General features: G+C 43.9%; 1 protein-coding gene across 1 annotated transcript; it reads left to right on the top strand.

The window, feature by feature from the left end:
• Window positions 1–19054: 19054 nt before the first annotated feature.
• AQP9 (aquaporin 9) lies at window positions 19055–58033 on the top strand. The gene is made up of 6 exons (XM_065412307.1): window positions 19055–19156; window positions 36679–36805; window positions 40544–40681; window positions 44209–44327; window positions 46757–46974; window positions 57832–58033. Exons 1-6 carry the CDS (start codon window positions 19055–19057, stop codon window positions 58031–58033), a joined length of 906 nt encoding a protein of 301 aa, XP_065268379.1.
• Window positions 58034–64261: the final 6228 nt, after the last annotated feature.

The following is a 64261-nucleotide window of genomic DNA, read 5'->3' as shown; positions in this document are numbered from 1 at the left end:
TTACATTAGCAAGTTGGGACTCTTACTGCTTAGTGTCTTAGGGTGGCATCCAGGAAGGGACTTAGGCATTGCAACACTGAGCATCATGACACACAGCAAATCCAGCAACACCACCGTGATCCACAAAGCCAGGCTCCTAGGCTCTCCATACAAAGCATGAGGAGAGAGGCACGGAAGAATGTGAGCCACAAAAGCCAGCATGCTAGCAGGGAGCCAATAGGAGATGCTGCCCAGAGGGCAGCATGCTAAGCCTGCCCCTCTTTCAGGGCATGTCTACATTACGCACTGGATCGATGGGCTGCGATCGACCCACCGGGGGTCGATTTATCGCATCTAGTCTAGATGCCATCAATTGACTGCCAAGTGCTCTCCCGTCGTCTCCAGTACTCCACCGGAGTGAGAAGCATAGGCAGAGTCGACGCAGGAGCATCAGCCGTCGACTTACCACAGTGAAGACACCGCAGTAAGTAGATCTAAGTATGTCGACTTCAGCTACGTTATTCACATAACTGAAGTTGCGTAACTTAGATCGATCCCCCCCAGTGTAGACCAGGCCTCAGTCCAGGCTGCAGGGAGGTGTCTATCCATGCCTAGTGATCCATGAACAGGAACCCATTGCCTGGAGTTAGACACCTTAGGCACCTGAGGTGTTTCTTGTAGGAATGACTTAGGCACCTGCCTCGCTCCACAAGAAACAGGAGGAGGCGGTGGTGCCCACCATGTAATTTTTAGCCAAGTAGTTAGAGCACTCATCTGGATTGGAGGAGATCCAGCTTCAGTTCCCCACTCTGCCTCTCTCTGGCCCAAGGACTGTTCCACTGTGGATAAATACACAGTCATTGGGTGAGAGCAAGAGGATTAGAATGACTCTGTAGCCCAGTGGTTAGGGTACACCCCCCCCACCCCGGGAGGTGGGAGAGCCTGGGTCCAGTCCCCCTGCTGCAACCACACTGTCATTATTTACCCACAGTGGAACAGGAGAGACTGAGGGTCCCCCTCCCCCACATCAGAATATCCCATAGCTCAGTGGTTAGAGCACTTTCCTAGAGCTGGGAGACCCCTGTTCTATTCTTTTCTCCCCCTCAGCCACAGGGGGAATTGAACCCAGGTTTTCCCCATCCCAGGTGAATGCTCTAACTACCAAGCACCAGCACCACCTCCTCCAGCCAGATTTTGAATGGGTCCCAATCCTGTAAGTGCCCTCTGAGCACACCTACCAGATCCAGGTGGGCCTCATACATGACTTATGCAACCAAATGCCTGTGGACCCCTGGTTCGTGGATTGCTCTGGGGATTAGGTGGGAGGCAGGTATCTGGACGGCTATAGAGATGTAGCAGCATGCATGCCCAGAGGCAGAAACATAGGCGCTTAGGGAACTTTTACCCTGAAAAACTTAAGGCACAGAGTGAGTTTAGGTGCCTACAGTATAGGCAGGAGTTTGATGAATCACAGTGGAGCCAAAACGGGTACCTAAAACAGGGACTTAGGCACCTAAGTCTGGGGTTTATGGGCTTAAATACTTTCGTGGATCCCACCTTTGCTACCTATTGCATTCCCACTCAGCATCTTCCAGGTTTGGCCATTGCAGTGTAATGGGCTCACCCTTCCAAGGATTGGGTATTAGGGCACGTCTACACTTGCAAAGTTACAGTGCCGGCAGTTACAGTGCCGCTCAGAGAGCGCCGAAGGGAAATTGCTGTTGTGTGTTCACACTGACAGCTGCCTGCGCAATAGCATGTTCACACTTGCGGCGCTATTTGGAGCGGTGCACTCTGGGCAGCTATCCCACAGAGCCCCTCTTTCTCTTTTGTCGCTAAGACTTGTGGGAAGGCGGAAGGGGTCGTGGGGCACCCTGGGTCCTGTCCCAATGCCCCGTGATGCATTGCTTCGCATCCCAGCAATCCCTGTGCTTCCGTCCGCATTTGGCACCATCTTTCAACAGTTTGTTTACTGCGCGCCCTGCCCTGCCTCTTTCGAGCTCCAAGAATGGATCCCGAGCTGTTGACCAGTATGCTGCTCGCACTGACCAACATGTCACGAGTAGCAGTGGAGTTATTCCTTAAACTACAAAGTCAAGAGGAGTGTGACGTTGATCTAGCCATGCGTAGTAACTATGACACGAGATTGCTTGTGGCTGAATGCTGACCACAGTGGAACACTGCTTTTGGACTCGGGAAACAAGCACTGGGATCACATCGTGATGCATGTCTGGGATGATGAGCAGTGGCTGCAGAACTTTCGTATGAGGAAAGCCACAGTCATGGGACTGTGTGATGAGCTTGCCCCAGCCCTGCGGCGCAAGGACACGAGAATGAGAGCTGCCGTGCCGTTGGAGAAGAGCGTGGGGATTGCACTGTGGAAGCTGGCTACTCCAGACTGCTACCGATTGGTCGCTAACCAGTTTGGAGAGGGAAAGTCAACCGTTGGAGTTGTGTTGTTGGAAGTGTGCGGGGCCATTAATCGCATCTGCTCTGAAAGATCGTGACTCTGGGCAACGTGCGTGATATTGTGGATGGCTTTGCACAAATGGGCTTCCCTAACTGCAGAGGGGCGATTGAGTAGTATTTCTCAATGGTTCTCTAGGTGCTTGTGGATCACCATGAGCGTTTCACAGACATTAACACAGGCTGTTCCGGAAAGGTGCATGACGCACGTATCTTTTGGAACTCTGGCCTGTTCAAGAAGCTGCAAGCAGCGACTTTCTCCCTGACCAGAAGATCACCATAGGGGAAGTCGAAATGCCCATTGTGATCCTGGGAGACCCCGCCTACCTCTTAATGCCGTGTCTCATGAAGCCATACATGGGGCAACTTGACAGCAGCAAGGAGCGCTTCAACAACAGGCTGAACAAGTGCAGAATGACTGTGGAGTGTGCATATGGCCATTTAAAAGCCCACTGGCGATGCCTGTATGGGAAGCTGGACATGGCCAATGACAATATTAATGTGCTTATAGCCGCATGCTGTACGCTCCATAATATTTGTGGAGGGAAGGGTGAAAAGCTTCACTCAGGGCTGGACCGCAGAGGCTTAGCGCCTGGAGGCTGAGTTTGAACAGCCAGAGACCAGGGCTATTAGAGGGGCACAGCGTGGGGCCATAAGGATCAGGGATGCTTTGAGACAGCAATTTGAAGCTGACAGCCACTAATATTTGTTGCTATGCTCGGGATTGCAGTGCTTGTAATGCTAGGAGGTGATTGGTGCACATGATGCAAGAAGGGCCCTTAACATAATTGTATGTTGCTTTGCAGTGCTGTTTTTGCTTTCACTTAATAGAATAAAGATTGCTTTCAAACAAACACAATTATTTTATTGAAAGACAACAACCAGAGGAGAGAGTCAAATAAAAAAAATCATCAGCAGGGAGGGTGATGGGGGAAGGGAAGGTATCAAGAGGAGGAGGGGTCCTGGGATGGCTACAGATTTGTGTATGTCCAAGGATCATACCCAACCTTCTCCTTTGGAGTACGATGCAGCGGGTGCTGGACTTCAGCAGGGCCAAGCTGCAGAGGGATGGGTGTTGAGTGCAGTGGGTAGTGGCAGTCCCCACTGCTGGACTGTGAGGAGGGAGGAGTGGAATGCTGCGGGTAGAGAGTGGAGCCAGGAGGTTGATAACAGTGTGTTGGCAGTGTGTGTGTGGGGCACATGGGAAAGAGTTTTGCAACAGAGGCTGCAGAGGAGGGCAGGCATGGAGCTGCTCGGTTTGAAGAGCTAGTATCGCCTGGAGCGTGTCTGCTTGGCGCTCCATAACTGTTAAGAGCCTCTTCGTGGCTTCTTTCTGGTTTGCCGCATTCTCCTTTCGGTCCCTCTTCTCGCTGTCCCGCCACTCCTTCAATTCTTTTTTCTCAGCGGCGGAGTGCATCATAACCTCACGCATAAAGTCCTCCTTACTTCTTCTTGGACACTTTCTAATTCTGCGCAGCCGTTCTGCCACCAATAACAAAGAGGGAGGCTGTGCTCCCAAGGTCATCTCTGTGAAGTTTAAATGCAACATTTTACAGAAGCAGTATTGTTTGCAACACAGACAACACTGTTTGTGCTTTAAAACACAGCCAGTACTCACACACCTGTCACTAACTGGCTGACCCCAGGCAAGCACACATGAGCCACAAGACCCCCAAAATGGTGAGTAGCCGCAAGGGCAGGGTAAATCACTGTTCCAGGACCCTGCTGTACAATGGGTACGTGGTTCTTGGGCACTTGAGGAGAGCCAGCACTGTAGGATGGGCCTGATAATCATTCCTGTCCCCACACTTTCCACAGGAGGTGTTCATTATGGAAGATATCTCGCTGCTGAGGGTGAGCAGGGAATCAAGGGAAGGTCTTCTCCAAGCCTGCGGCTTCCGCCATGGCGCCTATACAGCTAGCCTGTGTGCAGCAATGGTCCCCCCACCCGTCACAGCAAAGTGGCGTGGGAAAGTTATCGTTAATGGGGCAAGACACAAAGCAGCTCTGCTGAGGAACCTGCAGCAGTGGCTTGCCCAGCATCTCCACGAGAGTTTCCTGGAGATCTCTGAGGGAGATTCCCATGAAGTGAGGGAGTATCAGCAGCTTGCTCCGTTGCTCAGGCTAGGCATGAAGTGGGAGAGAAGCCTGCTTTCTGCAATCCTCCTGCCCCCAACAACTCGCTTCAGTAATTCCCCAAATCAGATCCACTTACCAGGGGCCTCCTCTCCTGTTTGCGCTTCGCCAAGCTCCGACTGTTGTGACTGACTAGGCTCCTCTGAGGTAGAAAAGAGCTCCTGACTGCATGCATCTCTGGCCTCTGAACCATCCTCTGCCTCTGGGTCCCCCTCCCCCTCTTTGTTGAAGATTGCCCCCTCCTGGCTTGGTCCACTCTCGACTGGCACGCAAGCCAACGAAGTATCCACAGGGTCCTTTGCTGTGGAGATGGGGATGCCACCGAGTATCGCGTCCAGCTCTTTGTAGAACCTGCAGCTCGTGGGCACAGCACCAGAGTGGTGGTTTGCTTCCCACGCTTTGTGGTAGGTGTTCTGCAGCTCCTTCACTTTGACCCTGCACTGCAATGTGTCCCGGTCATGGCCCCTTTCTATCATGCATCTAGAAATCTGTCCATAGGTATCATAATTCCAACGGCTGGAGCACAGCTGTGACTGCACTGCCTCCTCTCCCCAAATGCTGATGAGGTCTAGCAGCTCGGCATTGCTCCAAGCAGGGGATTGCTGAGAGCACTGCACACATCACCGAGCAAACAGGAAGGGAACTTTCAAATTCGCAAAGGAATGTACGGGGTGGGGCTGACAGTTGGTCACCTGAGGGCAGGGCAGTAGAGTTCAAACCGATCGCCAGAGAGGTGAGAACAGGCATTGTGGGACACCTCCTGGAGGCCAGTTGCAGCATTGTAATCACCACAGTGTCTACACTGGCACCACAGCGCTGTAGCCCCAGCGCAGAAAGCTGTACGCCTCTCATCGGGGTAGTTTTTTTAGAGCGCTGCATCTGCGCAGTTTCTGCACACTAAGTGGCTTGGCAGTGTGTACACCTCGGGAGTTACAGAGCTCAAAGCTGCTTTACTGCACACAAACTTGCCAGTGTAGACGGGGCCTTAGACCTATGCTGCACCAGAAGCAACAACAGCGCAAATTACTGTCAGCAAGTGTGAACCACTAGAAAGTAAAACTACTCAAAAGGTGTAGGGGGCCATCAATAGTCCAGAAAGCAACTGGAATGCTTCCCTAACTGGGCCTCTGATGATCGCTCATGTAAAGAAATCCCAGGCATAATGCCAGCATAGCATCTCTGCACCACCTACTCCTCCACTCCCAGGGAATGTTAGGGCTGGGAGGAGGTGTGGCTAGAGTAATCTGTGCTGCAAAGATCCTGGGCTGGCAAAGCAGTCCCAAAGGAACCAACCCAGCACCAGGTTGTCTTCAGGATCAGGGTAGCAGAGAGTCATCTATGTTCTCATGCTGACCATCGCTCATATGTAGGACCTTACTGAATTCACGGACAAGAAAAATGCATCACGGACCGTGAAATCTGGTCTTTTGTGTGCTTTTACCCTATACTATACAGATTTCACAAGGGAGAACAGCATTTCTCAAATTGGGGGTCCTGACCCAAAGGGAGTTGTAAGGGGGTCACAAATTTATTTTAGGGAGGTCATGGTATTGCCACCCTTACTTCTGTGCTGCCTTAAGAGCTGGGTGGCCGTAGAGTGGCAGCTGTGGGCTGGGCACCCAGCTCTGAAGGCAGCGCCCCGCCAGCAGCCATGCAGAAGTAAAGGTGGCAACACCATACCATGCCCCCTTACTTCTGCACTGCTGCCTTCAGAGCTGGGCAGCCGGAGAGTGGCGGCTGCTTACTGAGGGCCCCGCAATGCAGGCAACAGTGCAGCAGTAAGGGTCATAATACCATACCAGGCCATCCTTACTTCTGTGCTGCTGCTGGTGGCGGCTCTGCCTGCAGAGCTGGGATTCCAGCCAGTAGCTGCCGCTCTCCAGCTGCCCAGCTCTGAAGGCAGCTCTGCCGCCGGCAGCAGCACAGAAGTAAGGGTAGCGGAACTACACCCCCCCGTCAATAACTTTGAGACCCCCCCCCACAACTCCTTTTTGGGTCAGGACCCCTACAATTACAACACCGTGAAATTTTAGATTTAAATAGGTGAAATCATGGAATGTATGATTTTTAAAATCCTATGACCGTGAAATTGACCAAAATGGACCATGAATTTGGTAGGGCTCTACTCATATGTCCTGAGAGTCTAGCTCATACAGAGAATAGCTAAGCAAGCCTACCAAATCTTAGGCAATGAGGTGGATTTGTAGTTGGGCATTATTCTGACAGGAGTTTCATTAATATCATTATCCACTTGAGCTCCTGGTCATCTTAGAGTTTGTTCACTTAAATCCCACTAAGTATTTTATACAAAAATATGTAATAGTATTCCACTATTATTAGAAAATAACAAAAGGTACGTAAATGCTGACCCACCACTGACATTTATAGGCACTGCTTCACCTCCATGGCTCCTGAGGTTCTTGTCTATGCCTTCATCTCCTTGATCCTCGACTATTTCTATACCCAATGGCTTCTCCTAAACTCCCCTAGCAGCTCTAGGCCTTGGCTACACTTGGCTCTCTCGCAGCGCTGTAAGTACTCCACCTCTCCGAGGCACTGATTACACTGGCACTTTACAGCGCTGCACTCGCTGCGCTTGGGGGGGGGGGCGTTTTCACACCCCTGAGCGCAGCAAGTTGCAGCGCTGTACAGCACCAGTGTAGCCAAGGCCCGGCCTAGACTGTTTATCACCACCCTTTCACACACACAAAGGAGTCTGATCACATCACTCTGCTACTCAAACAACTCTGCTTGGTATTTGTAAACATATACAAGCTGTAAGTCATTTACCTTTTTGTACTTTACTTTGTCTGTTTCTTTATAAAAATCAGTAAAAAATGATAAAAACCCCACAACTTTACTAGCTCCCCATTCATTTCAGGACCCAGCTGAAAACAGACCTTGTTTTCAAAGCCCTCCATAGATTGATATAAGCCTGTTTTATGGACTTCCTTCACTCCGGTGTCACCATTGTGGGTGTGAGAGCCTTTTCCTCTGCAGCTCTTGCCATCTTGAATAACCTGCCTCATTAAATCTCTCTCTCATTTCAAGTCTTATCTGCAAACATCTCATCTCTTCATATTTCTCACCTGCTCCCCCACCATTAACTTTGTAATTATGTCATTTAACTCCAGAAAGCTTTTTGGGGATTCAGTTTGTATAAAGGCATTATAAAAACAATGTTGTATAGTGCTGCACTTTGTTTTCCGGGAAAATAATTTTACTTTTTTCCCCCTACCCTTGCACTGATTCACTATAGGTGCATAAAAGCAGAACAAACTCATCAACCAAATTGCCAGCAAAACTCTAATTCCAGACTGTTAGTTGTAGGTAATGCTTTGTGCTGATGTACTTGCAAAGTAAGAAAGAAATAGGCTGATTGGTTTCAGTTTACAGTTTTGGCAGTTTAAAAACAATTAACTTGGAAAATTGATCAAATATGCTTCGGAATTAGAACTGGAGAATAAATAAGAACCAAAAAGCCACTTCCACTAAGTCATTTTTCTGATCAAATTTCCACTTTAAAATTTGAACTTCATGCAGTCAATGCTTCAGCCTCAAGTGTCTCATATTAATTGCCTGGTATTTTCATTACTGGCCATGATGGCAGCAAATGCTCTTCCACAGATACTGGTATTGTAATTTATCTGCAAAAATAAATCACACCTTATAGCACTTCCCTCTCCCCCTGAGTTAATTGAATCACTTCTTTAAATGTCTCCAAGCCTGATGATTTGAGAGAGGTTTATTGTTTGAAATATTTTAAGAATTACATTCCTCAAGTTGCATGCAAAATGATCTCGATACTTACTCCAGATAAAAGTACAGTCCTAAAACTTACTACAGGGATTTTACAGAGAAATATTAATTCACTATAAAAAGATTCTCCATACCAAAAAGGATCCAGTGTCTAAATATTACACATCTGTAGTCGTAATTGCTTAATGAGGATTTTTGGATCTGTTGTAAGTTCTACAAATGCTACAAAACCATACTTATATTTTGATTTACTTTTTACACTAATGGTTTCAATATAGAATCCAAAATAGATGGTGACGTCAATCATCAGCAATGATTCCTGACCATTGGAAGTCCAGAAACTACCAATGATGAAAACTAGATTTGATATACTATTTACTGTAAATGAGACCAATGGATCAGCTTTCAAACCTGTGATAGTGTCCATTTCACGCTGCACAGATCTATTCCTCGCTGCTGCAGTTTAATCTGATCCTAAGCCTAAAGTCAGGATTTTAGTCAAGCCACAAATTATTCAGTTGCCTATAAACCCATAGATGGGTGCAAGCAGAAAGAGTCTGCAGGGGTTGGGGTCTGTGGTTTTGGCTTGGCCCATATTAGAAACAGGGGTCAGTTGCAAAGTTTGGTTTTATCTTTTTAAGTCTATGGTTTAAACATAATGTTCCCAGCACCGATTTACCACTAGACTGGTTTGCTGGGGGCTGACGTTACCCCCTATGGAATGTGCACAAGGAGTAGCCTCAAAATCTGAAGGTCTCCTGAGATCTGCCTGAGACCATAGCCACCCGTGTGGGTGTCCTCTGTCTGCCTAGCAGGCAAAGAGCCACATGCACAGTCTGGCCCACTGCTGTCAACTGAGCATCACTAAACCTCAGACAGGGATGGTGACAATGTGCAATGTCTTGGGTCAGTGCTCTATAAAGTGTGTGCTAACATCTATGCAGTTGTGCCAGGTGTGCTTTTGGTTCCACATACTCTATGCTGAGCGAGATATATAACGTACCTTCCTACTTTGAACTTCTCTTCAATTTGCTTTTTTGAATTTACTATTTGAAAAACACATCAAGCCTCAAATGGACTGACCTTTCTGCTAATGTATATCACCTAATGAACGGATGCAATTAACTAATTCATATTGGAATATTGCACTTTCCAGTTCACATTTATCATCTCTAATTGCTCAATCTGGTTTGCCAGTTTAAATTTTTTATTATTACCCTTTAAACTAAAGGAATAAGTCTTATATCTAATTAACTGAACTTACATATTCAATTAATAGATTCATTATACCTTAATGAATATGGATACCGCACTGGGGCAACAGCAGATTGCTGTGTCGGAATGTTCCTACCTATATATCCTGTAAAGAACATGCTATGAATCTCAGAGCAATTTTTTTTCAATTAAACAAACCGGAGTGCTAAGAGCACAGCACACATGCAATCTAACATTTCTGTACAGCGTGAATTGGACAATTTTCTGGTCTTTGCCCTTATTCTAGCATCTGATAGATTCCCCCATGCAAAATGAACCCAAGCAGCAACACTTCTGTTTCTGGAGAGGCAGGAAATCTAGATATTCCAGACTGAACCATTGTGAATTTGGGATCTCTGGAGAGAACAAAGTGGGAGGGCGACTCTGATTTAGAGCACCTAGAAATAGCAAGACAGGAAGCTTCTCACCTGTTAGGCGGCAAGTAATGGACTGAATGAGCTTTCAATGGAGTGAGTGTAACACTGCTATTAGAGATGACCCAAGTGAGAAGATAAAGGGGGACCATGTCACAGGATCCTAGAGCCCGGGCTCCAGCCTGAGCCCAGATGTCTACATTGCAATTAAACAGGCCCACAGCCTGAGATCCATGAACCCAAGTCAGCTGGCATGATCCAGCCACAAGCTGTTAATTGCTGGATAGACCTACTAGAAGTAGGGAAGTAGAAGCACTAAGCACGAAGCGGTGCCTGGGTACAAGGAGATCTCGGAGGGGGGATGGGGGGGGGTGAGGGGTGGCCTTGGGAGTGGACTGGCAGTGTAAAGGGAAGGTGGTTTGCAATGTAAATGGAGGAAGTTTTGTTGCCCTCCTAAAGATGCTGCCCTATCCATCTTCAAAGATTTGCTTGCCAAATGCAGCATTTTATACTGTTTTTGTGGAGATGGAATCAAGTCCTCACTTCCCTTGGGTTTTCTTAAAATAATATTTCACACTAGGAAGGCTTAGATCTACTGCCCTTCTAGAATCCTTATTGTCTTATCAGTAGCCATAATAAGGTCCACTGTCCCTGCTACCATAAGGAATTTAGTCTTTGTAACAGGGTAAAAGGGTTTGATAATGCATCCCATTCTGATTAGGAAAATGTAGAACTTACATCATCAGAAAAATCCACTGGAAATACTTCAAGGCTGTCTTGCTTTCTTCATGCAGCACAAATGTATTTATGAAGAAACCTTTTGTTTTCATAGCAACACCCTTTGGAAGTGTTTCTTCTTCAGGGGTCTGAAATTAATAAAAAAATATGAAATGAGCCAACGATATTCTGTTCTTGCAGAGAAAGGTATGCACAACTTATGGACCTTAATTGTTCTGAAAAAGGGAGTGTATGTCTGAAAATGGACAGGGAACTAGCCAGAACAAACTACTTCTCTGTACTCAATCAATCCATTCTCAAAAAAAACCGCTGGCCAAATCCTGCCCTGATTTACACACCCCTCTCCCAGTACATACCGTAAGATAGAGCTACGTGTAGTGTAACGTACAAAAGGAGCTTATATTAGTATTATAACCAGCAGGTTTAAGGAAAAGCCATCACTAACCCAACATATAACATTGGCATGGACACAAAAATAGCTGTACAACTACAACATGTTTACTACACTTGCATTTTGAAACAAGAGCAGCGATACAGCAGCATTTCACTACTGCCCTCTGCCCAGCTCTTAGAGCCCTGTCCATGTGAAACGTTATCTCTGTCATACTATTTCAGATAGATCATCTCTGAGAGCACACATTCTCAACGAATCATTGCACAGTCGTCATATACATGACCATAGGAAGTGCCATACTGTACGCTCCTTAAAGCTATGTCAATAAATGGGATGGCTGCATGTAGCGAGGCGCTGCTGGGCCCCTCTTGCTTCTGCCCCTGCTGCCCTCACAAAACCAATCAGGGGCGCCTTAGGTTGATGCAATCACTCACGTATTTTATTTATAGTTCTTTCCCACCACCAGCTTATTATCTATGTGCAGGGTTTTACAGCCAGACTTCACCAGCCCCTCTCAGCCTCTGGCCTTTCTCCCCCGCACAAGCCTTTATAGCCCCCGGCTAATTAGGCTGGCAGCTGTTTCTAATTGCCAAGCAGGCAGGGCTATTCAACCAGCCCCAGTCCATTCTGGCATGGCAGGAGGCTAATTAAGCTCTTCATGCCCAGCACCCTGTCAGACACCTCCCCCCTTAGGTAACCACTAGGTTGGTCCATCCCAGGCCTCTCCTCCTCTGCCAGTGGGGTTACTCCAGGGGAGTCTCTTGCCTCCCACTGGGTGCTCCCCAGGGTCCTTCTTGCGGGTTCGTTCATCCCCCACCCACAGAACGTACACTGTGTAGGGGGTGGATGGCCCCACAGCTCTGCCACCACCCACAGGTCGCCACACCAATTGCACCCCCAGGTTTGGCCCCCCTGCTTCTCCCCCTTTCCCTCCAGCAGGGGATCAGGGTCAGCCGCGACTTCCCCCAGGACACCCAGGGCCAAAGGTTCCTCCAACCTGTCCAGTGGGGTCTGGGTCTCTTTGTCTGGGGGCTCTATTTTGGGGCACTCCTTTGGCCCCTCCTCCTCTACTCCCTTTTCTTCCCCATTCGGACTCTGTTGTCTAGGGTTTTCCTCTGTTCTTTCCTGAGGACTTTGGTCCTCCCCTTTACTGGGGTCCACTAGCATAGGGGGCACCCCTCCCTTCTTCGGGGTCCATCTCTTTTTTCCTCCCATGAGTCTCCTCCCCTCACCTCCTTTCCCTTTTGGGAAGGGGTTCCAGTCAGTCCCCAATATCACTGGGTACAGTAACCCCTCCACTACCCCGACCTGCTTCCAGGAAAACCTGCCCCACGCGTCCAGGGGCACCTGGGCCATTGGACAGTGCTTCCTATCCTCATGGATGCACTCAAGTTTCATCCTCGCCCCAGGGATAAGCCAGTGTGACTTTACCAGCCCCCTATGGATGAGCGAGCAGGCCGAGGCCATGTCCATTAGGGCCCTCCGGGGGCTTCCTCCCCACCCTCCCCGGAATGGTGGCAGTCCTTGCCCCTTCCCCCACCCTCCAATGTTAGTCCAGCTGCAAAACTCGGCTAGGCCGCATTCCATCTCCTGGCAGTCACCCCTTTTATGTCCCGGTCATCCGCACTGCCAGCACATGAGTTGACCAGGACGACTGGGGGCTCCTCTTTCTTCCTCTCCGGGCCCTTCCCGGGGGGCATTTCTCTGGGTTTTTTCCCCCGACTCCAGGTCCCTGCACATCCGATCCTCCTTCCGGGGTAAGTCTGCTTCCGCATACTCCTCAGTTAGCTTGACTGCAGCCTCCACTGTGCTCAGCTGGTGTCGTCTGACCCAGACTCGCACGCTCCCTGGGAGGCCCTGTAAAAACTGTTCTAGAAGCACTTGGTCCATAATTTCTCCCACTGTTTGGGTATCCGGCTGCAGCCAACGAGTGGCCCAATCCATCAGCTTCTGGGTGAATGCCCGGGGCCGCAAACCCCCTGTCCATCTGGCCGACTGAAATTTCTGGCGGTATTTTTATGCGGCTAGTCGCACCCGGTCTAGGACGGCCGCCTTCACTGCCTCATAGTCTTTGGCCTGGTCATTACTGAGCGCCATATAGGCCGCTTGAGCCTTGTCAGCCAGATAGGGAACCAGCCATAGGGCACAGGCTGCCCTATCCCATCTGGCATCCAGGGCTACCCGCTTGAAGGTGCAGAGGAAGGCGTCCGGGTCATCGGCGGGGTCCATCTTACACAGGCCCAATCCCGTTGCCCAGGTGCCATCACCCCACATGGGACTCACCAGTCGCTGTAGGAGCTGCTGCTGCATGTTAGCCTGCTCCCTTATAAAGTCCTGCAGGGTTCTCTTTTGTTCCAGCAGCCAGGTGAGTAAGATCTGCCTCTCTAGCTGGTGGGATTGCTGGAAGGCTTTCAGCACCTTTTGCATCTCCTCCTGCTGCTTCGCTAGCAGGGCCGGCTTTTGGCCGATTCCACTGATTCCCCTGAATCGGGCCCCGCGCCCTAAAGGAGAGCGCCTTTTAAAATTTTTTTACTCACCCGGCGGTGGTCTGGGTCTTCGGCGGCGGGGGGTCCTTCACTCGCTCCAGGTCTTCCGCAGCATTTCGGTGGTGGGGGGTCCGCAGAAGACCCGGAGCAAGTGAAGGACCCCCCTGCCACCGAAGTGCCGCTGAAGACCTGGACTGCCGCCGGGTATTCAAATCGGGCCCCGCAGTGCCTAAAGCCGGCCCTGTTCGCTCGCCATTGCAGGATCCCTTCCATCTCCGGGCCGCCACGCACTCGTGCTGGCTTCATATCCCAGACAAGCCCCCATGTGTAGCAAGGCGCTGCTGGGCCCCTCTTGCTTCTGCCCCTGCTGCCCTTACAAAACCAATCGGGAACACCTTAGGTCCATGCAATCACTGTGTATTTTAATTATAGTTCTTTCCCACCACCAGCTATCTATGTACAGGGTTTTACAGCCAGACTTCACCAGCAACAGGCTAGAGCCACCAGCCCCTCTCAGCCTCTGGCCTTTCTCCCCCCTGCCCACTCCCCTGGCTAATTAGGCTGGCAGCTGTTTCTAGTTGCCAAGCAGGCAGGGCTATTCAGCCAGCCCCAATCCATTCCCTTTGATTGGAGCTGGTGTGGCAGGGGGCTGATTAAGCGCTTTGTGCCCAGCACCCTGTCACACTGCACTTCTGTATCTTCTAAAATGTTATCATTATTTGTTATTTCCTGGGACCTCATGGTGTGTTCAGCCTTTTACAGAACAGAGGGCTGTTGGCTTTGCCCCAAGGAGCTTACAGGACTCCCACTGCCTGCAGTGGGCTTTGAATCAGGCCCTTAAGGCTATAGCCAATGTGGAATATGCTTACAGTGTTTACTAATAGAAGTAACATGAATTCATAGGAATCTTTCAAGTTTGTCACTCCAAGGGGCTGATGTTTCTTCTATGGACTGAGATCTTTTACTCCTATATCTGATTCACGTTAGCACTTATGCATCAGAGATGACAGCAAAGGATAGATGGAGGAAGACCAGAAAGGGAAAGATGGTCTGCAAAAGTGTTCCTTGGGTATGCAAAGAATCAGTAATGCTGTATTTGAATCTGTTCAGCTCTTCATCATAAAATAGTTGCTTTCTTTGAATGCACCAGCAGTAGCAATGATTCACTTACTAGAGAAAAATCTTTCAAAAACCGTATAGTAATTTTTCTGTGAAAATGTAAGTTAGCTGAATAAACTTGCATACAGACAGGAAATACAGCTAATGGGCATATTTGCCTTGGTGTAGCTCAACTAAAACCAACAGATTTACAGTAGGGAAGAATTTGGCCCATATTATACAAATACTGAAAGGTGCATTGTGTTGCATGTTAATAAACTTGCTCACCCTGGCTATGTTGGGTTTATCACTTACATCAATAATGATTTATGCGATACTCGGAATACTATACTGTTAAGAACTCAGTGCTGTATATATTGTTACCCCTGAGAATTAAGCTCTGGGAGCAATATGTAGCAGCATTATTCTTTATTTCTGTAGGACAAAGCATGAGGGGGAATGTAAGGAAGGTAGAATAATACAGTCTGTATATAACCCTTTCTCATTCCTATTCTGCTTGGATATAGATATAGGGCCAAAGTACTTTAATGCAGATTTCACGGATGTAATGGGACAATTTATGGGGCCCAGTTCTGAGGTTACAGTATAGGTACATTCAAGAATGGATCACATTAATATTGTAGACATTCTTTCCCTTTTTTAAAAAGCTTTGGCCTCCCTGCTTTCAGTCACCTGAATTCCATTTAATGATACTTAAACTGTATATGTTACACAAATTGGAAACTCAAGTCCAGATGAAACATCATTAGCAAAAATCAATAAACTACAGGCAGAGAGTATTAGCCTCTTTGCGCTGTTCTGCACATGTGCGACCCTCTCCACCTCTTTGCAGTAATAGCAGCCTTTCCACATGAGCGATGATCAAAGTCCAGGATTAATCACAGTCCAGAGATGCTGGTGCAGAGCAGTGGTGCTTACTGCATGGACCTGGGGAGTTACATCCCAGTTGTCAGTTTTTTAAGCTTTAAGCTACCCTGACAGTCTTGAAGGATGCTCATGTCATCTGTTTGGCAGTGCCAGTATTCCTACCATTATGACATCGCGAGCAGGGCCAAGATGGTAAACCTGAGAATGAGTGAGATTAGTAGAAAACAGTAATCATGATGTTATCATCTGACCACTGTTTAACTGGGCAGTCCAGCTCTCTATGTAGTAAAGGAGCAGTAACAGGAAAGGTAGGTTGCATGGATTACTAATTAAAGTTTTAAATGTTTAATAGCATTTCTTTTTCCTTACATTTAATGTGTTCTTCCCCCCCCCCCCCCCCGCAATGCCATCTAGATATTTGTTAGAACTGGGAGAATACTTCAACAAACCTGCTGTGATTATCACTCAAATGATAAACTGAATTCACTACAACTGTGTTTGTGCCCCTTTTGTATTGGCTTTCTGCAAAGAGTCTAGCCAATGACTTTAATGGGAGGAATATATGTGAAAACTGAAATTTTTAAGCAAATATTAAAGAATATTTGAAGAAAGCAAATTCTGATCTTTTAAGTGTAGGTATTAGCACTAGAAAGCAGATTCTCAGAGTTATGCTCACCTAGCCAAGGAACAAAAGCACTATGGGGAAAGCAGTGTGGTCTGGAGAAAGGAACATGGAGTTGGGAATGAGGAGCTCTTGACTCATAATCTTGGATGTGCCACTGACTCTACCCTGTGACTTCAGCCAACTCTCCCCCCACAGTATCTCCAGCTACCAAAAATGGGGCTACCAAACCTTGCACACCTGTTGTGAGGATTAATGAGGTGATCACCACACAGCCCTCTGAGAATGAAAAGGGGTACAGAAATGCAGTGCAACTCTGGAACAATGCAGCTCTTCATTGCTTCCCTACTCAGGGCTGTGGCTACCTGCTACAATCTAGGCCTCTGTTAGAGAAGGAATTGCTATCGACATTCTTCTTAATCAATTACTTTTCTTAAGTACACCACTTATGTCTCATCTTTCAAGGAAGAAACACCATATTCACCTCATTCTTGCTGTAATGAACATGTCCTCGGGAACCTGCTGCAATTTTTTACACAAATAATTATGCAAATCTTTTCCTTTCATAGCCATAATAAAGTTGTATCTTTTATGTGCTGTAATAACTAATATCCTGAACATGTAGCTTTGGTGCAAAGGTGTCTCCCAAAATGTAATAAATTGGGCTATAATCACATTACACCCCAAAGTTGCACCAAACCAGAGTGATCTCTGGAATAACTCAGTTGAAGCAATTGGAGTAGAAGACTCCTGGGTGAGGGAAGTGAATTTTACCCTTATCCTGATCCTGCAAAATCAGGCCCTGTTCTGGATGGGCCAGATCCAAAACCCACTGACGTTCTTGGGAATGGGAATTCCCACTGATTTTAGTCAGCTTTAGGTCAGACTCTATATTCCTGATGCTGCTAGGTGCTGCTGCCTTCTACATAGCCTTATTTACACTAGCATATTTCAGACACCTAATACCCCATGGGTGCAGCACGGCTGGAGACAGGAATAGCATAAACAAGGCTTAGACATCTTTACCACCGGGGCATCTAACCCACCAGTGGAACTGCAGCCACTGGGAACTGTGGGTATGCCTACACTGCAATTAAAAACCCACGGCTGGCCCATGTCAGCTGGTTCAGGCTAAGGGGTCTTTAATTGCAGGTTAGACGTTCAGACTCAGGCTGGAGCCTGAGCTCTGGGACCCTCCCCCCCAGAACATCCTAGAGGTTGGGCTTGAGCCCAAAAGTCTACACCACAGTTAAACAGCCCTTTAGCCAAGCCGTGTGAGCCTGAGTCAGCTGACACAGGACAGCCACAGGTGTCTAAATGCAGTGTAAACATATACCAGGGATCCAAAAGACCCCACGTGTAGACACAGCACCAGACCCTATGCATCCCCAACTCATCATGAAGTCACCTACAAGGATTAGGCTTTGGGTCAGGGCCAGCTCCAGCATTTCTGCCGCCCCAAGCAAAAAAAAAAAAAAAGCCCCGATCGCGATCGGCGGCGGGGCAATTGGGAAAAAAAAAAAAAAAGCCGCGATCGGCGGCGGCAGTTCAGCGGCAGGTCCTTCGCTCCTAGAGGGAGTGAGGGACCTGCCGCCCCCAAATTGCCGCAGGTGCCGCCTCTCTCCCTTGGCCGCCCCAAGCACCTGCTTGTTAAGCTGGTGCCTGGAGCCGGCCCTGGCTGTGGGTATTCCTGTATTTAATACAAACAAAGCCAACGGATGAAACAATGTGTCAACTTGTTTAAGTCAATCAATCAATGTGTCAGCTGAGTCAGTGACACATCTGATAGGAACAACCAAGATGCTAATAGCTTTTTAAAGAAAAGTAGATGAATGTTTCACTGTAGAAATATTATTCCACACTGGGCCTGATCCTGTAGTGTGCTCAGAACCTTCAGCTCTCTTTCAAGTCAGTGGGAAATAAGGTCCTGAATACCTTGCAGGATCAAGCCCCTAGTCAGTTTTACTTCAACATAGGGACTACAATTAAGCTAAACATTTTGGAGGCATACACTCTTTTCCAGTGCCTCACCAGACTATACCACACTGTAAAAGCCACTGGACTGAAGCAGATTTCATTAGAGGCGTTTACATTATTCTGCCTCATTGCTCTCTCATTAACAGGGCTCTCTCATCACTAGAGAGTTAAGGTATTTAGTCCAAGCAGTGTATTACTATTCAGTCCATGGATGTACAAAATCACAGCACTTCTAAAGCAGCATTCTTCAATAGGCACTGAAATCTCTCTAAACTGTACAGAATGTGCCTTTTTAAAAAAATAAATAAAGAAAGGCTAGAGCACATTTCTTTGGCAAGCACTCACTCACTGGCACAGCCTCCTTTGCAGAAAGGTATCAAATGGCCAACAACTGCGTAACTTTAATCCCATCCGGGAACAAAACCAAGGGCTTGCTTCCATATTTGGCAGTTTATATAATCTCTCTCCTTCTCATCTTTTGGGGAAATAAACACACAAAAGTTTACCTTGGTAAAAGGTAACCTTGGGGGAAAGACAATGATTAATCCATTCTGTGTGGAATTAGAAGAAAAAAAGTTCATCAGCTTCTGATTGTGAGGTTTCCAGTATTATCTAGTTCTGCTAATATAAATAGAAGCCAGCAAACTCAGATATCACACAGGATGGAAAACTTATGATGAATCATCAGGTCACGTTGAGGGGATCCAGTCAATGCCTGCATAGTCAGATGATTTCACTGGCTGCACAGATGTCAAAATCTCATATTTCAATGTATAAGTAAAAGTGTCAAAGTTCAGCTGAAGCAGGGATGATTACAAAGCAAATTTGAGGGGTCTGTATTGGAGCATAACTGGCATTACAGAGCAACAAGAGGAACCAAAAAATGAACGGGCAAAGCAAAAGAACATTCAAGGAGAAATTTGCCTTGAAGAACAGCTTTATAAAAGAAGCCCTGTCGGAATTCCTGGGAACATTTGTAATGATAGTAAGTTTCAGCTGCTTTCCTTCCTTCCCACTAATTTAATGATGGATAGTATTTGTAAGGGGACATGTGTTGCTTTTCCTTGTACTCTACAAGTAGATTGGGTCACTGACTGACAAATAGTGCACAGCAGTAAATGAATTGCTTCTATTAATGGTAAGTTTGTTATTACTTCAGTCACTTGAAATAAATATGCATGACTATTAAATATAGACACTACAATATTTGTTGAATATACTTTACAATTGTCTCTTAAAAGTTTTATTTGATAACTGACTAGGTTTTTAGTGACTTACCAACTTCTGAAAAATGTGCAGATGTGAACAATACACTTCAATAATCCTGCTTTTCTATTTTTAAAAAAAATCAGGAATTTCTCAGTTCTCATGCATGAGTTCTATTTGCATTGACTAATGAACCATATTGCGCATAAAGGGGATAACAGATCTCAGACTAGGTATCTTTTCACTGTGTTACACAGATTTAATCCTGTGATTCCTAGTGAATGTAATAGCTGTTGCACTGCCGAATCCTCAGGGATTTGAAAGCTTATCACATTTTGTTTGTGGCTTTTACACTGTTACATTTGCTGTAACCTGCATCTATTTTCCATTTCAGGTAAATATTAGACCCCTCCATTATTTATTCACAGCAGCAAAATGTTTTCCTCTTTACTTCTTGTTCAAAAAGTTTCCTGGGATCTTTGAATATTAGAAATTAGATACACAATGTAGATTTGATTTACAAAGACACACTGACATGTTAGTAATATTCTAATAGCACATAAAATAATGATTACATTGTGCTTTCCAGACACTGACTAATCCTTAGTGAGTTTGGTATTATTCTTTTTTATAGATGGGGAAACCGAGGCACAGAGCAGGTCACCGATTTACCAAAGAGGATTATCTGGGATTAGAATACTAGTGCTAATCCCCCTATCCTTCCTTGTAGATGGAATGTAACTGTCTTGTGGTTTTGCTAAGTATTTTATCAAGGTGAAACTGCATCAGAAAATAAACAAAACAAAAATAAATAAAAATTCCTACCAAGACCCCAAACTAAATACAGGCATAATACTAGCATGGAAAGGTGTATTTTTTTTGTCTGTAATCATGTCAGTTAGATTTAAAGCATGTCATCTTCTAGAAGACTCCCCATAGTTATGTAAGTGTTGAAAATGACATTCGTTATCATACGTCAACCAACTCTTAGCACCGGCATGACCGTAACAATCCTACTTTGCAATTTTCTAAAACATCTGCACAGTGTTATAGCACGGGACTCAGTTAGATGCAAGATTCTCAAAGCATTTTACCAACAATAATCAATTAAAGTTTCACAATAACCCCGTAAGGAAGGAAAATATTTTACATATTAGGAAGCGTGATTACAGAGGTTATAGGAGGCACCCAGGAAGTCTGTGGCAGAGCTGTGAATATAACCCAGATCACTTGACATCCAGTCCTATGTCTTAACCACACGATCCTCCTCCCCCATACCATTAATCAAATTATGTAAGTGAAGAAAATATATTATAGTGCAGATGCTATTATTTAATGTTCTGCTATGCAAGAGTGGAAGGAAATGCAACCGTACAGTCTGTTTTATAGTATAACGGGGAAAACAAAATACATAATCCAGGGGTTGGCAACCAAATTTCACAACCTACTTTCTCTTTTTTTAGTTTAAAGTTGTTTCAGCCTTGAATAATGCTGAAAAGACTTACAAATAGACAATTGGATAATTGAGCAATCAGCAAGCTGCTAAGAAACTAGGCTGATGTTTTGACTGCACAGGATTTTCTGAAGTAAACTACAGTACAGGGTTATTGTAACAAGGCGCTCCCTTTTCTGCAGTTACTTGCCTCACTATTTAATGGGATCCCACTTACCAATAGCATCTCTCACCTCATGATTCACTTCTTTTTAAAAAAAATATTAAAATCGATTTAATTTTGAGCTGGTGAAAGGGGCATGATTGCCAACTCTGGAGACAGAAATCCACGAAGAGCAGATCAGCGTCAGGGTGGACTGCAGAAGTATGAGCTTCCCCACACTGTTCCACTGACATGCCTTAATCCTATTCTAGAGTGAGAGTCAGACAGTTCAGTTGGTCTATTCAATCCAGAGCCTCTCTGGCGGCACAACTAATGCCAGTTGTGAGGGTTGCTTGTAGGATGTGGATACTATATCCACATAGAAATGGGCTCAGATCGCCTATTGATTTCCCAAAGGCCACATATTGCAATGTCTTTTCAGTCACTACCAAATTGGGGTTTAATGGAATAATAAAAATAAAAAAATAATAATTTGGCCAGTCACTTATTTCTCCTAGAAGTGGAAGACTGCATATGTTATTACTAACCTCAGGATTCCAACCCCACTGACCCTAAGAAGATGTAGCCCCCCCTCCCGCCGCCAACACACACACACACAGAGCAATCCAATTTTGGCTCCAGTTCTTCTGGGAGGCTAACATCATTGATCCTAGACTGCTATGCGTTCTTATGTTACCATGTTTGAAAAGTTCACTCAAACCAGGAATATTATTTTCCAAACTCTGAAAAATTAAGTGTGAAAGCCTTATAGGATTTATTTCAGGATATTGGTAAAGTAGAAATTGGTTATGGGGCAAAACCTGCCCTTCCACCAGGGTCGCGGAGGGTTCCGCCTACAGTAGAACTGATGTGGATCCATTGAGGACAGGCCTTGAGGATGCCACACAGAGCTAGCTACTCACACACCCTGTGCCAGAGCCTGGCTTCATAGGGGTTCACGGCACATCACAAATCCATAGGAAGCCACTGGGATAGGTGGATTTGATGGCATATAGGTCCACTATATAGTGGCCATGGCCCACTATATAAAATGTGTCATAGATGCCGCTGTGTAGCCTACTCCAGTTTTAGACCCCTCTGCTTTCACCACCAGTTTCCAAAGTGTTCCCCAGCACACAGCATAGCTGCTCTAGTTATGCTCTAGGACCAGGATTAGAGTGGTTCCACCATACATAGGCAGTGAAAACGTTACACTTAATCAATGTAGGAATGTCAGGCCTCGTGTGTAATTTCTAAGAAACAAACTTGGACTAGTGCTGTTTCTATATTAGCAGCACAGGCAAATGTGTGCTACGAGGAGCGTGCATTATGCCGAAGATTTCTGCTTGCAAATGGTTTGCTGATGTCTGAACTGTTCATTTCCCCGTTTTTACACTTGTGTTGGTGGCATTACATGTAACATCTAAAGTCTCATTGTGTAGTTTAAATACATTTTTAAAGATGAAAGTCTATCTTTAACCCACCCAGTTATGGTATGTCTGCAGTGTTTGCAGCACATATATAAAAATAGAGACACCTGTTTTCTTCACAGCAGGTGCAGTGTCATGTGATTTTTGCACACCCAGGATATGGAAACTATAGTATGGACCAGATCATTCCAGTTCTGGCTGACATTTGGCCCCGTTCTCATTATGGTGGGCTTTGCACCCCTCCAAAACAGGCTGTGGGTTCTGCCCCCAAATCTCAGGGATCTTCCATGGGTTTCCGTGTTGCATCTGGGTCTCCCACACACATGCATGCACCCAACCCCTGCCCCACGCCAACCTCCCACACACAGACAGCTTCCTGGCAGTGAGACTCCACTGGAGCCACATTGACAGGGCTCCTGCAGCTGCCTGCAGCCCTCGCGCTGTGGGGCCTGTGGCAAATTTCCTCCCAGAGTTCCATGGGGCTAGTGGGAGAGATGGCACAGGGACAGTGGCACAACAGAGCAGAGAAGCAATGGAGCAGAGCGGTGGGTTACATGATTTCCAGCTGATCTCTCATTCCAGTGGATCTCTCATTAGGGGTCTACATAGGCCTAGTCTGCCTCTCTCTGGTTTAAACCTTCTTTCTACATATATTTTTTCCCTTCTGTTTTCTTACCCTTTTCTAAAGTCATGTCTGTGCAAGGGTGTCTTACACCAATGCAGCTACACAGGAACCAAGGTGGTGGTGATGTGCTGCTCCAGTGTAAAGTCAGACTTACTCCAGTTTACACCAGTGTAGCTCATCTGAACTGGAGCAGTGAAATGCTCCAAAAGAGCGACTTCCCTCGCTTGTTCCATGAACTTAGTGTATTTTCTGTTTTATTTTCACTCTCGAGAGAATGTTCTTGTTGAGAGCAATTTCCCAGAAAACTGGCTATGGAGCAAATAACTCTGGAGTCCAACAGGCAGGTAGGGGCAGGGCCTGTTTACTTGCTAAAGTAGAGCACAAGCTTCCACTTGCAATATCAGGGCAAGTGGGTGGCAGTTGTGCAGGCTCCCTCTACATATAGATTGTGTGTTGTTTGCCTGTGTCCTCCTACTGATTGTGGAGAACATTTCACTGTACATTATAGTTGGAGATGATGTTGTATATGTTTCATGGTACATCTACACTGTAACTGGGGTGTGTGATTGCAACATACATACCCAAGCTAGCTTTAACCTGACCAGTGAAGCTGCAGCTGGACAGACTTCAACACAGGCCATTCAAGCCTGTCCAGAACCTTAGGTAATTACTCAAGCAACTGGTCTGCGCTGAAGTCCATGCTACAGTGGCTTCAGTACTGTTGGTACCCGCGCTAGCTAGATTAAAGTTAGCTTGGGTATGTATGTTGCAAAATGCTGCAATCACACACCCCAAATGCAGTGCAGGTAAACCCTTAAACTTGACCTTGAAGGGGGAAGAGCTGAGGACTTAGGATGGCTGCTGTCCTTCTGCACAGCTTTAGTCTGCGGTTGAAGTTGCAAAGCCTCCTGTGTAACTCCCATTGAAACGGATGGGTGTTTGTTGTGTGCATAAAGACTGCGGTCTGTGGAATCCGATACGCGAGCTGTGTTGAAGACGCTGGCACAGGCTGAGGGAAGGTAGCAGCAGTTGTTTGACTAATGACTGAATGCCTATTTATCTTGTGGTCATCAATATCTTTTGTCTTGTTTTCAAACTGCAAGCACTTCATTATTGTATTCACCACTTTTTTTTCTGGTTCCTATTGTAAATAAACTCCTCTTTGGGTTTGCACCAAAATACCACATCTTGGTTTATTCCTGCCTAAAAAAGCTACAAATCAATCATTGACTGCTGGTCAAGTCACAATCAAGTCAATAAATCCATTACAATTTAGCTGACTTCATATTTTTCTTCTTCCATACTCCATATGAAATCCAGTGCACATTAAGAATGGCACTGTATTGCAGATCCACAGTAGCGAAGCCATATTTGAAGTCCTTATAAAGTGGTGTTTATTGAATAATAGCCAATTTAAATCTTGATTATTTACTTCTGTTTATTAAATGAAAGATGTTTTTAGCCTACATTATGGAATAAGTACTTACAAATTTTATATTTTTAAAAACAAAGATGATTTAAGTTTTGTCATGATCAAAAATCCAAAGTTTGAAGAGAGGTTAGACTATATATTTATAGAATGATAGGGTTCAGTCATTTTTGTGTATTATAAAATATAAATTAAATAGATATCAGTGGCCTCTAATAGCCACCTAGCTATTAGCTGTTATCAATTGACAATTTCCAGAAAGCATCACGTGAATGGTTAGTTAGAAGGGATTTGAAGTAGGATGGGTTAGTCATGTGTGAGAAAAAAGCGGTTATAAATGAAATATTAAAATGCATTTATAATTGAAATTTTGATACATCATTTACTATGGCAACACCCTTTATAACAACATTCTATGCATTGTTGGGCTCGGGTATGGTAATACTCTGAAAAGTGGCTCTACAACGTTACAGAGTTCTATGTAGTAGGGCTTCTGGCAATACTGTAGTACAAATAACACAATAATCATCACTCATGATTTGAACTTGACACAGTTTGGTCCTGAACTTCCAGAGCATTTTACAAGTAAAAATGTTTGTGTTTTTTCCTATCTGCCAATGCCACAAATTCAACCTGGGGTCAGAAAGTTTTCTGGCTCCTGCAAACTTACCAGTAACATAGATTCTGAAGCTAGAATTTTGTTGGCAATTCTACTGATGACCTGCAAGCCAAATAATAATCCCTCTCTCTCTCTCTCTCTCAAATGTATTGAACCTGCTTGCAAACAGAAGTCAAACGTAATAAAAACATTGCTTACTTTTGTCACTAAAGAGGACAGTCAGCCCAACACACAGGCACCAGATTGTGTTGAGTGAGGGGGATATTTTTGCATAGTCACTTTTCTGGCCCTAATTGTACTTTTATCAAAATTAGGTTTTTGCTCCAAACAGCAGTTCATATCTCACTGTAGTTTTTCTTTCTAACTGAGCTGAATGGTTAGCAGTGGAGTGGAAGAACTGGAAGTAAGGCTAGCTAATGTTTTTCAAACCTAAAATGTTTTTCACAGCAAATAATTTTTAAAAAAGTTACAGGAAATCCTTTGTGTTTCCTGTTACCCAAAGTGCAAAATTGTGGTAGTCAGGCTTTCCAGTATATGACATTTTAATTTCAGGTGCTGCAAGCATTCTGTACTGTGCAAAGGTTTTAAAAGAGAATTCAGTTCATCTTTGCAATACCAGCAGCCCCATCTCATTGGCTTCTGTTGATTAACACAGAGGTACCAATAAGTAAACTGGGATACATTTTCAAAGGACAGAGGCCCAGAGTCCTTTGTGCAGATATAACTTTTGCCAGCAAAATTGGCACTGAACTGCATGCACATTGCTGAGTACATTAGCCTCTCCCAGCCTGACTGCAAAATAATCAAAACTACATCCACAATTCAACTGTAGGTGCAAAATGTGGGTGCAAATTTTGCAGGCGCAAATTTGGACGCTGCTCTTTTGGAAATTTGGCCCATTAAGTAAGAAAATAAAAATAAATAAAATGAAGTTAAACTAATAAAATTTCCAAACTGTTACAAGAACCTGGAACATATAATGAGAGACAAGAAATTAACTTTTCACTATAAAGTGAGTTTACACTCTTTTGCCTTCAGTACGCTCTGATTGTTAAAATCATAGAATCGTTTAGGTTAGAAGGAATTATTGTGAGACTTCTAGTTCATTCCCTTGTATAATGGCAGAATTAATTTCTAAGCCATCCCTAAAATGGTTTATGACTGATATGGCAATTTCCTGCAATATTCTTGAAAAACCTTTTTATGTTTAATTTATGTATTATTGTGGGCTGGGGTTGTATGGAACCTCTCTAGGGAGGAGTGGCAGATACCAGACCTGGCAGTTCTAAAAAGACTATATTGAAAATATGCCAGACAAGTGTGGACTTCTGGAACAATAAGTGGATTTTCTGGGGAGTCCCCTGGGAAAGGTTAATGCAAATTCCCCAGCTCCAGGAGAGTATCATTGTCTGCTGATTACCTGTTACAGCAGGCCAAGCTCAAAGGCCTGAGCACTATAAAGAAATAGGCTGATCTGTCCAGTTTTTGTTCTGGTTCTGGATCTAAGATGTAACTATGGGGAAAACCCAGTTGTGGGTTGTGAAGGACTAAAACCTACCAGACCCCTTGGTTGGAGAAGGCAATGACCTCTGGTAAGCCTTTTAGCATGCACGTAGGAACTTCTATTGTTTTGATATGTTCTCTCTCTAATGCTTTTACCTTAACAAAAAATGTGCTTGCTTAGAAGCAGCAGTGTGGTAACTTACACCTGCAGGCAATACACTGGTCATAGCCTTTGGAGAGAAAGCAAAGCACAGCCACTGGCCTGTTTAAGCAGATTGACTTGTTGGGGGTATCACACTGTAAATCAGGGAACTGCCTTAAAAACCCCACTCAGAAGGAAGTGAGGCACAAATCTCTACCCAGAAGAAGTGACAGCAAGAAGCTGGAAACAATTAAATGGGTGCCCCTGGGTGGACGACATAGGGAGAAAATAGGTGCAGTTGTCTTGAAACTGTGACTGCACAACACCCTCAAAAGAAGAGCCAGAGAACTTAAATTCATAACTCTGCTGGATGCTAAAAACCATAGATTTAACAAGTGCACTTATCTTGGCTCATTACAACATTTTGTAACATACCCTATTGCCTGCTGCCCTTAATTGCCCACTTCATTTTAAGTGGTCTTCTACAGCAGGTGTGAACCCCTTATGCTTAACAATCTATTCCACCTTCTGTTTATCTTAGGCACTCTGGTTACCTTCTTCAGACCTAAGGAAGAGCTTGTCCCTTCCACCAACAAAAGTTGGTCCTATAAGAGATTAACTCACCTACCGTGTCACACTGTTCTATTAACATTTCAAAAAAAATTAAACTTACAAAATTTATCCTATTTTTGAATGAAAACAAAGTTCAACCAGCTGAGGGCCAATGACCAACGGCATTGTACACCCAGCATGGGGTGTGACTGTACATGTGGGAGCATGACCAAGGCCCTGCATTCCCATTCATTTGCCAGCACCTGGAGGAAGTACATACTGCACTTTTCAGGTACCACTCTCCCAGGAGCCATCAGGCCAGCTTCTGTCCTATACAGGCACAACACCTGCAGACACTACTGCCTGGGTGATACAACTCCCCAGCCAGCATTGCTGTGGTTAAACATGCTTTTACTTTTTTTAAGCTTTTACGTTTGTAAGTTGGTGCAGGAAGGAAAAGAGACAGACACCTCTCAGTACAAGAATAAATTATGAGACTTGCAAGGAAACACCAAATTAATATATTCTAGTTCTTCTCAAGAAGTTAAAAAGTAATTCTTCCCTCCTTCTCTTTTCTCTGCATCCCAACCCCCGTTTGAAGCAGACACCCTCCACCCCTGCAAGGTAGGGTACAACCTGAACTCCTTCAGAGTGTTTTCCTTTCCGACCGTCTCCTGGATTTCTAAAACCCAGTGAGAACCTGAAAATAATTTTCACTGAAGAAATTGGTTCAAACTTGTTGTCTTGGCTAGTTTAGGACAGAAAAGCATTTCAGTATCCAGGGTTGAAGAGGGCAATATTAAATTAGTAAAATATGAGAGAGTACAGACCTTTCCAGTTTCCCCGGGCAATTTAACAGTTTATTCCTCCTCTATAGCACATGCAAGAACAAAAATAAAACATTTAAAACACTACTTTAAAAAATGAAGTAGGGTCTATAGCTCAATATTTCTCATATATATGTTTTATTTTACATAGAGCAATTTGAACCAGATCTTCATGTGTTTTAAAGCTTAAATGTACTCATTTCTGCCAGAGCCTGTGAAATGTACAGTATATCACTGTCTCCTAGTAGTAATGTTTTTTGCCATTAAAAAGAAACATTTTCAAAATGATAATCATTTTAGGGTTTATGTCCATACTATTTAATTACTTAAATGATCAGCTTTAATTCCAAACCTTATTTTATTGGATAGTGAAAACAAATGGAGGGAAATCCATTTGAGCCTGAAAGGATATTGATTGTGTCCCAGGAGATCTCCAGAAGAATGGATATGGCACTGTTATTGCTCCAAGTTTGATTAAATTGCAATAGCAGGACAAAACTAAATATATAACTAATGATAAAGAGCCATGTGGTTTTAAAGTAGTTACATGATTTTTTTTTTTACTAGTAGACTACATTTTTATTGCACCATGAAAATTAGAAATGATATCAGCCAAAACACTGGAGATATTGGAAAAGATGGAGATGAGGAGTACTTTTTGCTGAAGACTTTCCAGAAAGAACAAAAAAGCTTCATAAAAATCCTGTACCCTGAATTCTTCCAGAGCTCTGACCCTACATACTAGCTGTTTTAAAACATGCCTCTGTTGTTGTTATGGTTTGAATTGCGATAGTGCTGAGGAGCTCCAGTTATGGACTAGGCTCCATCGTGCTAGGTGTTGTACCAACACAGAGCAAAAAGATGGTCCCTATTCCCAAAGATCTTACAGTTTATTATAAAAACAGCTAATCAGGAAATCAAATGGGAAATAACGATTTAAGCAAAGCTGATTTTGCAAGTAAATGGATTGTAAATGAAAGAGCACTATAAAATAGACAAAGGAAAAAACTTTCAAAGGGATACCATCGACTTGATAATTGTCTCTCTGTCTGAAAACAGCTTAGCTAGTATTATTAACAACAACACCTAAGATTCCCGTAACTGAAGAAGATCACAGAAAAATATTCTTTACATTTTCAGTTTTACTTTGTGCATTTGACAGCAATTTGCGTATGATCAATTTCACTGTTTCCCCCGTAGAATCAGGTATTTAGCCAGTTTCCCCTCCTTGTGAAGATCCTTCATATAGCAACAGGGAAAAATAATTTTTTTTTCAAATAGGAAAATGTGATTGTCCCCCTGCCAATTTTTGTGGTTTTACAAACAGGCAGAGGTAGGACCTGTAAACTTCTTTCTTTCTTTCGATTATACTGCTGTCTGTCACCGCAGTAGCTGAGCAAAGCAACTTTCATACATGCTTGACAGCAATACAAAAGACCCTAGTGGAGTCTCTGACTCTTCTCCCATTTCAGAATAAAAAAAACCTGTTTGGGATATTTTTTAGGGGTGTGGGAGGGGCACGGAAGTGTTAGGGTTTAAAAAAAAATTTAGTTGTTTGATTTGCATTACAGCTATGTTCTTTTGAGTTTTCTTTAATTGACTAGATTTCCATGTGTCAAATGTTTGAGCAGATCGGAAATGTCCACTGTTCCTTTGTCTGCATTCATTTTAGAAAATGAAGCTTTGGAATAGATTCAGCCCTTGAGACAAGAAGGTGCAGATCACACCCTGCAGCACTAGCAAGGCCTATTATGCCCCATGGAAGAGGGTAGCAGAATTAACCTGTGGGAAGGGCTGTTGGTGTTCTCACTGGCCCTCTTCCTTGAGGCGTCCACAGGTCAGGGACAGCTTCAGGGCTGCTCAACACTGGAAAGTTAGGTTGACCTAGCTAAGTCGCTCAGGGGTATGAAAAATTCACTCTTCTGAGAGACATAGTTAGGCTGACCTAAGCCCAGTATAGACATGGCTAAGGGAGTGGAAGAATTCTTCTATCGACCTGGCTACTGGCTACTGCCTCTAGGAGAGGTGGATTTACTTCAGTGACAGAAAAACCCCTTCCATCACTGTAATAAGTGCCTACACTATAGCGCTACTGCAGTCGCATTTCTAGCCTAGACATACCCTCAGTTTCCCTGGAGCACTCCACCAGAACCCAGCTGGCAGAGGTTGTCAAAGGCACGCGCAAATTAGCACATCGCCTGAGAACCTAGCTATACCTAATCCCAGGCCAGGGACACCACTTTATGGGCTGCGCTGGTGTTAGGACCCAGGGACTAGAACTCAGGTCTGCAGAGCCCAGGGCAGCTGATATTCCCACAGTGGCACTGGGAGGCCATGCAGAGGCACAGCTAGGGAGCACTGTGCAGAGTAGGTGCTGCAAAAAGCACTGCCCAAGGGACCCAGAATGACTGTACCTTGTGGCCCTCTGATTGGCCAAGTACTCCTACTTAGCCCCAGGAAGTTGTCGGGGCAGCCACACAGATTTTGGCCTGCTGGAACACCAGACTTCGCCTCATCTCCTGATCTCTGTCTCTGAATCCAGCCTGACTTCAACCCTGATTTCTGCCTCTTGATTCTAACCTGGTACTATCTCTGATCTCCAGTCTCTGACCCTAGCTTGACTCTGACCCTGACTCTTGTTTACGGGACCTGGCCTTGCGATTGCTCCAACTCCTGCCAGGCAACTCCCATCCCTGGTGGGCAAACCTCAGCTGTGACCGCCTATACCCTTGTCCCTTACAACTGGTTAGACATGTTCCCCACCACAACCCAGCAGAGGACAGTTTGCAGCCATTTCAGCTGCCCACCTGATGGACTTTCTGGAATCCTATATCCTGCAAAATTCTAAACAGCCAGGGGGAAATATGGCTATTGCCTTAAGGATGTCATGTCAGACAGCTTTCCCTTAGAGATGGTCCTCCAAGCTCCCAACAGGTTCCCATGACAATCTTTCTGCTTCCACAGACTCAGAATGGATGAAGCTAGGATACAGTAAGGACTCTCTCTCATGGGATAATAGGACTTTTAGCCTATTGTACTGCATTGCATTCTGGGGCATCTCAGCCTCAAAGAGCCAGATGCAGCTGTAGAATAATCCAGACAAATATTAAAGAGGTCCACCTTGCCTAAGAAAGAGGGAGAAGGCATTTTGCCTGCCAACAGAAAATGTCTACCGGGGGGTTGCAGAGAAAGGTAGGAAGGTGGGTCTGGTGTTGGAAAGGGGCAAAGAAGCTGTCCTCCCTTCATAAAGAAATCTGCACTGAAAGTTCTACTGCATTAGAGTGATCCTTGGAGCAAGCAAACATGCGTGTCAAAGTGTGGCTGTCCTCGGAAAAGTGACTAAAACAGACACTATTATTTTTCAATGACTTCCAGATTAAGAGTGCTTCATGGACAAGTTAAAAGATGGGTTTTGTAACTGCCACCTCTGGGATCAGCCTGAGTTTGTGCTGAGTTCTTTCCTTTTTGTACAATATCAGCAGTTGTAAAGATCCTGGAGATCATATTCTGACCTCAGCGACACCTGTGCCACTCCATTGTAGGCTTGCACAAGTGTAACTGACTGGAGCCTAGTGGACAGTTCTGATGATGATGCGCAAGATGCAAAAGAATGCAGCTCATTGTCTAAACTGTGTTGGCTCTTTGCAGCTAACAGCGGTATAAAGCAATAAACTTAGTTTTGGCACTACAGGAAGTAGACAGGACTCTGAATACACAAGAAGCAACTCTGTTGAGTAAAGAGATACCATTCTTATATATACTTATGAATTGCACTTTAAAAGGACTCAGACACTATAGCCTCTATAGAAAATATATTCTCTATAGTTCTGGACTTAGACCTTTCAGAAAACCCTTTTTAATACCAAAAATGCTATTATTAGATACATCTTTGCAGAAATCCTGACTATCACACAGATGGAGTCAGTATGCTCTCAGTCTCCCCAATGTCTGGGGAAAGTTCTACAAGCTGCCAGGGAGCAACAAGGATATTATGCTCAAAGGAGCCCAATTGTTCTCCTTCCCCTGATGTTTGTCATATTACCCAAGACAAAGGAAAAGCTTCAATGTCTGAAAAGCAAGCTCTTCTAGCAGAGAATGTGCAGACAGCCATCCCACACCCAGCCAAACTACATGTTATTGACGACAGTAATCTTATTTGTTTTGGGACAAAAAGAGTCAGCCCTGAAGCTACAGGGGCAAATTTAAGCAGAAGAGGCTGCAGACAACTGCTGAGGAGATGAGAACTTGGCAACAGAAGATAAGATAAAGGTATCTGCCCTCGATTACACGCAGGCAACCCCCACTGATTTCAATTGTTTCAAACAGTGAGATTGCATGGGTGTAACTGAAGGCTGAACTTGGCCTAGAAACTTAAAATATTGAGTTACAATGTGATGATCCAGTCCAGTTTCAGCTCAGACTAGTGGAGATTACCAAGATATTAAATTGCTGCTTATGTAATTATATTATGAGGCGGTATTTGCAGTACTTGCAAGCTTAGCTCCTGGTATGCATATAATTGACTGTGCCCACGATAGACAGTACTCATTCGGCTCTAATAAATTTGTTAGTCTCTAAGGTGCCACAAGTACTCCTGTTATTTTTGCGGATACAGACTAACACGGCTGCTACTCTGAAACATACACACTGGGCAAGGCATTGAGTGCCTTAGCTACCTGTGCAAATTTTAGTTTGTGTGCCTGCTTCTGTGGGTGCAAGCACAAAAACAGAGGGGCTAGAGCTGAAAACTTGGCCCAGGGCATCACTACATATTTAGAAAAGACAGCATTTAGCACTCCCTGCCTCCCCTCATCTTCCCACCCCAGTTGTCTCACTCGCACACTGACTGGATCACATTTTCAAGAAGGTGGTCTCTTTTTGAGCCTGCAAAACTTGTGCCGAGCCGTTCACTTGAGGGATACCAACTGACTGAGCGCAAACTGTACCTGCAGAAAGGTACATAGGTACCATAGCAATACTGGGATCTTTTTGTTACACTTCTAAGCTGTGTCATTCACTAGGTCTTGCCTGGTGCAATTTCTCAGATATCCCCATTACAAAGTCTGAAGAATGAAGTAGCTGCAGAGCACAACGCTTTACTCATCCTCTACCAGCTCTGGTCCCATCAACTATTACAATACACCAGTCTTGTGGTCTAAGTCTCGAGCTGCTTCAATCCAGGCATATGAGCCTGAACGACCCAGGCTGTAGCTAAAGATAATAAAACTAGTCAGATTTGAAAACAATTAAAAATGCATTTTGTTTTAGGTTTTGTTGTGAGTGTCTAATCATTAAGTATATCATCCTTAAAGCACAAGAGAGAATATACATTACAGAAGTGTTCCACTCTTAGTATAGCATAAAGCAGACTGAAGCATGGAATTTGTGGGTCTGCTTCACAAGATACAATGCTATAGCCTATACTACTACTTTCTAACACAACAACCCTATCTATAAAATATCCTGACAACTGCAATGCTTTGGCACCACATAATGCTTTGTTTGCTTGTGAGTGAGCATATAACCTGTAAGCAACAGCCGCACCTGGGTAGATGATGCAGTCGGGTCAGACAGGCCAGGCCAAAGGCTTTTTGCGGATATAGTAATGTTAGGGTGTGATTTTTTTTGGCAACAACATTTCTAAAATAGCAAAAGCCCTAGTGTAGATGCAGTTATACCAGCATAAATGTGATTTCACTTGGGGAACCTGTATAAGCTATGCTGGAAGAAGAACTTTTTTTGCTGGTATAAACAGGGCCGGCGCAACCCATTAGGCGACCTAGGCGGTCACCTAGGACGCTACAATTTGGGGGGCGGCGACCGCGGCAGTATTTCGACGGCGGGACCTTCCGCCGCCTCTGTGGGGGGCGGCATTTCGGGGAGGGACCGTCCGCTGCCTAGGGTGGCAGAAAAGCTGGCGGCGCTCCTGGGTATAAACTGCATCTGTACTAGGAGGGTTTGCCTGATAGCTATACCAACAAACCTTTTGTAGTTTAGAGTAGGCCTAAGGCAAAATAGGCTTTTACTGTTGTTCTGCTTAGCTTGTGCAAAGAATTTGCTTCACTCTCACAATACGCACTTCTCCAAGAACAAATGTATATACATTCAGATAAACAGAGTTAGCAAGACCATCTGCAATGCAGCCATCTGGTGGTTCCCAATAACATTACAACAGTGATTAAGAGAGGTGATTAGCACTGGCTAACTTGGAATCACTTTTAAGTAAAAATAAGAAAGTGATCGTTCATGAGGAGCAAGAAAAATTAGAATCCCATACACATGGACAGGTAGAAAACGAATATGCACATGAACGTGAATCACCAAGGTAATTAACATTGCTCAAGATGATCCCACTCACACCCTAACAAGGAGTGAGTCAGACTGCACTCTGGCTCCTGAGGCACATGCTACTATCCAATGAGCCTTAGCCTCTAGATACAGATGGACATGGAAATGGAAGTGTTCAGGCTGTTGGCCCCAGGCCCCAGTTCAGCTGTGGATCCCTAGTCAGCAAAGCACTTAAGTGTGTGCTTACATTTAGAAATGTGCTTAAAGGAGATTTTCAAAGGCACAAACTGACTTGTGGTGAGAGTTGGGTGCCTAACTGCCTTTTGTGACATTCACAATCTTCCCTATTGGTTTAATGTGGGACTTGAGCATGTGCCTAAAGCTAAGCATACGCTTTAGTGCTTTGCTTACTTGGGATGGACTTAATCAGTCTAAGTGCTTTGCTGAACTGGGACCTTGATGAGAACCAGCATAAAATGTAAATTCATTAACCTAGTGAGAATGCCGCTCCACCCCCCCCCCCCCGCCCCCCTGTGAACTGATGGAGAACACTCATTTTAATGATGTGCCATGTGAAGAATGCAGAGATAATGAAGCACTCGTGAGTGTTTCCGCTTGTCCACACATCCAAGAACAGTGCTAAAATAAAATATTCACAAGTGGGCAGATTTTCAAAACGCTCAGTACACAGCAAATTCCCTTTGCTCTCAATAGGAGCAGTTGGGTGCTGAGCACTTTTGAAAAGGTAGACATAAGTGGTAAAGGAAAGAGGCATTCACTAGTGAGCATGTATAACTATTTATTTTACAGGCTGTTTGCACAGGGCAACAGAAAACAGGTAGATCTATTTGGCTGTTTTCTCCAGAACTTGCTCCAGCTTGTCTCCTTCCAACCTAGGCCCACAACTTAATTAGTCCTGGTCTTTCTTTCTTGTTTCTGACCTTTGTTTATGTAACGCTGGATCTTTCCAATTGTTCCAACCTCTTCTCCTCTATACTGTCCTGTCCATTTTATGGACACCTGGCATTTTAAATATTTTTACATGATATTCTAGCAATTCGTATTCAGACAGAGTGTTGTCTGATCTCAAGACAGCATTATATAAGCTCACAATAAAATCTCCAAAGATTGCTCTTTTACCTGCTGGTTGAACTGTGTAATCCAGAGTTTCAAAACAAAGTTACATGCTAAGAAACTGTTGGGATATATTTCACAATTTTTTATCATCATTTTCTCATTGTTTATAATAACCTATTGGAACTGAAATCTTACCAGACAGAATGATCTTCCCCAATCAGCATCCAGCCACTGGAGTGGACTTGTTTGTTTTGGGAGGTGGACTTCAGAAAGGGCAGCATTAAAAAGATTTAGTCTGAAAGAAAAGTCAACATAAATATATAAACTTGAACATGTTTCACACAATAAATCAAGTTGAATTTTGTGAGGCTGGTGCACCCGAAGGTGTGTTCCTTTCCAGCGACACACAGCCCGCAGGCTCTAATGCAGGCTCCGTGCTGGGCTGAATTTCACCAACAGAGCTCAAAAGCATTTTCATGGGAGAGACCATATAAAATTCTTTGTATACCCAACATAAGTAGAGCTAGGAGGCAAGAGCTAGGTTTGCTGCCTTTTAATGAAGCAAAAAGAGAAATGTAACATTGTCATTGCACTTTTTCTTCCAACCTAGAAGTTCATTTTTATTCCATGAATACCAGATCCTTCTCTGTTATAATATAGGACAGGGATAGGCAACCTATGGCACGCGTGCCGAAGGCGGCACGCAAGCTGATTTTCAGTGGCACTCACACTGCCTGGGTTCTGGTCACCGGTCCGGGGGACTCTGCATTTTAATTTAATTTTAAATGAAGCTTCTTAAATGTTTTAAAAACCTTATTTACTTTACATACAACAATACTTTCGTTATATATTATAGACTTATAGAAAGAACCCTTCTAAAAACGTTAACATGTATTACTGACATGCGAAACCTTAAATTAGAGTGAATAAATGAAGGGTTGTTGACCCCTGCTATAGGACATTGGTGGATAGAATTCCTACCCACAACAAGCCACGCTTTCTGCCACTGAATTGAGGGAGATGAAAACCAATACCCAGCACAATTGAAGTACTGGTTGTCCACATGCCATTGATTTCAAACACTTGCATTTCTTGACTAACACGTTTCCCCTGCCATTAAGGCAGCAAGCAGGAGTTACAAACTATCCAGTAAGATCTCATTTACAGCTTGGTGCCAGCATGCTCATGTTTTACCTTTCCCTTCTGAACTACAGGCGCTCGGATGTGGGTCTGTTGCCCAAGCTGTCCTTAGCCGAGGGGCCATGGGTGGAACCGTAACAGTATCCGTTGGATTTGCAATGGCAGTCACTATGGCAGTGTATGTCTCTGGGGGCGTGTCTGGTAAGTCATTTTTTTTTTGTGAAGCATTCATACCACAGCTTTCACAGATTTATATATAGTCCAGTTTCATGGTATTCTTATCAGTTACACATTTAGCAACTTCAAGTTGCTGTCTGTACCATTATAGCAGAGGATAGATCAGATCTTCCATTAACCCCATCCCTCCCCACACTTTCCTTTTTCAGTATTTAATAAATTCAGCCACCAGTTTCCATTCTGGATTTAAACACGTAGCTCCTCGGGATCCTGGTCCTTACAATAAGTGCTTTGCACCAGGTCAGAAACCAGCCAAGCCACTGCCCTGAGGTTTCCTCAGCAGAGAGGGCTCCCTGGACAGCATAGGAGCCATGTTAGGGTAATGGCCAGGAAAAGCTGTAGAGTCCTGCAATGCCCAGCTACTACAATGATTCCCAGCTGGGTACAAGTTAGAGTGACCCTGAAGTTGCTCTAACTTGCATCACTAGCCAGCCCTAGATCAGGGATGTATAAAGGTGACATACATACACCTTTGCCATCCCCTTCCCCGTGTCTGCAGCAAGGGGAACTGAGCCAGACTACAGATCTAGGTCTCAGGTCAGTAAAGTAGCAAGTGGCTTCCTCCTCTCCCCGCGTGCCTCTCCCCCCCAGATTTGTAAAATAATGTCAGTTTGGTAACTTTTAAGAATCAGGCATTTCAGAAATCAATAAAAGATGAAGGGATTCAAGGAAAAGGTTTAAACATGCCAGATGTTCTTCATAATCTGGGAATAACATGCAAACCCATAATAATTCTCTTCTTGTACTGTGAGACTTTCCCTTTGTTTCTTCCCTTTCCACTTGTCTCTATATAAATAAAATCAGTGAATCTATCCAGGCATCTCTAATGTGCCTATCACTGAGGTAACTCATTACAGTACTGACATGTAGCACACTTATACCCTCCCATTCGGCTCTGACCAAATTAATCCTGGGAGCGTTTGTATACTTGCTTTCAGCTCTAGTGTTTATTCTGAGTTAGCTCTCGCACCTAAAAGGGAAGCTTGCATTTTTTGTTTATAACTTAAGCAAAATTAATTGCAAGTGAAGAGGAGACTGCCATGGTTAAAGTTAAAGGGTTCCCTTGCCCTCTAGTTTCGGTTGAGGAAACTGCGACCACTGATAAAGAGGGGCAGTTCAGCCGAGCAATAAGCATTTAAATCTAGTTGCCTTGGAAGGAATTGCTGTGGCTGTTTGTTTTCTCCTCTCTAGTGTGTTTTTACGCAGACAATACATTGAGATAACTGACAGAGGATGTTTCTAGGTTCATACCAAGAAGTGGTTCAGTGTATTGTGAAACAGCCAGATCTCATTACCTTCACTCAGACAGATAAGTGTGATTCAATAGTATCACACAAGCTTAATTTGGTAGTACAGTATGTCAGGAATGCTGTTCTAATCTCAGCAAGGATTAACTACAGCTGTTGCTTGTGATGTGGATACAGTTAGGTTAGGTCTTCCAATGCAGCACTATGAAAATAACCTGGAAAGCACATCTCACTTTTTGTACCTTTAAAGGATATTCATATGGACCTGTCTAAAATATATGGGGCTCATCTGTGGCAAGGTTGCAAAGCTTTTCCTTTGAGAAGGGATTCTGCATGCAGCAAATTTTCTCTGGGAAAGAGCAGATGTGTCAATAGGATGTGACAACCCAACATCTAATTATTTGTATATGTTGTAGAATATCCGTTTCCACATAGCCTCATTAATAAACCCTCTGGCTCACTAGAATCCTGCATTCCCAGGGCTAAGTGCTGCTGACATCCTTTGCATTCTGAACTCTGAAACCTGTCGATATGCATCCGAAGAAGTGGGTTGTAGCCCACGAAAGCTTATGCTCTAATAAATTTGTTAGTCTCTAAGGTGCCACAAGTACTCCTGTTATCCTTTGCATTGGTACTTTAGGAAATTCTAACTCCCTGTATCATAAGGTTAAAGGTCTGGATAATTCGAGCTTTCTTCTAGATGCCATTTTAAGGGAATTTCCCTTTTTCCCACCATTCTGGGGCTGTCTACATCCCTGTCAATGCCCTGAGCATTCCCCTCCCCACATTTTTTCCTCATTTCACTGCTGATGCTTCCCCATCTTTCTGGCTGAATTAGAATGGAAATGACACTTTCCAAAGCCTCTCAATGCTGCTATTTCGTCATTCGAAGGAGCAGTAGGTGGCTCAAAGACCAAGAATCTTGAGTCTCTCCCAAGTCAGTGGTAAATCCACCCAGTAGACTAGCCCATTGCAGATCTAATTTTATCAGCCATTTCTAATGAGCTCCTTTTCCAGGTTATAATCATCTCCCCTGCATGTACCCGCTAAGCACAGGTGTGGGATTGTGGGATTGTTGAAAGAAAAGAAAATTGTTCATTTCAGACAGAGCAAGGAAAAAGAAAGATAAGACAAGGACATATGAAATTCGCATGAAGGATTGTTAAATAAGCTCCCATCCATCTATTAGCTCTATGATGAAGAATTAGAGGAGTTCAGAATTCATTCCAGACTGATGACAGTTTTGGAAAGGATACAAGGGACAGTTTTGGAGAGGATACAAGGGAGGTCTTTATCCTACTTGTTATCTGTGTTTATCTGTTCACGTGTCATAGGTGCTTATGTTTCACAAGATGATAACACAGTGCAAGTAAACATGGAAATAGCAGAGAGAAACCCTTTCTCCATTGCTATCCTTTGACAAAGGTCACTTTCTTATATACATTTTATCAAAGACAATGGCCATCATTTTTCTTGTCTCAATATATCTCTGAATGTGGCTTTACCTGGAAGTTACCACATGGCATGTTCTATATTGTAGCAAAATCCAAGTTCATCATATTTACATTTTAGAATATCTTGAAGTCTACTTATTACTGTAACTAGAAATATGCATTACTTAAGCATCTACTGCACATCCAGCAATAATGAGGTTTACAAAGGCATTCAACACTTTTCCCCAATGCGGATTAAAAGGTGTTGAGGGAAGTGGATAATACATGACGTAATAAACAACACGATTCAGATTTTGATAATGAAGTTGTTACAGTCAACTCAGCTATTGGAGAAATCTCGTCCTTCCTAAATATCTAGGTACTTACACGGTCCCTGTCACAAATGCATTCCTAAATATTTAAAAATAGGTCCCTCTGCTTACACAGGGTCACCACAGCAGCTCCCTGGCCACACACCCTCCTGAACTCAGCATAGGAGTGTGGGGAGGGGTAAGGGTGCGATGAGAGGTAAGAGTGCGTCTATTCACCAGTGAGGGATAAGGGTGCGTCTATTCACTGGTGATCTCAATTCCAGATAGCCTCTAGTCAGCACGACCTGAGCAGTCTGAGGTGATTTTACTTTATGCCAGGGAAGGCTCAGTTCCCATCCAGCCCCAGGATCAAAGAGGGGAGCATAAAGATGACTTAATGCCACCTTCTCCTGAGTGCAGCTCAGCTTAGCCCAGAATCCAGATCAAGATTTGCAGCATGACCAAGTCAACGTTACTTCTTAATCTTAATAAATGCTTGGGAAACAGAATGAACAGTCAATAACATTCTACTGACTCCCCCTCCCCCCAAATACTGAGAAGAGTGAGAGGTAGCAAAATAACCCCTTGCCCAGCAAACCTAGGCACATGGTCTAGTGTTCAAAAGTGCTCACATTTTTACAAACACTCCACTGCCTCCTATTTCTCTGTGTTATCTATATTATTGGTATTATTTTGTGATTTATTTTTCAGGTGGTCACATAAACCCAGCCGTTTCATTAGCCATGAGTGCAACTGGAAGGTTGAAATGGACCAAATTACCTTTTTATATATTAGCACAATTCCTGGGAGCATTCGTTGGAGCAGCAGCTGTCTTTGGGATTTATTATGGTGAGTATATAGTAGACACCCCTATAGGACTTGCAAGAAGTAAGGAAATCTCTGACACCCTGATGCTTCAATGAGTTCCAAGCAGGCACAGAGGTCTGCCACACACAATTCATTGCAGGACTGGGGCCTATGTCACAAAAGAGAAAGGAAGAACTATGGGGGAAGGCTCTCACCTCCCAAGTGTTCGACAATACTAACATTTCAGAAAACAGAAAAAGTTCTGAAATGTAGAAAAATGACTCATTCTTGGCAAATTAGATACTCTAAGAACATGTATTTCTCACAAAGACTTTTACTTATTTAATTCTTAGCATGTATATAGGGCCTCTTCTCCTGCAAGGACTTTAGAAATATTGAAGGACTGATCCAACAGCTCTTATATGAGTAACACCAACGTTGTTCAGTGAGGCTACAGATTGGGAGATCAAGTCCCACCTGACTAAATCTCACACCACCTCTTTGAGCTAGGTATTAACCCTATTTTAGAGATGGAAACTGAGGCAGGGGGTCACATATTAGAGGCAAGACTAGAATGCAGGAATTTCTTACTCCCCACTCTGTCTGGACCATGCTTCTCTCTATGACATGTTGAGGCACAATAGAAAAATAAAATATCAGACTGTATATTTATAGTCCTCCCTGGCTAGATAAATCCTCCAGGACTAGGTCATTTCTTTAACCACTGCTTCTTGTTTAAAAGGACTCACTCCATGCTTCTGTGGTCCCATCCTTAATTCTGTTGATCTCTGTGTGTGTTTGTATTTCATGAAAGCTCTTTTTCTTTGTTTTCTGCTACTGTCTCCTAGGATCTAGGATTACAGGAACTCTCTTTTCTCCAATTTCCCTAGGCCCTCTCCTCTCTCTCTCCTTTAGTCCTTGTTCAATCCCTACACCCATATATGCTCCTCCCATTATACTATTGCTTGTGGTTCCTGAAGCCAGGTAAACTTTTCCAAAGCACCAAAGTGACTTAGGAGCCTAAGTCTCATTTTAAAAAGTGACAGGTTTCAGAGTGGTAGCCGTGCTAGTCTGTATCAGCAAAAAGAACGAGGAGTACTTGTGGCACTTTAGAGACTAACAAATTTATTTGAGCATAAGCTTTCGTGGGCTAAAACCCACTTCATTGGATGCATGCAGTGGAAAATACAGTAGGAAGATATATATATACACAGAGGACATGAAAAAATGGGTGTTGCCATACCAACCATAACGAGAGTCATCAGTTAAGCTGGGCTATTACCGATAAAGTGGGTTTTAGCCCACGAAAGCTTATGCTCAAATAAATGTGTTAGTCTCTAAGGTGCCACAAGTACTCCTCGTTCTTTTTAAAAAGTGATTTAGGCACTTAGGAGCCAAAGCCTATATGAAAGTCAGTGGGATTTAGGAGCTTTTTATAATTTTACTCTACATCATTTGCCTGTGCTATTTTTCTTCACCACCAATGATGTCCCAGAGAGAGATGGTACTTCACACAACGTGATTCTGTAATAATCTGACTGATGTACATATGGAATTTTTAAAGATATACAGAATTAAACAAAAGTAGGGCACAGTTAAAAAGTTTTCTTTTCCCTTTTTATTCGTAGATAGTTGTCATGGAACCATCCACCAATGAGAAGGAGGAAGCCTGAGGAGGGGTCAACTAATCAAGGGCTAACCCAAAAGCCATTCACAGTTAAACTAATCTCAACTCTACACAAAGCTAGAAAGAAAAAACAACCATGGGGTGTACACAGCAGAGTTGTTTTTTTTCTTCAGCTTGCCCTTTTATTACAAAAAGTAGAGACCTGGGCACTCTTACCTCTGAGAAGTTTCTAAAACCATTTTGGGTCTTCCCCGGCTCTAGCCAGCAATACTTACCAGTGACCTCCATTATGAGAGAGGTGAGGCTATTTCTACATTCCCATAGCACCACTTGAAGGCAGGAGTGTGGCACAGAAAGCAATGCTCAGTTTGTTTTCATTGTTTGTTTTCATGGGTCCCTGGTGTTGGTGACCCCTTCCTTCCTCCTTGTCAGGCAGGGTGCCAAGGTGGCAAGTTGTTTTTAGATAGTTAACACACTACAAACTCACAGACAAAAAGTTATGAACCCCCTGCCCCACTGCATGGGCAGCGGAGGGGGCTGATTGTCTGAAGCAAAAGGAAGGTGAAGCAAAAGGACTATTAATGCAGGTTTCCATGGCCCTGGAGCCCACCCCATGTTAGACCCAGTTCTAGTAATAGCTCATTCCAGGTTAGGATCCAGGCAGGAGATCTGGAAAGCTGGATCTTTAGGACCAGAATTTTGTTACCTCAAATTTTGTAAGTCAAATTACAGGAAGTTTTACATTAAAATACCTTATTTTGATATATATAATGGAGTCCTCATTTCTTTCTGCCCTAATGAGTTTCCCCCACAATACCATGCTGCAGCTGTAGTGTGACAAGAAGATATTCCATTCTCAGCCAAGATTTTCAAAACTGATGGGTGATTTTGGATGTCTGACTTGAGACACCTTAAAGGGACCTGACTTTCACAAGGTGGGTGCTTAGCACATCGTGATAATCAGGTCCCTATAAAGTGTCTCAGGTTTAGCACCCAAGAATCGATCACAAATCACTTTAAAAAATCTTGGCCATAATGAAGACCAATGCTAGAAGTGGTAATACCTTACGTACAGATAAAAAGATAAGAGATAACTAACCATGTTCTGTCTGCTATTTGAAAGAAAAAGTAGGTTGGATGGCTAGGAAAATGAGAGTCTTTTCTTTTAGGCTTTAGACCTTCTTTTAGGAGGGACTATAATTTGGGAAAGGAATGCAACTCTGAAGACATTGGTAAACACTAAATTAGATAGAGAAATTAAGGGTAATAAGGCACCAACTCCCATGCCACCAAGCAGGTCCTTCCAGGGAGCTGAATTCTTTGGCTGGGGAATGGCAACATTTGAGAGAAGTGACTCCCTTTCTCCGGGCAGGCAGACATTCGGGTATCAGAAGAAATGTCTGGCAGTTGGTTGAAGTAAAGCCCTCACACAGAGCAGGGAATGCAAGCTCTTTTGGGGCCAGAGATCTCTCAGGAGTGTTCCTTCACCACAGCAAGGGACTATATAATGTAATGTAATGCAAAAAGTAATGTGGCATTTTTCCCTGGCTGCTGGTAACCTGAATGGTTTTACAACAGTAAAATCAGAATGCTGCTGAAATCGGATATCTGAAGATGTCATGTCAGGTCTAGAAACATTTTGCAGAACAATATAAATGTGTTCAAGACCAGGAAACTTTTCCAAGCACTCGTTTGGGGCGAGCAATCAGAAAGAAGGAACACATGAGCCTGGATTTGAAAGATGGACCGTAAGAGACAAGAGGTGCACTGCAGTGCCTGAATGCACAGGAGCGGAAATGAGATGGAGGAGGTGGTTTTATCATTCCTCGGCCATAAATAAAACTGGATCCAATAGCTTCCAAATGAGAATGTGATGTGCAATTCCCACTGTATGTAATGTTGATAAGTAAGCATAACCAGGCAATGGATATGTTTTCTGTAGATGCACTCATGAACTACAGTGGTGGAGAGCTTATAGTTACAGGATCTAATGCAACCGCACATATTTTTGCAACTTATCCAGCTCCACATCTGTCCCTGATAAGTGGATTTGCAGATCAAGTAAGTACACAGAGAAAAACAAAAAAAACCTAGTCTTGTTACATTTGTTGTCTTGATTGTAGAAACAAAATGTTGAAAAACATAAAATTGGCCATTTAAAAAAAAACAATTAAAAGTCTAACAACTGTGGCCAAGTTTATCATTTTGGTCACTCCTTGTTATGCATTATAGTAATGACAAGATATAACTGCTTGTAGAGAGAAAATTTCATTCAGACTGCAAGCAAAACTCTTTAAAATTGCTCTTTCCAGCGGTGAGAGCCATGTTAAACCCCAGATAATAGCTATTCTTATCCACACAGTCTTTGGAATTCTTCTATTTTATGTTTGTCAATGTATTGAGCCAGATCCTCAGCTGATGCAAATCAGTACTGCTCCACTGTCTCCAGGGGAGTACACCAATTTATACCTGCTGGGGTTCTGGCCCATTAGGTACATGTATATTATCCCTTGCTAAATAGAAGTTTACTTCTAGAACCGCAGTCATTTATTTGTTACCTTTAACTCCTTCATAGATGCCTCTTCACCCCACCCTGCTCTGCACGAATTTTTGATGATTAAAGAAAAATTGAGAAGATCCACCACAACCTCCACCTTTCTCCACCCCTTCCAAAACTTTCACCTCCTCGTTCAATGACAGCATGATTTCTTACCTGCTGTCTGCCTCTAATCCCTCTGTTTGCCTTCTCCAGCACTGTGGAAAAATAGCATGTGATTATGTATGTAAAGACTAGAGCTATCAAAAGGATGGAAATTCCATTTGGTGAAGGATTTTGAGATTTTCAAAACATGGCTTCATTTCAAATCTGAACAAAACCTGAACATTCCAAAATTCTCTGCAAACGAATTTTAAAAAAATTGTAGTGTATTGATCAATATTTTGCAACAAAGTACTTTTTTATTTTATATTAAAAACATGATATACCAAAAAATTTCAAGATGAAAAGTCATTTCAAAGCAAAAAAATAAAATAAAATAATTTCATTCCAAAAATGTCAACATTGGACGTTTTAACACTGGCAGAACTCTCCCCTTCTACCAACTCCCCTCCACCCCCACCCCCACCCCCAGGTTTTTCTCCAAAATAAACTTTTGGGGAAATTGACTCAATTTTGCAAAGTATTTTGATTTTGTCAGAACTGTCTTTTCTGACAGAAAACTGTTTTGTCAAAGTTTTTCCATGCAGCTCTATTAAAAATTATGTCATAAGTCATATGCACAAAGGGGCCAAATTAAGGTTGTACAGGCAATGAAAATTCCGGCATTTCCTAACTTTTGAGTGCTTAACTTCGTAAACTTATTGTTCTGTAAATGTAGGTTTGGGATGTAATACCAGAATAAAGGTTCTCTCTCTCTCTCTCTTTTTTTTTTTAAACTGTAAATTTAGGGGAATAAGCTGTATCAGCATAAGTCACCTTTATACTGGTATACAAAACTTACCACATAAGGAGCTGAACCAATTTAATGATATCGGTAAAAAAAATCACACTCAACTGAAATAGCTAAATTACTACAAAAACCTGAGTGTAGATGAGTACTTAGACACTGGGGGACATCTCTCTCTCTCTCTCTCTCTCTCTCTCTCTCAGGCTTGTAAACAAATCTTGCCACTTCCTTCTCTACATTTCTAAGATTTGTCCTTTGCTTTCTGTTCAGTCAGTCTCGTCCTTTGTGTCTATGTACACACACACACTTTACGTAAAGTTAACTAGAATCAAGCAGAGCTAGCTGTGACTGTATGAAGTACTCAGGGGGTGGGAAAGGTGATTTTTATTCTTCAGAAGCATCCTAGACAGCAAGTAAAGGAACCCTGGATACATTTCCAGGTAAGCACACTGGGCTGACTAATGGCAGTTTTGCCTGTACACAGTCTGATTAAGCCCATCATAAGCAAATGGTTCTGTAGCAACATTTTTAATGTGCATGGATGCTGTGTTTAAATAGTCACTTCAACTGACTATCAAAATGTGCAACAGGGACTGCTGAGCAAAGCAGAAATCTGAAGCAATTAGTTTTGTGTTGGCAAAATTATTGCATAAAGGAATGTGATCTGCCAGGTACCAGCAGCTTCAGTTTACATTGCATTTCTCCACTTGCATTTTTCAGTATTTTTATATCTATTATTGCTTGGGCACCTTTCTATTATGTGTTTACAAATGATGAACATTTGGGTGGAGTTGGATTTTTTTATTTTGGATGCTTATTGCTAATAGGGGACAAACCAGACTATATTCCTATCACCTTGAACTACAGGGACAGTGGGATCGCAACTGGGCTGCTCTGTCATCTCTCCGTAATGGGATGAATCTGATCATCAAATCCAAACTTCACCAAATTTTGGGGAAGTTCAGATTCTGATCCAGACAGCCCCCCTCTCTATTTAGAGCTTATGTGTATATTTATTCAATATATTTTCTTTTCATTGGACAGGTGATGTCAACAGCTCTTCTTGTTCTGGTTGTCTTTGCTATTTTTGACACCAAAAATATGGGTGTACCAAAGGGCTTGGAACCAATTGCAGTTGGACTTCTTATCCTTCTGCTCACTTGTTCCTTGGGAATGAACAGTGGCTGTGCCATGAACCCAGCCAGGGACCTAAGCCCAAGGATTTTCACAGCTATAGCAGGATGGGGTTTCGAAGTATTCACGTAAGTAATTCTTGCATCAGTGGGATGTGAATATATCCCTGTTAAGTGTTATTCTGCTGAAAGATTAAGACCCTGATCAAGCCTGGTACTTCAGCACATACCATACTCACCTGCGTATGAAATAGTTCCAGTGAAGTCTATTCATGTACTTGAAGTTTGACACATGATAAAGTAAGTACCGTGTCTTAATGAGGATTTTTGGCACATACAGAAAATAAAACTTGCATTTCCTCAAATACCAGGTACGGTTTCAGACAGACTCTCCCAAAATATTATGGGGTCTCAGATAACACTGAAAATAGCATAAAGGAAATGCTTTCTTCTCTCACAACAGTTTTCATAAGGAACAAAAACTGCTGTAGAGAGTCAGCAATTAGCGCAGTGATAGGTGCACTAAAAGCCATAGATAGATCAGACAAGATGGGTGAGGTAATATTTTTTCATTGGACCAACTTCTGGTGGTAAGAGACAAGTCTGAGCTTACACAGCGCTCTTCTTCAGGTCTGGGAAAGGTAAGAAGAGCATTGTGTAAGCTCGGAAGCTTGTCTCTTTCACAGAAGTTGGTCCAATAACAGATATTACCTCTCCCACCTTGTCTCGCTAATATCCTGGGACCCACCTGGCCACAATAACGCTGAAAACAACATAACTAGATCAGGCTGACTTGGACTACTATTTTGAGAGTCGAATGCAGGTAATTACAGAAATCTGAAAAATCGAAAGGCCTGATTTTTAGGCTGTGTGATGCCTCCTTAGTTTTCATGTTGCAGCATGCACTCTCAAATCCCTGGTTTGAACATACTGAGCTGGCTAGGCACACTGTTAGCCATGTGCACATACCAAAAGCAAAGCTCACCTGTATCCAGTTGTATCCAGGTGCCTGCTTTGTACATACACAAACAGCACTGTTTTCAAACCTTTCTTCAGGAGGAGGCTCCTCTGGTTGCTTAGTTTTGTGTTGCTAATTATTTACAAGTAGGAATCCCAAGTACTCACCACAACTACTTAAAGCCCCTAGATATCTACAGGATAAATATCCAGAGCCCCTAATATTCCATACAAAGACATTTAATATTACTACGCAGATCTTACATAGCACATTTTTCCATCCATAGATCTCAAAGCATTTATAAAAAGAGGTCAGTATCATTACCCCATTTTCCAGTCAGGGAAACTGAGGCACAGAGTGCCTGGGAAGTGACTTGCCCAGGGTCACCCAACAGGCCAGTGGCATAGCTGGGAATAGATTCCAGGTCTCCTGAGTTCCAGGGCAGTGCTCTATCCACTAGACAACACTGCCTTATAAAAAAATGGAGCACATGCAGTGTAAGATTTCATATCCAGGAAAAAAAACTTTCATTATAAATAGGCAATTTTGCTGGAGAAGGTTGGGAAGCCTTGTCGTGCAGTAATCTAATCATTGATTCCCTAGGAACTCCCCTCTCCTCATATGAGGTGTCATACACATTTACATTTTAAAATCTATAGGAAAACTATGTTCAGAAGAAAATGCATTTGTTACCTGTTTCAGATCATTTCTGTTAGTTTTGCTTGGGATTTATAGTCAGGTGGGAAATATATCCACACCATAAAGACCATATTGAGCATTTAAAAGGGAGAGCACCGAATGTATTGCAGTAGATCTCTGAAACCATGAGAAAAAATAATCTGAGCAGTCTTAGAGACATATAAATTAAGTAGGACATCTTGCTCTCTACAGCTTTACCCTACAGCTGTAACTGGGGAGCAAGTTACAACATGCTTGTTCCCTTACCCATTTACAACATAATTCCAAGTTGGAGTACAGAAGGTTAAATGGAGTGTTACATAACTGGGCTAAAATTTAGGTACAGTATGTCGGTTGCAGAATACGGATAAGGTCTTGCATACGCTAAAGTTTGAATAATATTGTAAGCAGGTCAGTGGCAGGATTTCTCTAATCACTGTGGACAGTTTTGGTTTTGCCTAACCCATGTTAGAATTGTGCTGTCAAACCATTCTGTATACTTCAGAAGGGGACAGAGAAGGTTGTCTGTAGTACAGTTCGGCTAACTTACTCAAACAAGTAGGTCCTATTGAAGTCTACTGTATCAATGGAAAGCCAAAGTTTTCAAGGTTTAGCCACCTGAACAGGGCAATAATGCTAGAATCTCCTAACAGCCATACTTAAACATGGTTTCCACTAACAGTTCTGGTTACAGTGAGGGAAAAAAAGCCAGAGATTCAGATACAAATGCTCAACCTTGCAGTTGATTAGCTGGCGGGTTAACAAAATGTGAAGAGGTGATGAGGGAGGGACATTGCTACAGATGAGTATTTTACTACAGTATCTGAAACTATCTAGCAGCAGTGGAATTTTCCCCCCCTGTGTTTATCATACCTTCCTTTTTAACCAGGGCCCACGATGATTCCGAAAGGCTAGGTAAGCACTGACTAGCAGACTGAAAGTTCTGTATGAGCTGTGCAGCCAGTACTGTTCCTTTCAATATTACATCTGCAGTGTATTTAGACTCCCCTGAAACTGCCTCTGAATTCCTTTAGAGAGACAAGGTGGGTGTGGCAATATCTTTTATTGGACCAACTTCTGTTGGTGCAAGAGACAAGCTTTCAAGCCACACAGAGCCCTTCTTCAGATCAGAATTCCTTTATCTGATTTAAAATGTGTTGGGGATTTTTTAGTTATATTGTATAGTAATAGTGCCCTCTGGCGGCTAGCTGCAAGAGATCAGTCCTAATATTTCCATACTGAAGCTTTAGGGGTTTATCGGCTATCAGCTTCTCCTATTTAAAGGTTATAGGTAGCATTCAGATATCTACACATCTCTGCTGACATGTCTAGTTTGAGTGATGCAAACAGCATTAATAGCATTAACTAAAACCAACTTCTGTTCTGGAGAAGTCCAGAAGAACTACATAAGGTCTTGTGTACAGTGAGATTTTGTGCATCATTTTGCATTTGTTTTAAAATGTGAAGGAGCATCTAGAAATTCCCAGAATTTAAACTGTTTGAATTCTTTGAAAAATCAAATCAGAATTATTCTAACCTCAATATCCTACTTCAAAAGGTGAGAGATGTGTTGGAAGGTGCATTAATAGCCTTAGGTTCTCTGTGCATGTACCTTCAACTAGCCAGTTTCTCCTGTTGTTGGGAAACTTTCAAACAGCAACAGGGGAGAGGACAAGCATTTTTAAAACAAAGAAAATGTGACTGTAAAACAATCAAAATGGGCAAAGGGGCTTAAGCACTCTGTACAATGTTGAACTCTTTTAAAAATGACTAGATTTGAACCTGAGAGTTTCCCTTTAAAGTGTAACATACAGTAGTTAATTGGCACTCATACGTGTAATGTTCTCTCTGTGATGCAGCTGCCCCATGTTTAAAAATCTCCACAGGATTTTGTTTAATATATTTTATCCCATATAGTTTCATTCCAGATTTTCTGATTAACCACACCCATCTTTTAACTTGCTGTTCCATTACAGATGGGGGATACTGGACCAAATCCCTACTTATTTTACTTATGAGTAGGAGATCTACTTAAATCAGAGGGGAAAAATCACATTTTTCACAGGTTGGTCATGGCATAAATAGCAAATTTTGCAGATGTGTTACACCATGCATCATATCCACGAAATTTGCTATTTATGCCATGACCAACCCACAAAAAATGTGTGATTTCTCCACAGCATTTCTCAAACTGGGGGCCCTGACCCAAAAGGAGGTTGCAAACCTATTGGGGGGGGCGTGGTATTGACACCCTTACTTCTCTGCTGTTGCTGGCAGCACCACTTCCTGAAGCTAGGCAGCAGGAGTTCAGTGGCTGCTGTCCGAGCGCCCAGCTCTGAAGGCAGCACTGCTGCCAGCAGCAGCAGCAGAGAAGTAAGGTGGGCTGGCCACGGCGCTGACTTCAGAGCTGGGCGCCTGACCAGCAGCAGCCACTCTCCGCTCTGCCTTCAGAGCTGGGTGACCGGAGACCAGATTTCACAGTTTAAACCAGATTTCACAATCCATGACATGATTTTCTGCGAATTCACTAGACCCCTACTTATGAGAGCTGTCCCAATGGGGCAGATTTTCTGCTGTGCCCAGTTTTGGGTGTAGCAAAGTGAGGAGCTGTTACTGAACTAATTACAGCTCCCTGATTCTCTGCCCCAGCTCCCCAAAGGACCATGAACCAGCTGGGGATGACCAGAGTGCACTGTACTTCAGCCACTCCTACTCCCCCACCTATACCATGCTCCCTGAGCCAAGGGCTGCAGAAAAGAAAGCATAGGTATCGGCTTTGCCAGGTCTGCATCCACTGTGAACTCTTTTGCCCTGAGGGAATCCCTAGCTGCAGCAGAGGAAACTACCTGCAAGCTCCCTTAAGGCTGGTCTACACTGGGGGGGGAGGGGTCAATGTAAGATACGCAACTTCAGCTACGGGAATAGCGTAGCTGAAGTCGACGTATCTTATTTCGACTTACCTCAGGTCCTCACGGTGTGGGATCGACGGCCGCGACTCCCCCGTCGACTCCGCTACCACCGCTCACCCTGGTGGAGTTCCGGGGTCGACGGGAGCGCGTTCGGGGGTCGATATATCGCGTCTAGATGAGACGCGATATATTGATCCCCGATAGATCGATTACTACCCGCCGATTCGGCGGGTAGTCTGGACGTACCCTTAGTCTTCAGTTGCATGAATAAAGTGGGCAGAATGTGTCCCTTTAGTAGTAGTGGCAGAGAAAATACTTTATTATCACAAAGACATAATTGGATGATTTCCTTCTGACCTGGCAGCACAGCTGCATGCTGGGCAACAGGAGAACTAAATGTGCATCAGTGGAGCTAATGGATGTCACAAAGGAGTATTTGCCTCTGGTTCAGTGGAGGAGGACAGAGGGTAATGGCAACTCATAACTCAAGCATGTCCTGATCTCAGTTTAGCTTTGCAATCAGCTCTTGCACCCTCCTAGCAGGAGGGAAAATGCCAGAACTGCAGTTGTCCAGTGCAAGTAAGGGCCATAATTTAGAGAAGATAAAATAGGGAGCACCAGGGCCCCATCTTCACTAAGGGCCGCCCGGGGGGGGGGGGGGGAAATGGGGCAATTTGCCCCAGGCCCCGCAGGGGCCCTGGCCCCACCTCCGCCTTCTCCCATCCCCCGGTGCCTCAGCGCGCCGCGTCAGGAGCTGCCCTGGACAGCGCTGCAGCGGCGTGGCTCCGGCGGGGCCTGAGCTCCTCCCACTGAGTCAGAGCCGTGTGGTAAGGGGGCGGGGCTGCGAGCTCCGGTCCCACCGGAACCACGCCACTGCAGCACTGTCCAGGGGCCAGGGCAGCTCCTGGATGCGGCGTGCTGAGGCTCCGAAAGAGGGGAGAGGCAGCAGTAACCCAGGAGTGGCCCTGGGGGGGCGGTCGGGGACAGGAAATGGGGGGTTGGATCGTGGACGTTCCAGTGGTCTGTCAGGACGCGTGGGGGGAGGGTGGATAGGGGTCGGGGCAGTAAGAGGACAGGGGGGGTTGGTGGGGGGTGGGGTCCCAGGGAGATGGTTGGGGGGGGGTGAGGGGATAAGGAGCAGGATGGGTCGGGGATTCTGAGGGGGGCAGTCGGGGGGCAGGAAGTGGGTGGGGGTCAGATAGGGGGCAGGGCCAGACTGCTTGGGGAGGCACAGCCTTCCCTACCCTAAAGCTCATTCTGCAGTTTGAGGCTTGCAGACAGCTATTTAACACAATGAGCCAAGTTGTTATCTTTTCCCTTAGGGCTACCATCCCTTTCACTTCTCAAATGCTAAATTATAGTCTACATTTAATTTCAGTGCCATAGGGAGATTCATGTCAGGGGAGGGTAGCTTCATTTAAAATTAGCCACTTTAGATTAACAGTGATAGAGCCAAGAGAGCCATGGGGGAGGGATCACATGAGAAGAGCAATATCATACACCACCTACCTCCTTCCCAACCCTACCAAGGGAGACCCCCATCCCCTGCATTCCCCGAGGCTCCAGGGGGGTTAATTCAGTGGGTTCTCAAACTTTTGTACTGGTGACCCCTTTCACATAGCAAACCTCTGAGTGTGACCCCCCCTTATAAATTAAAAACAGTTTTTTATATATTTAACACTATTATAAATGCTGGAGGCAAAGCGGGGTTTGAGGTGGAGGCTGACAGCTCGCGACCCCCAGTAATAACCTCGTGACCCCCGGAGGGGTCCCGACCCCCAGTTTGAGAACCCCTGGGTTAATTTAATTTTATCACCCTGTGTCCATTCACATGCATGTGCTATTTTGAGCATTTCAGTTTTCACAACATAGGCTCATCCCAGATTCTGGAACAAGCTCAAATGCTCAGTTCGTGGAGTATGTACATAAGCTATACTAAAGACAAACCCACAGTAACCGTCTCCAGTTTGTGAGGGACCCCATGGAGCCAGTCTCTAGGAAACAGATAAATTCGTGGAGGTTAAGTCCATTAATGGCTATTAGCCAGGATAGGTAAGGAATGGTGTCCCTAGCCTCTGTTTGCCAGAGGGTGGAGATGGACGGCAGGAGAGAGATCAATGGATCATTACCTGTTTCACTTCCTCTGGGGCACTTGGCATTGGCCACTGTCGGTAGACAGGCTACTGGCTGGATGGACCTTTGGTCTGACCCACTATGGCCATTCTTATGTTCTAACCTAAATGAACCCAAAGTTACGGAGACAGATATGAGTCAAGGAAGCCAGCAGAGTATCCGAAACCTGGACAAATCTCTGACTGGGCTCAGGCGTTTGGTCACAAGCTGAGGTGGTTCAAAAGTTTTGGATTTTTTTTTAAGCAGAATTTCTTTATTGTTTCTTTAAACAATCAAACACAGCAAGCAGCAAATATTTGGCCACACACTTCTGAAACCCCAAACCATGTTCAGGTTTTGGCAGACTAATTTCAGCTTTTCAATTAAAAAAAACCAACAGATTTGGAAGGAAAGCAGACATTGTCCGTGATTTTTTTCTGCTTTTTTAAAACCCCTAGTTTTCAATCCAAAAAAAGTTTTGACGGAAAATATTTGTCCAACCCTTTTAATGAGCTTTAGTGCCTTTTAGCACTAGCTGATGCTGAGAACCAGTGATACCTTGTAAAGGTGACTTGAAAATAAGTTTTCTCAAAACTGGGTTTGTGCCGAGATGCAGAAGGTTTTTAAATGTTTGTTTTTCCCAGGGCCGCCTGCGGGGGGAAGGGGGCGCAAGTGGGGCAATTTTCCCCGGGGCTGCAGGGGCTCCCACAAGAATATAGTATTCTATAGTATTGCAACTTTTTTTATGGAAGGGGCCCCCAAAATTGCTTTGCCCCAGGCCCCCTGAATCCTCTGAATGTCCCTGTCTTCACTGGCTTTGTTTGGAACAGGGACATGCACACACATGCAAGACGCAGATGAAGTTTTGCATGTGTAGTGTGACGTTGCACTCCATAATGCTTATGAGTGTGAATATGATGTAACTGGAATATGCTTCATGCAAAAGGTCTCTTGTATCATTACAAAGCTTATGATCTACTGAGTGTGTTCATCCTATTTGTTTGCATGTATTATTTCTATGTCTGGAGTTAGGAGAATAAGATATAAATTTGTATTACTATTGTAAACATATTAAGTGGAAGCCATTAAGGGTGCTTCAGAATCAATGACCTGTAAATGGCTCTGTTTACTTGCAAACCTTCCTGTGTACCCGTGGGACAGGCTGGAAGGATGTAGGCTGGGGTCTCACAGGACATGTGAACAGGTCACCTGATACTGGAATCCATCTTAAACCTGGTGCTTTTCCATTTAGAAGGAGGGGTGGGGACCCAGAGAGACAAAGGATTCCCCTCCTTGTGCCAAAGCTATAAAAGGGGGTGGAGCAGGACAAGGAGAGGCCAGCCATGAGAAATCCCCTGTTTACCACCTGAAATATCTGCTGGAACTAACAAGGACTGTACCAGGGGAAAGGATTGGACCCAGACTAGGAAGGAGTCTACTCTGTGAAAGAAGCTTATTGGAACATCTCTGAGGGTGAGAGATGACCTGTAATCAGTTTCTTAATGTATTAGGCTTAGACTTGCATGTTTTTGCTTTATTTTGCTTGGTGACTTACTTTGTTCTGTCTGTTATTACTTGAAACCACTTAAATACTACTTTTTATACTTAATAAAATCACTTTTGTTTATTAAAGAATACAGAGTAAGTGATTTTACCTGGGGGAGAAAACAGCTGTGCATATCTCTCTATTAGTGTTATAGAGGGAAGACAATTTAAGAATTTACCCTGTATAAGCTTTATACAGAGTAAAACGGATTTATTTGGGGTTTGGATCCCATTGGGAGCTGGGTGTCTGGGTGCTGGAGATAGGTACCTGCTGAGCTGTTTTCCATTAAGTCTGCAGCTTTGGGGGTGTGGACCATACCCTGGGTCTGGGTTGCAGCAGACTAGCGTGTCTGGATCAACAAGACAGGGTTCTGGAGTCCCAGGCTGGCAGGGAAAACGAGCTCAGAGGTAATTTCAGCACATCAGGTGACAGTCCCAAGGGGATCTCTGTGACCGAACCCGTCACATGTAGATCAACAGAACAAAGACTACTGAGTACACCTTGTCACAGCAATCCATAGCCCAGATGGCCAGTCAAGTCTGAGCAACGAATGGAGCTACAAACTCAGTGGGACAATGTCAAGGACTATTTTATACCCTCTAGCACAGGAGTGGGCAAACTTTTTGGCCTGAAGGCCATATCAGGATTGCAAAACTGTATGGAGGGCCAGGTAGGGAAGGCTGTGCCTCCCCAAACAGCCTGGCCCCTGTCCTCTATCCACCCCCTCCCACTTCCCGCCCCCTGCCTGCCCCCCTCTAGAACTCCCGACCCATCTAACCCCCCCTCCTCCTTGTCCTCTGACCGCCCGCCCTGGGACCCCACCACCTAACCAACCCCCCCTCTAAAGCCCCTTTCAGAATGCGGCCCTGCGAACATGGACGGAGGACTCAGAAGGAGCAGGGGCAGCCACGCAGCCAGAGAGAAGCGGCGGTTTCCCCTTCAAAGTGCCGCTTCCCTCCGGCCGGCTGCGCGGCCACCAGGTTCGCCTCCTGAATCCTCCGGCCCACTTTTGCAGCACTCCTGCCACCTGCACCTCCTGCCTGCTCCCCTGAGGCTGCAGGTGAGCTCCCTCCCTGCTTCCCTGCCCCCGCAGTGCAGCCCCCCCGGCCCCGCGGGGGGTATGCCGGTACTGGGCTGCCCGAGTGCCCAGCCCTGGGGCCCCCTGTTGTTGGGGGTCTCCGTACCAGGGCACCCTATGTTTGCTGGTAAATCCACCCCTGAGCCGCGCCGCCCGTCCGGAGCCAGCCATGCCACCGCGCTGCCCAGCAGGAGCTCGCAGCCCCACCGCCCACAGCGCTGGTGGCACAGCGAGCTGAGGCTGCGGGGAAGGGGGGACAGCGGGGGAGAGGCCGGGGACTAGCCTCTCCAGCCGGGATCTCAAGGGCCGGACAGGACGGTCCCGCGGGCCAGATGTGGCCCGCGGGCCATAGTTTGCCCACCTCTGCTCTAGCAAGATCTTAACAACTCCAAAGGAGAAGCTCCAGACTATGGCATAAAGACTGAGTAAAAGAAGAATAATTTCATGAAATGGACATTGTGAAGACTGAACAAATACCACTGTATTTGTAATGTGGCTAAACGTAAATTCACTTCCACATAAAATTATGCTGTCACGCATTGAGTAATTATTTATATCATTTAAAAATTTGATTTGCCATTGTTTGTAATAATCTCCTAGAATCGTCTTCCAATAAAATCCTTTCTCAAATTAATTTATCTTTTTGTATTTGGGGAAAATATGCTTCATTTCCAGTATGCATTAAATGTAAGTGACTCTTTTCTGCTTGAGAATCACATCTTCAATTGATATATCATGTTATTAAGCCAAAACAGCTCATTATATTATCATCCGAGCTCTGGGACCAGTGCTCAGAATTAACTGCTGCTGTTGATTGTATATGTCTAGGATACACACATATAGTAGCTATTACCTACCAGTCCCAGCCCCATTGAAATCAATGGCAAAATTTCCATCGACTTCAATGGAACCAAAATTTCACCCTTAGATTCTACAAGACTTTCCATCAGAGAATTGCCATTATAAGAAGATTCAGTTTCAGGCCTATAAAACTTGACAGCATCTTTTTTTAACTATTACTGAAAAAAACTCACACCTTAAACAGAGATAATAAACTGCCTTATGAAACTTGAATCTTGACCACTCTAGTCAAGCATAATATACTTTACACTTCAGTATGTTAAACTATACTCTTCAAGACACACAAAATATACTATACTTCTCGAGCAAAACATTGTATACTATGTGAATATAGGGCCTGATCCTGCAAACCATTCCTCATGTAAGCAGAAAAATTAAGACATACCTGTGCAATCATCACACTTGATGTTGCCAGCTGCTCATTAGTGTGTTCATCATCTGACAACGTAGTGCAAAAAATGTGTTTCATTTAATTTCACTACAAGCCAACAAATCCCAGCTTTCCCAAATTCCCTATCCCCTAAGGGTCTGGTAGTTAGGCAGCCTTATTTTCTAAAGAACATATACAGTAATCAGACCTAAGGCCCAGGCGGTTGTTAGCATATTTCAACCAGAGCGTGCACAGGAAAATAATGGTTGTCACCAATCTACAGAAACATTAGGTCAAAGTAAACATTTACCACAGTAAGATATGGTACAAAAACCTCACTGTGATAGGCATTTTAGCTATACGAAATATTGCAGTAAAGTCAATACCACCATACAGTGCTTATAACTTGGCTTCCAAACAATAGATCAGTATTAGCAACATAGTGAATAGTAATTCTGCTTTTCTTTCTTACAGGGCTGGAAATAACTGGTGGTGGGTTCCTACAGTTGCACCTATGATGGGAGGAGTAATTGGAGCCGTTACCTATATTATTTTTATTGAAATTCACCATTCAGATACACAGCTGGAAGAAGACACTGATATGTATGAGAAATATGAACTTACCAATATGGAGAAAGAAGAAAGAATTTGCGATCAGCACCCTGTTCGGATTTAAAGCAGAATGACTGTATAGGCCATTCTGCAAACACTGTGTGCCTCAATAAAAGTACACACTTCATAAGTTACATGTGACCTGCACAGAAAACAAGTCCAAAAAGGATTCCTTCCACTGAAGCAGAAGGCTGATTATTCCAAAATCTGGGACGTAAATTACTTACTTGCTTCAGGGGAAAAAATGCTGTCTTTTTTTCTGTGGTTTTCAGGTCAAGTTTTCTCCTAGATGAAATTGTAATGGGATGATACACTGATTTGCTAATTCAATCCATACAATCCATAAGTCAAGTGATCTAACTAACCACTAATGGATGAGGCACTGCGTCACAAAACTGCCTGCACAGAGACAGTTAAGTGGTCCAGTGCTGCATTACCATGTAAAGAAACGATTTCACTCATTACAGCCATTTATTAAAAAAAGGCATGTGCTGAAAAGATTATGCGTTAGGAAAAACAATATCAGAATTGCCCGAAAGTTAATTGAAGTGGTTTGTACCTAATTTTGTATCTGGGTATTAACTGGACAGCTGTGAAAGGATATGCAAGTGGTGAGGATTGATAATAGATAACGTTGACAAAAGGTAAGAAATCTCTGTCTTGAGCTCTAGTCCAAAAAGAGAGTATTGATACTTTTGCTCAGCTTCTTCATAGCTGTAATGCTCCAAGTAAGTTTTCAAACCAATTGATTAATCTTAATGGAATCTATTTAAAACCTAAACTAGATTATTCATCCAAATGTCTCTCGCTGTGTTCTCTGGGTGAATTTCATCCTTGCACAGAGGGCCAGCAGCACAAGGCTTACGCAATGCAGACACGTCCTATGCACTACTTAAGCTCATAAGAGGCCTCGTGTGGACACTCTGCACAGGATGAATTTCATCCTCTAATAGGGAGCAATTTTTGTTTTGGTGGCTTCAAGTCATCTCACAAAAACAGTCATTAAAATTAGAAATAGGTCCAAAGCCAGACCCCAGATTCAAACTGCACTGAGCTCTGAGATCCAGACTGAGTTCAAATCCAGACAGGCTCTGAGGAGTGGGCTCTCTTTCTCTAATGAAGATGGTTAGATGTATTCTACTTCCACACTATTTAGCTTATGCTAGTCAGTATTGTTATCAAGTCCTCACTTTGAAAATCCAGGTTCCTGTTTTATCAATGTAAATGGAATGTGTCAAATTAGCTCAAAGCAATCTCTAATTTTTATATGGCTGTGATTGTGAATAAAGAGACTTCATGTTCAAAAGCTGTGTTCTAAAGCTCTGGTTATCAGCTCTATTCACTCATTTTAGGGTATTATTGTTCCCTATTTAACCTCAATCCATCCTCAAAACCCACAACATTTTCTCCAAAGTATCTACACTGGGGAGTGCAGAACTGTTTTTATGGCCAGCCACTCCAACAAATGACAAACAGAGGTGGTTTTGAGAATAATGTGGTCAGAAGCCTTCTCCCAATTTCCAGAGGGCAGGTCTGTTACTCCCCTTCCTTGACGTAATATGCCAGTAAAAATTCAGACAAAAGCTTTATTTGAATTTGCATTGTTGACTGGACATTGACGATACCATTTACCTGAGGAGCTGCATAGAATCATAGGATTGGAAGGGACCTCAAGAGGTCATTTAGTCCAGCCCCCTGCACACAAGGCAGGACTAAGTATTATCTAGACCAGTGTTTTTCAACCTTTTTTGGGCAAAGGCACACTTGTTTCATGAAAAAAATCACGAGGCACACCACCATTAGAAAATGTTAAAAAATTTAACTCTGTGCCTATATTGACTATATATAAAGTAATTCTCTTGAATAGGAATCAAATAAACACAAAGAAAGTATTTTATAATTACTTTATTATGAAATAGTAAGTAAACAGAAATATGAAAAATTATAAAATACTTTATTCAGTGCGCAACCTGGGCCTGTTTGGCTGAACACAAAGCTGATATTCTGGCTGGAATCGAAGAAAGACACACACGTAGCTCTTCGTCAACAGCTCTCAGTCTCTCTCTGTATTTAGTTTTTATAGCAATCATGCTTGAAAAGCTCATCTCACACAGATATGTAGTGAAAAATGGGAACAATGTCAAAATAGCTTTGTTTGCCAGAAGGGGGAACTCCTTGGCAGTATCCAACCAAAAACTGTCCAAAGGTAGATCAGCAAATCTTAGCTTGAAACCACGATTTTGTCTCAGTTCAGTTAGTTCCTCCTGCTCCTGTAAAGTCATGTCCTTTCCACCAACTGATGCTGAGCTATAAGGGTCCCTAACCCAGTCAAGGCATTCAGTGGAGACTAAAGAGAAATAAAATGACAACTTCTCCTCGAGAGTTTTTAAATGTTTAACTATTATCTCACACAGTGCAGCAGTGTGAACACCTTGCCATTGCTTGGTGAGTGTGAACATTTCAAGATTGCCACTTTCCACGTGTTGATGCCAGAGTTGCACCTTTGAACGGAATCCATTTATTTTATCTGTACTTGTAAGCAGGTTTTCATTTCGGCCTTGCATTCGTGTGTTCAGTTCATTCAGATGATGAAATATATCTGCCAGGTATGCCAGCCTTGCACACCACTCATCACTTGCAAGCAGCTTTGCGTAATCTGACCTCTCATTTGTCAGAAATACTTTAAGTTCCTCCCGCAGCTCATACACACGAACCAAGACCTTGCCACGCGACAACCACCGGACCTCCGTATGAAACAGCAAGGTTTTATGCTTCGCTCCCATCTCCTCACACAAAGCTGCTGGTAAAGTCTTGGCTACGAGGGCCTCACGGTGTAAAAAACAATGCGTAACAATCACATCTGGATTTCCTTCCTTCACTCTGCTTACAAAGCCTTTGGTGCGCCCGACCATGGCTGCAGCTCCATCGGTGCAGACACTTGTGCAGTTTTCCCACTTAAGTCCTCCTTGTTCAAGGTATTGTGATGTGACCCGAAAAATTTCTTCTCCTGTTGTTTTTTCTGGCAATGCCTTGCAAAAAAAGAAGTTTTCTCTAATTGCATCACCATCAACAAAACGCACATTGGCCAAGAGTTGAGCATGTCCACTGATATCAGTAGACTCGTCAAGTTGCAATGCAAATTTCTCACTGATACGGATCTTTTCCAAAACCACACTTTCGATGTCTGCAGACATGTCATTAATACGTCTGGAAATTGTGTTGTCTGAGAGAGGGACTTTGGCTATTTCCTTAGCTGCTTCAGGTCCGAGCATCTCCTCTACAATAGCTTTGCAGGCGGGAAGTATTAATGTCTCTGCCACAGTGTGCGACTTTTTTGACTTGGCTATAAGTTCAGCAACTTGATAGCTAGCTTTAAGAGCTCTTTCATTTACCTTTGTGGTTTTTCTCATGAAAGTTGCCTGTTTCTCCGTGTTTTCACGCAGGCGAACAAAATAGTCCGCATTCTTGTTTTGAAGCGAAGGGTGTTTCGTTTGGAGATGGCGTTTAAGTTTGCTTGGGACCATAGCACTGTTAGCTAGCTTTTCACCACACACCACGCACAGTGGAGTTGGTTTGTTTGCATCTCCGGTGAAAGTAAATCCAAATGAAATATAGCTTTCGCTATATTGCCTTGTGCCAGAGAATTTGCTTGAGCTAACCATCTTTGCTTTCTTTTGATCCCCACTCATACTTGGGCTCTCATCTGGCTCCAAATTTTGTTCAGAGTCCAGTTCTTTCCTTTTCAAAAACTTGTCCATCACTGCAGTATCTCACTGTCACTCAGTACTTACTGCGCTTGTCTCCTCCAGATAGCCGCTGTCCGTCACACTCAGCACTCTTCTGCGCATGTCTCCATCCAGATCCATCAGTCAGCGCTCTTCTGCTCATGTTTCCTCCAAATCCAGATCCATTGGCGCTCTTCTGCTCATCGGCGATCTACTGCGATGTCTCCTCCTGTCCTCCTCCTGTTAGTGTAACAGTGACACCGGAGCTATTTATAGTCCTTAACATCAGTGGTGGGATTCAAAAATTTTAGTAACCAGTTCCGACATTCAAGCATGGTTTAATATTTTTTTCCCACGGCACACCAGGCAACATCTCACGGCACACTAGTGTGCCGCGGAACAGTGGTTGAAAAACACTGATCTAGACCATCCCTGACAGGTGTTTGTCTAACCTGCTCTTAAAAATCTCCAATGACGGAGATTGCACAACCTCCTTGGGCAATTTATTCCAGTGCTTAACCACCCTGACAGGAAGTTTTTCCTAATGTCCAACCTAAACCGCCCTGGCTACAATTTAAGATCATTGCTTCTTGTCCTATTCTCAGAGGTTAACTAGAACAATTTATCTCCCTCCTCCTTGTAAAAACCTTTTATGTACTTGAAAACTGTTATCATGTCCCCCCTCAGTCTTCTCTTTTCCAGACTAAACAAACCCAATTTTTTCAATCTTCCCCCATAGGTCATGTTTTCAAGACCTTTAATCATTTTTGTTGCTCTTCTCGGGTCTTTAAAATTTGTCCACATCTTTCGCAGAACTGGACACAATACTCCAATTGAGGCCTAATCAGTGCAGAGTAGAGCAGAAGAATTATTTCTTGTGTCTTGCTTACAACACTCCTGCTAATACATCCCAGAACGATGTTTGCTTTTTTTTTTTGCAACAATATTACACTGTTGACTCATGTTTAGTTTGTGATCCATTATGACCCCCAGGTCCCTTTCTGCAGTACTCCTTCCTAGGCAGTCATTTCCCATTTAGTCTGTGTACAAACTGATTGATCCTTCCTAAGTGGAGTACTTTCCATTTGTACTTATTGAATTTCATCCTGTTTACTTCAGACCATTTCTCCAGTTTGTCCAGATCATTTTGAATTTCAATCCTATCCTCCAAAGCACTTGCAACCCCTCCCAGCTTGGTATCATCCGCAAACTTTATACGTGTTGTGACAGACCCAGACCAGTCGGGTACAGGAGTCTGGTAGAGGGCAAATATACTGGTCACTGGATGAGTAGTTTTCTGTTCCCTGAGTGACCAGAGCAGGGGCTGCACTAGAGTAATCAGGAACCTGCTAGAACCAGTTAAGGCAGGCAGGCTAATTAGGACACCTGGAGCCAATTAAGAAGAAGCTTCTAGAATCAATTAAGGCAGGCTAATCAGGGCACCTGGGTTTTAAAAAGGAGCTCACTTCAGTTTGTGGTGGGAGTGTGAGGAGCTGGGAGCAAGAGGTGCAAGGAGCTGAGAATGAGAGGGTGTGCTGCTGGAGGACTGAGGAGCACAAGCGTTATCAGACACCAGGAGGAAGGTCCTGTGGTGAGAATAAGGAAGGTGTTTGGAGGAGGCCATGGGGAAGTAGCCCAGGGAGTTGTAGCTGTCATGCAGCTGTTACAGGAGGCACTATAGACAGCTGCAGTCCACAGGGCCCTGGGCTGGAACCTGGAGTAGAGGGTGGGCCCGGGTTCCCCCCAAACCTCCCAATTGACCTGGACTGTGGGTTCTCCCAGAGGGGAAGGTCTCTGGGCTGTTCCCCAACCCACATGGTGAATCTCTGAGGCAAGAAAATCCGCCAATAAGCGCAGGACCCACCAAGATAGAGGAGGAACTTTGTCACAGTGTACTCTCAATGCCATTATCTAAACCATTAATGAAGATATTGAACAGACTCAGACCCAGAACTGATCCCTGCTGGACCCCACTCAATATGCCCTTCCAGCTTGACTGTGAACTACTGAGAATGGTTTTCCAACCAGCATAACTCCATTTTCAATGAACATTTTAAGAAAATATACACAACCATAAAACACGCACATTGCCAAGTCACCATAGAAAAATGTTGTATCTGCTTATAACCAGCTTGCTTTGGACTACTGTATTCAAAACATATATTCAGTTAGATCCATTTGTCATATCGCACCACTTTTTGGAGATTCATCATAACAAAATGGGAGGGCAGGCATAGCTGGTCCATGTCTTTTGGAGAAGAGAAGAATACAGGAAAAGCAAGTGTATGGCATATACGTGATTGCTAACTGTACAGATCTATATGCAGGGTTTACAGCTGTGGCAGCTTCCTCCTCTGCCTTGTATATTGATATAGTGTACTGTTATAGCTTGTGACATCATACAGTAAAATACAAGGCTGTCAGAAAATGGAATTTATAAACTCTAACAATAACTTGCACTTATAGTACAAATCAGTAACACCCTTCCTCCAAACATCTGCTCTGCAAACCTCAGTCTGTTAAATTACAGAACACTCCAAGGCACTGAGAGGTTAAGTAGCTTGTCC

Source organism: Emys orbicularis, chromosome 10 (genome assembly GCF_028017835.1).
Source record: "Emys orbicularis isolate rEmyOrb1 chromosome 10, rEmyOrb1.hap1, whole genome shotgun sequence".
NCBI classification, from domain to species: domain Eukaryota; kingdom Metazoa; phylum Chordata; order Testudines; family Emydidae; genus Emys; species Emys orbicularis.
The sequence above is the reverse complement of the archived record's forward strand: the minus strand, read 5'-3'. Positions and strand labels throughout refer to the sequence as shown.

Coding starts and splice junctions, on each gene's coding strand:
- AQP9 (XM_065412307.1), top strand. CDS start 19,055: ATGAACGGGCAAAGCAAAAGAACATTCAAGGAGAAATTTGCCTTGAAG. Junction 36,806..40,543: donor TGTCTCTGGGGGCGTGTCTG/GTAAGTCATTTT, acceptor TTTATTTTTCAG/GTGGTCACATAAACCCAGCC. Junction 40,682..44,208: donor TGTCTTTGGGATTTATTATG/GTGAGTATATAG, acceptor TGTTTTCTGTAG/ATGCACTCATGAACTACAGT.